This window comes from Vigna angularis, chromosome 4 (assembly GCF_016808095.1).
Source record: "Vigna angularis cultivar LongXiaoDou No.4 chromosome 4, ASM1680809v1, whole genome shotgun sequence".
NCBI lineage: Eukaryota > Viridiplantae > Streptophyta > Magnoliopsida > Fabales > Fabaceae > Vigna > Vigna angularis.
The window spans coordinates 6,915,270-6,987,358 of NC_068973.1; the positions used below are offsets into that span (position 1 = coordinate 6,915,270).

The following is a 72,089-nucleotide window of genomic DNA, read 5'->3' on the forward strand; positions in this document are numbered from 1 at the left end:
AGCACAATCAATTCCCTGCCCACAAGCATAGTCCAAATTTGCTTGTAAATGTGCATCTGAGACACCGATTTTTTTTTTTTACATGGGTCGCAGGCTGGCCTACCCCACCGTGTCTCATGTCCATGCAGGTTGTGAGTAATGCAGGCCGGGCCTATGCGGGTTGGTGGGCTTGGAATCTCAACCCAACCCACATTTTTTCGTGCGGGCTTACAGTCGGCCGCGCATCCTACCCTGCTTTACCATTCCTAAGCATTCTGTTGGTTTTGTTGTCATACGGCCATACCTCTTGCTTCTATCATATGCCAGAGTCCACTTTTTCTAGTGGTATTTGATCGAGAAAGCCGCTTGCTAGAATTATGATCTTATAACCGCCAACTTAGGTTGAAATTTGGATGGTTTCGTCTCAGAAGCTGTCACAATGCATTAAATTAAGTTATTTAAACAATTGAGGCATGACATATTATTGCAACAATTGAAAGAATCTTATCAATATTTCATTTGTCTTGCTTCCAACAATTACAAATGATAAAAAGAATATTTTTCGGTTGTCATATAGAGTAATAACAGTCAATAAAGTGTCATAATAATTATAATAAATTTAATTTTTAAAATTATAAAATGATGAAATGCATATAACAAAACTATAAAATGAGGGTCTTATACACCTCAATATTAGAGAAAAATTTACAAGATGGTTTTAAGATGATATGGCCTGGTGAGACTCACCTAAAGATAAGAGTTCATGAGAAGATCCTATAATATCCTTGAACTGGAGATGTTCTAAGAATAGCGTGAAAACAAAACTTTGAAAGAAAACTGAACTCTTCGATTATAAGTGAGAATGATACCTATTGAAGAAGGATACTTCCTTCCTCCGAATTATTTATTTTCTCTCATTATGAATACAAAATGTACTCATAATCTGATTGCATTTGCATTTGAAATTCTTCTTTTTCCTTTCCATAGTGATCCTCTTCAACATGTATTTCACAATAAATTACACAGCGTGCTATACAGTTGTATTTGCAGTGAAAAAAATGTTCACCGGATCTACGAGTCATAGACAAGGGACAAATCCTGCACAATTCATGTTTCCAGTCAGGAATGATGCAAAGAATTGGATTGAACATATATACCGTATAATACGGAAGATAACAGAAGCAGTTCTTCTTAACTCCGTTGATACTTATGGAGTTCTTCACTCAATAAAAAAATATTAAAGACTAACAATGTAGTCCACCAACTACCAGTAATCTCCACAGGTACAAAATCCGTTTTTGAAATGATGAAACCGCTTGTTGTCCCTTACAACAATATCCCTTTGAACAACTTTTGATACTAATTTGATTGCATTGTGACAGTCTACACATATGCGTAAATTTTTGCAAACCCTCAATGTTGTACCTTTAGCCGTATTTAATAGACCAAAAGAAATTGCAAGCTTCTCGCTATGGTTCTTCAGTATCTTAATCTTTTCCTCTTCTTCCAATTCATGAAGCACACAACTTGTGTCGGGTTTATAGCCAATTTTGCTTATTTTTTTCTCTAATTTATTCCAAGTCTGCTGAATCTTCTTTGATTCCAAAAGTGATCCATCACTGACAATAAATCTATAAACCTTTCCTCCTATTTCAATCCAACTGCAGCCAGCGTCTTTATGAAGACCAATCTCCTTCATTCTCTGCCGTACCTTTCTCACCTCGTCCCATTTTCCTAATCCAGCATACAAGTTTGATAGCAATATATAATTCTCAACTTTATCTGGTTCCAATTCTAATAACTTTTTGGAAACTTCCTCTCCAATATCCAAATCCCCATAATTCCTACAGGAACTGAGCAATGAACTCCATATACCTGAATCTGGTTCATCTGGCATCTCACTTACCAACTTTAAAGCTTCTTTTAGTTGCCCTGCTCGACCAAGCATATCGATCACGCATGCATAATGTTCTAACTTTGGCTTGACACCATACAAACTCTGCATCTGACCAAGATATTTTAATCCTTCTGTTACTATGCCAGCGTGGTTGCAGGCCATTAACACTCCAAGAAACGTAAAAGAATCCGGCCTGCAGCCATTATTTTGCATTAATTCAAACAGCTCAATAGCCTTCAGTCCATGCCCATGAATTCCATATCCTCCAATCATAACATTCCATATTGCTTCATCCTTGTTATTTACCCTATCAAAAATGTTCCGAGAATGTTCCATACATCCACATTTAGCATACATGTCTATCAATGCACAAATAACAAAGGTATTGTCAGATAAATGAGCTTTCAGTGCAAAGGAGTGAACTTCTTTCCCCAGCCGCAATGATGAAACCTGCGAACAAGCTCCCAGAACACTCATTACAGCAATCTCTTGTGGCTCAATTCCGCTTAAGAGCATTTGTTGAAATGTATCAAGGGCCTCACAAGGAAGTTCATTCTGTGAAAAGCCAGAAATCATGGCATTCCAGCATAGTAAACTCTTGTTTCCCATCTTATCAAAAATTAACTTTGCTCGTAATATACTGCCACATTGAATATAAAGTGACAACAACGATATCCCAAGAAATTTATCCAATTCTAAACCATTACGCATCATAAAACCATGAATCTCTTTGCCACAGCTAAGGAATTTCAAGTGCGCACAAGCTAAAAGAAGGCCACCAATAGTAAACTGATCAGGATTCAAGCCAGAATCTCTCATCACAAGATACAAATCTAAAGCCTTTCTGGGAAGGCCATTTTGGGCGTGGACACCAATCAATGCATTCCAAGAGCTCACCGTTTTCTCTTCCATACCACAGAAGACACGCTCAGCGCAATCCAGCAAACTGCACTTCGCATAGGCAGTAACAAAAGCATTGGCTACCAATTCATCAATCTGAAGTCCACGCCTAAGAGCATAACCATGAAGTTCTTTCAAGGTCAGTAGCTCATCCGAACAAGCTGGCAGAATATTTAACACCGTCACCTCATTCACCTTCACCTTGTCTTCTACCAGCATCTCTCGCAGCAGTGAAAACACTCCACTAAAATCTCCTTCCTTAGAGTATCCACCAATCATGGTATTCCAAGAAACAACATTCCTCCCACCATTCATATCAAACAAAACTCTCGCCTCCCCCATGTAACCGCATTTCGAATACATATCCACAAGGGAATTATTCACCGTCACTTCCTCACTAATGCCAAGTTTAAAAGCCAAACCATGAAGAACCATTCCCATTCCCACTTCACCTAGAGTTGCGCACGCAGGAATCACCGTCACCATCGTAGCAACATCAGGTACCAAACCTTCTTCCTCGCTTAACAGTCCCTTAAAAACACCGCAACACTCCTCAAGACCCCCATTCTCAGAATACGAGTACATCATCGAGTTCCACGTCACCAAGTTTCTCTCCGGCATAGTTTCAAACACCTTGACGGCACTATCTACGAGCCCACATTTTCCGTACATGGCAATAAGCGCGTTCCCCACAAAAACGTCAAAGAAAAGACCAAACTTCAAAGCTAGCGCGTGAACCGCTTCGCCGAGTCCCGCGTCCGCCACACCGGCGCACGCTTTAACCACGCAGGGGAGCGTGAAGTTGTCGGGCACGAGCTCCTTCGCGTAGAGCAAGTCGAGGAACAGCGAAATCGCGTCGCGGAAAAGCGCGTTTCGCGCGTAGCTACTGAGAAGCGCGTTGTAGAGGAACAGGTCCTTCTCCTTGACGGCGTCGAAGGCGGAGCGAGAGTCCGAGGGGGACCCACACGCGGAGAACATGGAGATAATGCGGGTGTTCAGAACGACGTCGTTGCGGAACCGATGCGACGCCGAAACTATTGCGTGTAGCTTTCGCCCGACATCGATATCCTTGCGGAGCGTACATGCTCGTAGTAAGAGTCCAATGGCTTCTTTTATAACGTCTGAAGAGGAAACGACGGCGTTTTGGGTCTGGGAGTGGAGCAAGTTGAGGGCTTCGTTGAGGTTCCCGGAGTCGCAGAGATTGTGTAAGCGTTGGAGAAAGGGTTGGTTTATTTTGGCGCGTGAATGATCGTGAACTATACGTGGTGTTGGGAGAGAAAGAGAAGATTTTGGAAGCGTAAATGAAGAAAAATGGTTCTTTTTGTTGTGTTTCCATGTCCAGCTGCTTCTGTTATGGCATGAGAGAGTTGGTGGCCACACAGAAGCCATTTTCACACTTCAGTTTCAGTTCACTCCAATTTCAATGGTAGTTACAAATTCGTTAGCCATAGAGGTGATAAACACCAACCACTTAGTAACAAAAATAAGATAAATAATACTTTTACACAAACCAATCTTTTACATTCATATGATATTATTTTTCTTACTTTTTTATTTTTTTTCTTAAAAAAATATTAAAAAAATATTCTTTTATAATATTTTACCCTTAAAATATATGCTAAATGAATATAAATGTATACCAATGTACCATTACTACAAAAAAAAATGCCACGTTTTAATTTATTAATTTTAGTTTAATATGAACTTTCACTCCATATTTTTGTCAGATAAGGTAAATTTTATAACTTTATTATACATAATTTTATTTATTTTATAGATGATATTTTTATTATAAATAATTATTTTAGTTAAAAAAAATAATTGTTAAAAAAATGGTTAAAGTGAAAAGACATTAAACTTAAAATGTAAAATTAGTATATTAAAACACTAATACAAAAATGGTTTTTTATACCTCTTAAAAAAGGCTTTTTATACCTATCTTTTAGTAGGTATAGAAACAAGGGGTATAGAAAGTTCACGATCTTTTATACCTATTTTTAAATCGGTGTAGAAAGTTTTCATTTTTATACCTGTGTTGTTCATAATAGGTATAAAAGTCTTATATTTACACCTAATACTATGGGAGCAGGTATAAAAAGTCCTCATTAGAGAAAATTTTCTTTTTATACCTACTGGTGCTATAATAGGTGTAAAAAGTGACGTTTTTTTTGAAAATATTTTATTTGTATGTATTAATATCCATATTCAGACCTGCATAAGATTCAATCCCAAAATACAATTTAAATATCAATAACAAGTAAAATAATCAATATTATTTTCATCAACACATCAAAATGTAATATCTACCTAACAAAGTTCGTAACTATATTTACCTAACATAGTTACTTAACATATTACATATAAAATAGTTCCTAAACTCAAAATGTAATATTGAAACATCCAATCATTTACAAATGGTTAAAAGAAATGCAGCCCATTGCTCCCGAACATCCTTTATGACATGTTGTTCCATTGGAGACGTGTCATCAAATATCTACACAATGAATAGTTTGAGTAAAGTTATAATATTAATGGCTTAATATCTTAGTTATAAAATGTTCACATTACCAATTTCCATGAGTCAATGATATTTGCGGATATAATTTTCTGCATGTGCCTCATGACATAATATCCGCACTCAAAGCTTCCCGGTTGACGTGAGCACTACAAGTTAAATTTATAAAGTATCATAAAATTTATAATTGTATTTATAGTTTGAAAGATTAACTACTTACAGTTGGTGCAATGAACTGCAACTTCTTTCTAGAGACGATATGTGTTCCCTGCAACCTTGAATATGCCTCAACCACTCTATAAAGTTAAATGTACATTGAAATGAGAACTTAGTAAAATCAGATATGTCTACACTACAAATAAATTATTAAAAACTTACAATATTAGTGTATTTTTAATTGCCAAAGTGTGAGGTTTTTTGTGCAATGAACATAAGAGAACTACAAGAAACTGTTGAGGAAGAATTAATAACAATTGCCAGTGACCCCTGTAGATTCAAACAATAATAGTGTTAAATAACATTTACATAAATAAAATTTATTAATAAAAATTATATACTTACTGTTGCAAATAAGGTGCTAAGTACACTTGCTTTTTTCCGTTTACAAAAGCCTCTAAGAGGTAGTTTTGGACCTCTTCACCTTTATTCCCAACTCCTTGAATGGCAACAGGGTCAATAAAACCATAAATGTGATCATTCTTCTTTTCAATGGTCAACCGATGTAAATACCTTAAACATTGAAAATGAATAATGTTAGAATAAAATATTGAATATATTTAAACTTCATAAATGTAGAAATTTACTTACAACAACCAAAGTTGTAGTACTGATATACATAACATATCAGTGCCAGAGAGAATTTCAAAAATATCCCTTTGACATATGAAGAAAGAGAGTGAAGATGTCCTGTTTGTGACTTCAGGAGGCATTTGTAACTCTATAGGAGAAAGGGAGATCTTCACTGCCAACACACCAAGTTGTTCTAGAATTATGTGTTGTGGCGGCTGCAACTGTTGTTGCAGTGATTCATTCATATCTTCCTGCCCTTGTGCTTCAACCTAGTATACATATTTAAAAACTTACAAAATATTAATATTACTAATAAAAACAACAAAGTGCATAACTAAAACAATTACCTTCTTTACAATTGCTCTTGATAATCTAAGGGGCCAAAGGATAAAATTTCCAAGGGCATGTCCCACTGTCTGAACATCCTCAGTGGGCACAGGGACTCCAGCTGTAGCATTTCGTACGTCTACAACCACCACTCTCATCATATCAGCTGTAATGGTTTCATGGTGTATGGTTGACCCCAATGTATACATTTTACCTAAGTTAACCAAATAATATTTGTAAAATATATCAAAGAATATGATTCAACAAACAAGTACATTTAGACAATATAATAAGATAAATTACCTAAGGCCACCAAGCACTGTAGGGCATCATCACTAAACAACTCGTAGTCTGCATCAATAGTGGGAGAAGCGTTTTGAGGAGAAACATCACAACTCTCCTTTGTGCTTATACAAAGATTAGAAGGTTGAGGAAGATTCCTAGGTTGGCTTGAGGAGGAGGCTAATTCTGCTCGCACATCTGCTAACAATTGTGCCCGCATATCAGAGTACTCCTTCTTCAATTGTGCTCTCATATCACCGTACTCTTTCTTCATCTCGCTGATCTCCTCCCTCATCTCCTGTCTAATTTCTTCTCTTATACCCTTGAGGACCTCCTCACTAACATGGGCTTTACTATGATGACTTGTTGGAGGACCGAAGAATTGACGAATGCCAATAAATTTACCAACACCTCGAACACGTCCAGAATGCTCTGGACGACCAATGGCAACTGCCAATATGTCCTCACGACCCTCGGGAGTGAATGTACCTTGTGTGCTATGCTCGACCAACTCATCCTACAACCAAATATTTAAAGTTAAGTTAATCACATATGGGAGATCATATGTTGTTATTATATGAACTTACAATGCGCCTAGCTATGCTCGCGGTTTCCTCAGATGTGTACTCCCCAGATGGTCTTTGACGAGCTCTCTTCCATGTAACATGGCGTGGAAGACGAGTTATGGTACTCGTATCGGAGGCCCCAATAGGATTAGAGGCAGATGCCTCTTTCATCATCTTCTGCTCCAATTTCTCATAACCCCCACGAGACAATATATGAGGGTGGACATTTTTCTTTGCAATCTCCTGTGCAGCTCTCCTCTTAGCCTAGTGTATAGATAATTAATTATGTTAGCAATATGTTAACATAAATAGTTAAACTATAATATAAAATGAATTTACCTGAAAGACAGGATCTAATCGCTTCAACTTAAAGGCTTGCCATGTTTCCTCATCAAGAAATTGATACTTTTCACAAGGGCTTTTATCAGTTTTGGAACCATAAATATAATGACTTGTAAGCATAGTCTTGAAATTCTTCCATCTTTCCCCGACATATGAAATCCATTTCGTCCTTAATAGATCAGTGTTTGGGACATCATATGTGACCTGTGCAATAAGAATGAATGACATGTTAAATATGAGTTATATATGTTAATGACACATTATATCAAAGTTAAGATTTCATACCAGGATGCTTTGCCATATTTGGTTCTTCACATTCTCTGGAACATGATCCCAATCATCACAAAGAATAGATGCCTTACTTCTACCGAGCAAGGCCACATAACTAATGAATTTCGTGCTATTTTCTCCCAAGGGTTTACATGTCTGCATATCAAAACGAATGGGAAGCCTATGATCAGCGTTGCGGGTGGCTACCAACTCTCTCAACCTTGTCCCAGACCTACCTTTTTTTCGGGTAGGCTTATGAATGTCATCCGCACCTTGTGAAGGTGGGAGGTCACCAGATGGTGCGTCACTAGACATTTCCCTACATAAATCATTAAGTGTTAATAATAATTAATAGATACAATAACAAAGCAAAATATATAATACATCTAAAATTTCAGTTTATACATTGTCAAGTTGCAATGTTCTCCCACAACCCTTCATGATGATCATCACGTATGGCATGGACGTCGTCTACTTCATTATCGACATTCAAGGTTGGCATATTTGATGAGAAAGATGGAGTTTCACTAATATCAAGAACGACTTCATTATTGTCATCAGTATAATGCATTGGTCATCATTAACGAAAGCCTTTTCTGAAAATAAACTGAGTTAATGATAAATCAACAAAATACTCGTATCAATGAACAAAATACTCGTATTAATGGACAGATTATAAGCTATAGACAACCTGTCCCATTGTTTTCCACGTATGTTTTTGGTTATTTTGTATATTTTTTTGTTGATAAAAAAGTTATATTATTGGCTGAGAACATATATGTGTGTGAGTTGACCCTAATTCAAGTAATATTATCATTATCTGCAATTAGTGATAATTGAGAGTAATAGTACCTTTGTTCACGAACAGTACCTTTGTTCACGTTTCAACAGGCTTCAGTGAAATTGGAATCACTTTTCAACAGGCTTCCAAACCAGTCAATCATTTCATGATTGGAAGTACCAAAACAGCAATCCTACAAAGGAAGAGATTGGCGCAACCAGATATTACAAATCTGCACTTCCAAAAACAGCCCCTGCACAACTAAACACACCATCCAAGCAAAAGGAAACATGCCACAGAGTAAAACAAACCATACCTGATAGCTTGGGCAAAGAATGCTTCTTCGTGTCAAGAATCCTTACAGTTTAAAAATGTCTTAAAAAAGAAGAAAAAAAATTAGAAAATACAAATTAACCCTTTTGTGGTTCTTATTCTAATAATTGGCATGAAAAATTATACCTACTTGAATGACGGAATAAAAATAGATGAAAAATTATACATATCTTAGCAGGGGATGCAATTGATAAAGTTCATGGACCATTTTTTCCAGTTTCTTTGATTTATTATTTGAGATACAAGAATCTGTTCTTGGAAAGAAGAGTGAAATATTTTTACTCTCAATTCAGGATATAATCTTTTCACTAATCTTAAATATTAATTTAGAATAAAATCTTTCAGCTGGTCCACTTAAGGTAGAAAATTCCTGATTTCCTGTCTCAGTTCTTCTTAGTTCTAGCTAAGTTGATTATTTTTTGGGAACTAAACTTTGATTAGCTGGAACCAAAGGTTGACTAATCCCAAAAGGTTGATTAATAATTCTAACATTATGAAATCTCAGCCAGAAAATCTTGTAAACTTACGAGAAATGAGCATTTTATTCATTTTCCAACTAGAATTTATATCTAAAGCAAATTAGAAAAGCCATTTAAGAAAGATGACTTTTATTGCAGAGAGCAATTTATGGTGTGGAGGCATACTAGAACTAGATGTTTATGAAGGAACATTACTGATATTGCTTCTTTGATTAGATGAAAAACCAGTTAGAGCCAACAATGTTGTGTCAGGAAAAGCAAATATTTTTCATGTTAAAGAAACTTGATGAATGGTTTTGTTTATGCTGACATGAAACCTTATGAAATTTAATCCTATATATGAAGAACTGAAATGTTTTCATAACAGTGTAAGCAAAATGACTGACCTCAAGAGCCCTGTTCTTGGCAAATGCTTCAGGATCAGCAGACAATCCAGCAGTGTCCCATCCATAGTCCCTTGGGAATTCTCCAGTTAAATAAGAGGGAGTCTGAGCCGAAAAGGGTCCCAAGTATTTCACTCTGTCTGGACCATACCACAATTCATTTCTCTGCTCACTCATCAACACAGATAACACTACATATTAGTCACACAACACAACCCAAAAAAACCAAAACCAGTAAGAAAAAATATGAAAAGCACAAACAAACAAACACTTGAAATTTTGTATTCTCAACTTTCTTCACTTTTACTAACTTCTTCAACAAACAAACAAACAAACCAACATAAACAAGGAGGAACTTATGAACTCAAAGGTTCACGTCTAAACATAACTAAGATCCAATCACATTTCCAAGACTAATTTCAAGAGGTTTTCATCACATAATTCAGATTCCAAACTAGATTCAAAGTGTTATATAAGAGAGTAGCAATTCTACCTTATATCAACTAAACAAAGATCTATCCATCAAAGGAAGAAATCTGAAATTTGGATCTTAAACAAATTTAAAGTACACAAGTTGATACGTTTAAATTTACTAAAGATAAGCCAAGATTAACCAAAGTATCATTGACAGTTAGAGTGAACAACATATTGAGTGTTAAACAGCAAAAAACTTCACGCCTGTTTAAACAACCTACTATCAGATATATACTCTTTATACATAACTACTGACAATTATATTCTACACATAACTTCCATAATTGTCCTTGATGATTAGTTCCTATTATATATAACTTTATAGTAGCAAAATGTGATTCAAGAGAATAAATATCACTCCTTAATACCACGTGAGTCATTTTCTGGTTTTTAATCTTGTTTAACATTAGTTCATTGCTAAAATTCTTGTCAATCTGTTCTAGAGTCATTGCAAACCTTTCCTTCACATTCCAAATTGCAGAACTAGCTTGTTTAAATGCTTCTTACTTAGTATAATGGTCAGAAACGAATTTAAGCTGTGTGAGTTGATCAAACTAGGAAAAGGCAAAGCTGAAAAAAGAACTGCACATGTGATTTGGATACCTTGAAGAATGTTTTATCATTGAAAATTAATATTTTATAATTATATATTTATTTGATAACTTATTTTCAAGAATAATGTAATTATCAAAAACATATTTTTATAATTAAAAATAAAATGAACAAAACAACGAATGTAAGTGATTGTATAAATTTATTTGGAATTCATGGTATTATTGTGTAAAGTAAATAAGAGTGAAAAAAATTTGTTTGAGGATGTTCTTAAACTCAACACCTCTTTAATAATATAAATATAATCAAAACATTATTATTTTGTAGTGTTAAATAAATTAAATTTTGTGTTTTGTGGTGTAAAAGTAACATCCGATAAGAGGCATTTCAAATGACAAGTCTGCAACATAATACCACAATAATTGCCTCTGTTATTCCTTTGTGAGCTAAAGTATCTTACAAAGTTAATCAAAAGTTTCATCCCTGATCAACTAAGATGTACAAAATAAACAACACAAGTAAAATTAGAATTAAAGCTAACTAGCTAGATCTATTCTGCTATTCAGATTACCCATGATACTAGCTTAATTAGACGACATGAATAGTTAATGGCTTTCTAAGAATACAAAAAAACTCAAATGTGCTGATTTCTATGAGCAACACGAAAAGCAACTCTAGCTGTTTGATGAATCTGTGGTTGGTTTTGGGTATGAAGAATAGCCTTCACAATAGTAAAGAAAACAGTCGTAGCACCCTAAGTTCAATACCTTGAACACCGTATTAGCCACCAACCTCTCTACTCTACTACTTTTAGGATAAGGTTTTTAGTTTCTTATAATGGAGCAGTCACCGAGGGATACCCTAGCTTAGATCTAAAAGAATATGTATGCAGTTGCACACTTCCTCAGCCAAACAACATATAAAACAACGAAACAGATGTCTGCAACAGCATAAATATTTTGCACACAATGATACAAGCGAAATTGATTGCCTTAACAGAAAATTTGGAGAAGAATTATCAGTATAAACCCTAATTCATAAAAATGTACCACCCACAGCAGACCACCTGACGACGGCACACCACGGCAAGGGTTTCACCCACACAGCTTGAAACGCGGACGAACAACTTCAAACGTGGACCAATAGCTTCACCCAACCACCTCGACAACTTCAATAATAATAACGAACGATAACAATGGCAGGAGAATGAAGAAGAATGGAGGAGAAGGAAGGAGGGAGAACGAAGGATGGGGAAGAAAGGAGGGAGAATAAAGGAGGGAGAACAGGAGACAGAACGAAAAAGAAATTGCACTAAGGAAGAAGAGTTGCGGGAGGGAAAAGAAATTGAATATGTAAATAATCCATACCTGCTATAATTTTCAAGCGGTGTAGATCAATAATTTATATCTATTTTAAGGTTAAGAGGTATAAAATAAAGGATTTTTTATATCTATTATCATTGCAACCGGTATAAAGCTATTTGTATTTTTTACAATTTTGCCACCGTATCAGTTTTTATACCTGATTTCATTATAACCGGTGTAAAAAAGTTTCACATATTTACAAAATTGCCACCACATCGCTTTCTATAGCTAATGAATTTTAACAGGTATAAAAATTAGCTATAAAAAGTATATTTTCCACTAGTGAAAGAAGAATTTCGTTTGTATAATGATATAGTTAAGGCTTAGATGCTTACTTGGTCTGCATGTTAGAGGTGCATTTCTGTTTAGTATTTTTTCTTCTCTTTCGTCTGTTCTTATTGCAACTTTTCAGTTTTTTTTCTCTCTTCTATTTACAATCATTCATTTCTACTACTCCTTCTTCTTTCTCTTCTGCATCGTCCCTCACATCTTCCTCGTCAATTTCTGTGTGCCAAAGCTTCCTTAAGCTCTTCATCCCACGAATCTAAAGCACAACAGAGTGCTTCTTCTGGAACTTTCGTCGCCATTGCTCCTTCTTCCTCCACCTCTTTCGTTGAGTCTAGGTCCCCTAACCCCGCCTTCAACTACGCCATCGCCAACCCCAACGATAACCCCTCGTTAGGTTCGTTCAAGCCACCGAGTCTTTCATTGAAAGGGTATTGCTCCATCTTTCTCTCATTTCTTTCATACCACTGCGTTTTTCATAACATAAGAAAAAAAATAGTACGCCTAATTTTTACCTAATCTTGTTAAACAACCTAGATCTATTCCTTTTTTTTAATATCAATAATTAGATTTATCTTTTCTTTTACGCGCATTATGTACACTAAACTTATATCAGGAACTAGTGGCAAAAGGCCAAGCCTGTTTAAGCTCGATAGTCAACATTATTTAATATTCTAGATTGCACTGTACAATTTAGAATACAATATGAAACATCTTCAAATTAAACAATCCAAAACTACAAATGAAAATCCTAAAATAGAAGGTAAATTTGGAATTTTGAAGTTTACGGAGCTGCATGAAGAAGCTGTACTACGAGTATTCTAATTAATGGACCATGATATCCAACTTGTGGTTACTTAATAATTATTAATAAATTATATACGAATATTTAAAAAATAAATTATTATTAATGAAAGAAATATCATTGTTTAAATTTAGATTTTATATATTTGTTTTTATTAATTAAATGAAATTAAAGTTCCCTTAAAAACTTATTTTTTAAACTTATATTTTGATGTAAATCGTTATATATTTCTTTTTTACAAATATCACATTTAATTGCATTAATATTTTAAGATGTAATTTTATTTTCATTTAGTTGAAAAATAACTTTTTAATTTGAATTTATATTTTAAAAATTTGGTTTTAAATAGGACTTATTTTATAGGAAAAGGGGAAAACAGAGAAAATTAGAATGCATGTATTTTTCTCCCATTCCATTTTTTTTAATTGTGTTGGACTGTAGTTGAGATGTGTCTGCATAATTTTTTAAAATTGATGTGAGGAAGAAGAGAAAGAGAATGTGGAGCAGTGAAGAAGAGTTTGAGTGAGTGAGGTTGGTGTAATGTTGGTGGAAATAGAAGAGAGAGAAAAAAAGCTGAAACGGATGAGAGAATATATGAGAGAGAAGAAAAAAAAAAGATTTTATAGTCATGTCACCGTGGGCTTAATTTCGTGGGTGTTGCTCCCTCCACCACCACCTTTGCTCCTTCCACCTCCCCAACCTTTTTCAAATTTTTTTTAATTACAAAAATAACCTTTTTTATCTTTTTTTACTTTTAACTCTATTTAATTATTTTAATATAAAACCCTAAATTTCTACCATTTTTAGTGGCAGCACCCCCACCTCTCAAATGTGAAATCACGTTAAACCAGACGAAATGCAATCCTAACCCGTCAAGTCATTTTCATGCTGTGTAGCCCTGATGAAACCACTGTTCATAGAGACATAAATTTCACTTTGCAAATGATGCAAATCTGAGAATGGTGACAAGAGAAGAAGAAGAAGAAGGGTTAACTGAAGCTTCCATAATTAAACCAGCACAACTTACACTAATAAACTTTTATGTGTTTGGAAGTGCAAAAGACTCATGGGTGGTAGTTACTCTTTGTTTAATGCTTCTTTGAATTCGACACAATTTTAAGCTGACCATCATTCTTCCCAATTTAATAATTATTATCAGACAGCTCCTCTTTTCTATAAACATTACAATCACAAACTGCAACTATGTGCCATAATTGAGTTTAGAGATTCCCAAAACGTATAACTGCTTATTCCCATTCATTTATTGCCTTTCAGCCTTGTCTTATTTCTCTCTCCCTCTTCAAATCTCTTCCTAATCATACACTTATTATTATATATTCTGCATCATATTATTCCATTGTTTTGCTTCCTATGATCTTATCTACAAAATTAGAACTACGCTACATTCTTATCTTTGGTACCTCAGAATAATATAAAGCCAATAGGGACCAAACCTTGTCAAACACTTTCTGTTTAAACGACTTGGTGCCTGGACTAGCTCCTTAACGTGGTGAGAGAGCTTGTCGTGGGAAGAGAGAAGTTTGGCGTATTTGAGAAGGCTGTCGTGGTTGTCGACTCTGGGACCGATGGTGAAGACAGCGGGGAGAATGAAAGGGAGCTTCTTTGCGCTCATGGCTTGAACCTCGAAAGTGTAGTTCACAGGAGAGAGGTTGAGGATGCTGCATGACTGGCCTGGGAGAATCCATTCTGCCTGGGAGAATCCATTCTTTTTTTGCAAGCTTTATGTCTCTGATTCCAACATTAAACGGATGTTCACATCCGTCTTAACATTAAACGGATGTTCACATCCGGTGATGGATATTCGTTTAAGGTTTACACGTTAATTTAAGGTTTAATTTAGGGTTGGTTACGTAAGCAGTGTACCTACACTCCCTTACACTTTTAAGTACCACCGAGACTTTCAAGCACCACGGAGACCGAACTCCTTTCACCATTATCAATGAGAGAACAAAGTATAACATTAAAGACGAAGAAAAAATTGTGTGTCAAGCATAGGAGATTGGAGTGAATAGAAGATAAAAAATATTAATCTAAAAGTAAAAAATTTTACTCAAGAATAAAACAAAAATAGAGAGGTAAGGGGGGCTAAAAGAGGAATGAAAAGGTGAAGGAAGGGATAAAAGAGGAATGGGGAGGTAGTGGGAGCAAGGAGTGGTGGTGGAGGGAGCAACACCCTAATTTCGTTTAAGCCAATTTAACGGAGAAGACTTTATTTATACAATTTTTACAACTTTGAGACTCAATAGATTTTTTAAAACTGAGTACTAAACAACATGAAGACGAAAGTAAATATTTAAACCTATAGTTAATACTTCTATGGTGCCCATCCGTATCTATTAAATATGGCATAGTTACAATTAATTAAAAATAATAAATTTATCAATTAATTGTATTGTTTCAAATTATTTATCATTTAAACATAAAGTACTTCAGTAAAATTTTAATATAGAACATATAACTCACTTTGTTCAGTATACTTTTTAATTTTTATTACGTTCTTTAATATAAGATAACTTATAAAAAGATTTGCCTGTATTATTGAATTTATGGAGAGTTGAACAATTTATTTAAGATTTTCGAAAAGTTTTGCAAGTTTTTGATTAATAGACATAAATGAAGGAAATCTACAAAGACATTATTAACAAGTTTTTATAAGACTTTAGTCTTATATAGAATTTTCAAATATAACTTCAAACTTATAGATGTAATGTACAAGAGTATAGAGCAATTTAGACAATATATTTTTATATTGTTTCATCTAATAATCTAGATTACATTCTTAACCAAATAAAGTTTTACTAATGCAGGTTAAAGAAACAAGATAGAAGTATTGTTTGATTCGACTCATTTTTAGTTAAATAATAAGTATTTTTTTTTACACAATCATTTTGACTATATAACAAATATACTTTAGACATAATTTGAATTTTATTATTCTTACCCAAACATGTATTCTTTGTATACAATCATTTATGACTAAACTTAAATATTCTCTAGATTTAATCAACTCTGACCACAAATCAAATATATTTTGGACATAACCACTCATAAATAGTGTTAGAAAATAAAAAATATAATAATAATAATGAATTTACATAAAGATATGAATAAAAGAAAATTAATCCGATTAAACAATTATTGTAACAAAGAATAACAATATTAAATAAAATTATAAATAAAAAAGATAAGAAAAATTTTGAGTTAAATATTATTATCAACATCAATATTTTAAAAAGAATATAGAATAAAAGACCAAAAACAATCTAAAGTTGTCATGTTTGGCGTCTTTTATTTGATTGTATTTATAAATAGAAGAGAATAAATAATAATCAATAATATTAAAATAAAATAATAAAAAAGTAATCAATCTTATTAAACTAAAAAAGATGTAATAAAGTTAACATTGTTTTTCTATAAATAATATTTATCCATAAAATTAATAGTCTATATATATAAAAATACAAATAATACTAGGATAATTTATTTATTTATTTATTTTTTAAATTATATTAAATATATCTAACCATCCTAATTTAAAAATAAAATAACACAAAATATATGATCTTTAAAATAAAATATTGTGTTTCATAGTAAGAAACCTTTTGGTTTGGACCTTACATGCTTATAAACTTCTATTAAGAAATGCGTTACATCCCTTATAACCAGGTTTTAATAAATAACACATATTATAATATTGGTATTTATTTTAGGTTTTAATAAGTGATTGTGTTCATTTAGGTTCTAATTAATTATATGTTACAACTTTATGCATGCATCTATTTTATGAATATCACTTAGAGATTTGATTATGTCTCTCCTAATGACGGCCTAACCCTCACTTACTATGTAAACTCTTAAAGAGTGTTTTTTTGACTCACACCCGTGCAATAACTACTATTGTGTTTATTAAGAGGTATTTTAAAAAGTAAGAATAATAATGCATATACTTTAACCTAATTATTGTTACAATTTATATTACATCTTCCCTAATAGTGAGACATAATTTATCCAAATAAGTTGGTGTACTCTAGTTAACAACTTTGTTACTAACAATTGAACTCTATTTATGGAATCGCCATGTAGAGATGGATACCCATTGTTGCAACTAATTTATGAGTTTTAGTATCATTTCTTTCTATAACTCTAGTAGTTATTGATGTATCAACCATTTGGTAAGCGAATCCAGAATATTTCTTTTTGACCTGACAAAGTCAAGAGAAATCATATATAACAACTTGATTGTCAGAATGCATTGAAATATAAGGTATAAAATTATTTAATAATAGTAAATCATATAATTCTTTTTAAGAAATTATGGCACAACAGTAACAATATCTAAAGCAATAATTTATACTTCCATGTTAGATTGTTAAATAGTTTATGCTTTCATGGTAGATTGTGAAATAAAAATTTGTTTAGCATATTTCCATGATGTTGCACATCCACCCTAAGTAAAAACATAACCAATAGTAGATATTGTGTCATTAGAAAAAAAAAATCTAATTTGCATCAATATATTCTTCAATAATCTTGAAAAATTTCACATGGTGAATTTCATAACTAGAAGTGTCACAAATAATATTATCACTAAAAGGAAAAAAACTACTAGAGCTATCACAAACAAATTTAGTCAATTTATCCTTTAAAGGAGAGACCTGGTTGGAGCCTATCCTAACAACATTTCTTGTTTCTTGGACATTTCTATTCTACCCGCTATCGGGCCGTTATCAGACCACTCAATTTCTACTATCATGTATGAGATGTCTATACCTCAACGTGAAGGGGGTGTGTTGAAAGTTCAACATCGACTAGAAATAAGACCAAATTATAAATTATAATATATAAATGAGGTGCAAACCTTACCTTACAAACTGATTTTGTGAGGTTGAGTTAGGCTTAAAAATCACTCCCTAATACCAACATCTCTAGATTTTATAATAACATAAGAAATTTCACTCACTTTAGAATAAATAATAAAAAATACAAAAGTAGTTAAATGCAAAGAGCGACCAATAAAAACATAACAAATGTTTAATTTATTTCTATTTTTTTTATTAAACTTTGTAAGACACCCCACTTTAGAATATTTTAGATATAATTATCATTTTTCATAACTCACTCGAGTTTTATCATCATCTTTATAAGACATTTTATTAAGAATATGACAAGTAGAATCTGCATCATTAATTTAGGACTATATAAAGATGTTACTTCACAAATAATACCATGAGAAATATCCTTTACCAATAAACATAATTTTTAGACATAACAACCATATTCCACTCATAAACAACTTTATAATCTTGTTGGGCAATAAGGAAGTATTCATAAATTTTTTTCTAAAAACATGAAAAACTTCGTTTAAAATAAGATAATTTCTAGAAGATAACTCTAATTTCATGTGACCCTCTCCTAGAACATGTGTCATACTCCTGTTTCCTATAGTCAAAATAGGTGTGCTTGTTTTATAATATATATATATATATATATATATATATATATATATATATATATATATATATATAAGATATTATTTTTTTAATAACACAATGAACATTAGCCCTAAAGTTTATAAATCAATTCAAAACATAATTTAACTGATGCTAGTGACATGATACCTTTTAGACGATGAATCAAAGACAACAACCATAATAGTAATATTAACTCTAGGTTTGGAATTAAACTAAGAATTTTGAACAACTTTTTGAAAAAAAAAACAATGTTTTCATATTAGAATACGCATAAGAAAAAAAATCAAAAGAGAAATTTTTAGACTTAGTTAAACTTCGATTCATAATTAGACCATGAAAAGATAACTTTTAAATCATACTAAGTCATAAGCATGATGTCAAGTTTAACAACTTTTAATTTCATGTCATAAACAGTACTTTTAAATTCAAGAATCTGATAAAAAATAGATATTTATTTTTTCACATAAATATGTAGATAAATATTTTTTTTTCGTAAATGCATATTTTTATTCAAGTGCTCTCCATAACTCAATAGTTATTTTAGTATGAAAAATAATTTTATAAATGTCAATGACATAAAATATCTTTTTCAGAAAACACTTAATATAATAGAAAAACTAACAACTTTAGATATAACAAAAACAAATCTATGGGTCAAAATTTCATTTGTTGTTGTTAAAAGGAAGAAAAAAAATTCTACCTGTAAGCTGTTAGGCTTATATGTGATTTAAACATATCCATTACATGCATATTATCTAATATTACATCAAACTTTTACAATAAAATGAATAACGAAAAATAAAGTAACATTTTTTATCTCTAAAAATAATTAAAAAACTAAATTAGATAAGACAAAGATTATATGTTGAGCTTTAATAAAATAAATTATCCGGTTGTACGAAACACTTGTGTCGAACGAGACCTAATTTCTATAAAATAATATTTTATACTTTATTATTTAAGCAAATAATAGAAAACTAAATTAAAGGATATGTTTGAACTTTAATCTAACAATCTCCTTTTTTTTGTGATGCTTAAAGTAAAATTTAAACATATTTTTCAAAAAGCAATATCATCACATCAAATTTTCAAGAAATAATAAAATGAAACATAGAGTAGAAGAAATAAAGGAAATTAAATTCTTCATATTTTTCTTCTTTTTATCTCTCCCTCAAAGAAACATTGTTTGTGAAGCCCAAGAGATCTCCAGCTAAGCTCCCCTTTAGGTTAATATTTCTTCTTCATGGACTTCTTCTATCCTTGTCCCTTTAAACTTTAAAACCCTTTCTCCTCTTTGAGCTCTCTCACTCTGGCCATTAAACTTTATAAATTTCTCTCACTGTGGGTTTGATGATAATCTTTTCTCCAAAAAATGCACATAAAAAGTTTCCTTCGTGTCTGATACTTTTTGTGTATGTCTCGTACTTTTTGGTGTGACACAAAGTGCATCTGATGATATCATTTGATAGTTTTAGCTGCATAGACTCAACAAAACTATTAGTATTAAACATGCGATCACATCGTATAGTTAGATGGCATCTATATAGTCTATCATATTTAAATTTTCTTTAATGAAATTGAATAATTATATTAAATCAAACTTAAACCGTTCTTCTATATAATGTTTCCTTTGCGTGTGATCCTTTCTAACTTTGTCGTTTTGTCTATTCAGTCTTTGTATGATGCTTTTCTTGGGCCCTTTCTTTTTAATTCTAGGTGACTGCCTTTTGTAAAGGATACATTTAACACTAGGGTGTCCAAAGTTACCATAAGGATGTTATTCAATCGTAACATGTTTTTAACATGCCTTTAGCTTTTCAGATCATAACGAAGACCAAATATGTCTTATACATGTCTAGCGTTTGAAAGTAGTAGGTTTAGAACTTTTGAGCTCTTAGTAATTTTTTTTAAATCATACTTACATCATGTAAATGTTTCCTCTTTATTTTTATTTTATTTTCATGACATTAGATGCATGGATCTATTCAAGGCAAGATATCGGTAACCCCTCCAACCCAGTGACTTTTTCTGCACAAAATCCATCCATAAAAAAATTTGTCTGAGTATGTCCGAGCGCACTGCTCAAAATCTCATTCAATAAAAGTCTAGTTAGCAAAAAATAAAAACAGCATCAAGCATGTGAGGAATGGGTTGTTCATGCATCCACATGAACTTCTATTACTACAATAAAAACGCGACTAACCTTATGCTACCAGGATAGGGTCGTATATGCATGACTGAAAAAGAAAATGCATAGAGCCAGCAGCCAGTACACAAGATCTTCCATCTTAGTTTATGTGTAAAACTAACCTTTAAACTTTTCAACTTTACATGGTGTATGTACAAGGGTTGTGAGGGAGACATTAAAGGAGCCCTTTATAAAATGTTACCCATTTAAACAGCAAAGGAAAGGAACATATGATTGAATGAACTATAGACAACTACAGGGAACTGAGGTAAGATTTTATTATTGACAAAATGGGATTTCCAAAAGGATATTCTTCCAATGTCTGAAACATGATTCCATCCATCCGGGCTTGAACTCCATCAGAAAATGTCATGCCTTGTAGCAGTTCCTTCACCATTCTGTCAGCTCCAACGAGGGAACTCCCAACACCTAACAAGATCTCGGGTAGAGAAGGACTGGGTCTGGAGATCTCCACAAGTGTAACCTAAGATATCTCAAGCATATTCACCATGTTTCGCATCCGTATTTCTCAAGTACAACATTTATACAACAAAAATAAAGATTGCAAACCAACCTGACTGTCTTGAGGTATATCGGCCTTAACTTTTGCTATGGCAATAGCACGGGAAAGCCCGCCAATAGCATCAACTAAACCACGCGATGCTGCGTCGTTACCAGTCCAAACCCTTCCCTGTGCAACCTCCTCCATCTTTTCTACCTAGTGACAGTATACTAGCTGTGAGCCTGTGACAAAGATCAACAAGAAGGATGAACAAAAGCATGGGAATTAGCTTGTTAGATAAAACCTACGGTCATTGATCTGGACAATGCAGCCTTGTCCCGAAATTGTTTATAAGCATGCCTAGCAGATTCGGCAAATAACGCTGCTTCATCTGGTCTGTACCAAAACAAGAAAATCGAAAGTTTTCACTTTGTCTGTCTCATAAGTCAAACATGTACTTTACTCATAAACAATAGAAAAATAAGAACCCTGCAAAGTTCATCGATAAAAATATTTAACTACTAGAGGAAAATTTAAATCATAAATGGAGGTAGAAACCTGGCGTCCTAAGGTTGAGTCGTACAGTTGGTTTCACAGTTTGGAAAGAGAGGGAGAGAGGAAGAGGGTCAAAGGAAATGAAAGATGGTGAGTTATTGGAAGAAAAGAAGCCTGAAGTAGATTAAAAAAATAATGGTGGGACACGCGTTCTTTGCTTCCAGGCGAACAGTGAAGAAAGCCAAACTAACATTCGCTGCAACATATTAATTATGTTCCTCAAAAATGCATAAAATGTGTTGGTTGCCTCCATAATCAATTATGGACAACCACGGGTTTAATTTTTATTCTTTTCCGGTTTTTTTATATAAAAACAACTATTAATAATTAATTAAAAAATTATAAATAATTTTCAGTGCTGTTTTTGTTTCTCTTCAACCAAAACAACTTCCTTTTCCACATATTTCTCACATATTACACTGTCTAATATTCTTTGCTTATCCACTACAATCTTTACTCGAGGAAATGAAGAAATAATATTACCTGAAAGGACGTTGTTCAGCAGCAAGGAGCTCAGCATATCTTCCCCTTGATATAATTTCTTTGTTAAAGCCAATCTTCTCATACAGTTTCCCCAGGTTAAATTTTCCTACAAAAAGATGTTATACGTATATTATATCCTCAGTTAAATAACATATTCTGTAAAATAAATTTGTTAATAACTTCGTATTTTTAGCTTCAGTTAAGTAACTATATCTTCCTGCTATTCTTTCACCCACCGAAACAGTAAAATACTTTGTTTACCTGTGACCACTCCAATTGAACCGGTTAAGGTAAGGCTTTCTGCAACAATAGCATCAGCTCCCATTGCCATATAGTACCCTCCGCTTGCTGCCACATCAGACATTGAAGCAATGACTGGTTTTTTAGCAGCCAAAAGCCGGATTTCTCTCCACATCCTGCAGATGATAACACCAGATAACGATCATGATTCTTGGCACCAGAATATGATCACCTAAACATACAAATAAAAATATACTAGGCATAACAACATCATCAATGACAGCAATTGAAGATGTATTGCAAATAGATGTAGAGCACTAAATAAAGGATATGACTAACTCCTCAAATCTATAATTAGTGTTTTTGAATATGAAAATTATTTAATCAGGATTTTAAAATTCTATACCTAGGATAGCTGAAATTGGAAATTTTCATATAGGGTTTCCGAAAACCAATTCTAGTGGATCATTTAAGCTACTGCTCTGCTAGTATACTGTTACACAGCTTGAGATGCCTCCACTGCCTATTTGTACGGATACAAATGAGAGAGTTGCTGTTGGTGCTAAACTTCTCCTTGGCATTAAAAATCTTGCAATTGCCAGGTGTTCTTAGTCATTAAGCTTTTTTATTAATGTGTTATATCATTTAATTTTTCTTATAAAAGGCCATAACTTTGCATGTGTATCAATTTTGCTTATAAATGTAGTCACCTTTATAAATTCAAGTTAAGAAAGAAAAATTGGGACTGATGTTTATAATGATCCAACATATATATGCTACTATTATCATCTCAAAATAAAAAGCTGCAATCAAGAACAAATCAACATTATACAGGTACTCTAAATGAATGATTCCATGGTACAGAACAGATCTAAATCCATCCAACCAATAATTCAAACCAATGAAAAGAAAGCCAACAATTTCTTCTCAAATACTTAAACTAGCAGTTTTGACATGATTGAAAGAGGGAAATTTTACCAGAACTTACAGATCAGAAGCAAGAGCATCACCTCCAGGGCTGTCAATTCTAATGATAGCAGCCTTAAATTTTTTTGACTCTGAAGGGAAAATAACACTAGTGAGTGAATTAAAATAATACAATGTTAAAGGTTGCATATTTGTTAAACAGTATTGTTGATGGGGATTAACTATGACAAAAACCATGATAATGATTATGTTTACAGTCCTAAATGTGAATAGATAAAGTTGTGTTGTTGTTGTTGCATATGCAATTTACTAAACCAAACAGAACTAGGCCCTATACTTTACATCCAGAACACAAACAAAGGGTTCGGCTACCGGTTACTTACTGGCTGAAGGATCTCTTGTTTTGTCTGCGGAAATTCATGCTCCATTTCATACGAGAATTATGTAAGAAATAAGATGGGTTTTAGGAGTGTTTGGTTTTGGGGAAACAGAAAACATGGGAACAAAATTGATTTTATTTAATGAAAACAATTTTTTTAGCACAACCAATTGTTTCGCATTATGAGTTGACAATTGATTATGAGAAAAGATAATAAATTGTTTCGAGTGGATAATGCAGTACATTCGAAATCTAGCATATTGAGTGAGGAAATAAAAACATGTGGGACCCACTCCTTTTTTTTCTCTCCTTCACTTCCACACAATCAAAGAGAAAGAATGTACATCTCCCCTCTATTCCTCCTCTTCCCCCTCTCCTCCCTCCATTTCCACCCTCCATTTCGGTTCTTGCTACCTGGGTTCAATATCTATTTGATTTTTTACATTGTGAACTAATACAGAGGGTTTTAAAGAACACGCAATACTAGTATACCAGTGCGGAGAGGCCCCTGCCCAATACAGGGGCTACTGTAATGGAACAGTTTAGTGTAGCAGTCATAGCAAACTAAATAGCGGGCTGAATAGTGATGCTATGTGTCGATTCCAAAAAATACCATAAACATAGACATTACGACTTGCCTGGGAACTATTTTTTGGATTTCAATTCCCAATATAGGAATCAATCTATAGATAAATTTAGGAGATGATGACTGATAATTCTAATCTATGAAACTTGGATTTGACGTTTTGGATTTACTTATATGTTTTATTTAACACACCTATGATTTTTTATTGATATTTATGAATGTATAAATTGAGTAACTTTTATCACTTTTGAAAATTTACATTTATATTATATAAACTATACAAAATTTCAAATAGATTATCCCACTCTATGCTTTCTCGCTATGAAATTTTTGGAGCTGGTCACTAGGCACTGCTATCCAGCATTTAAAACATTTCTTATACAGCAGTATTGGGAAGAAAACCGTACTTCTTTTTTGGAAGCATAAGTAAAAGAAGTGCAATTTATTCGTTTTCTTCTCATTTATCGTAGGGACATCAGAGAATAATATTACTTTACTGAAACAAAAATATCTATGAAGCATCAACAGCAGCATTCATAATCAATATAAAAAGGCAGATAATATTCCATTGAATAAGTGTCAATGTTAATCAGCATCCTGCATTGAAGTTCAAAAGGTGAACTAGTAACTTATAAGGTCAGGTTTACCTCTGACAGTTCGAATCTTTTCAATAAACTTCTCTGCAGTGATGCCTGAGCTAGAGACACTTAATTGACTCTCTACACGACTAATGCTCCCTGATGCTCGGATAATGGCTATAAGTTCTCCACCTCCTGATATTCCAACAGTCCATTTCCTAACTCGAGAGTATTTCCTGTATTAAATTGATGCAAGAAAACATCTTTATACAATCAATATGAATTACTTGGTATATTTTGCTAATCATATGGAACATCTGTTAGAAAAAGTAGAAAAATAATGCAATTGTAAGCCACATGAAAGCTGTAATTTACACTCACGTAGGAAAGATTAATTAAAGGAAAGTATTCACTTATTAAATGTTATGCTTTTAAAAGCTTTCTCAAGAAAATAATAAAATGAATATCCTCCAAACTAAGTTGTTCCCAAAATGTATAGGCTACAGAAAAATCTAGCACCAAAGACAAGTTTTAGAAAGATCAAGGGTCAGTTTGTTACAAAATTTTTAGGAAAAAAATCCCGATTCTGATGTAATATAATAAGACACTATTGACATTTTTTAAAAAAGTATATGCTAATTTATGTTTATTTACAATAATAAGACACTATTTTTTAAAATAAGCAACTTATTTTATGAGAAACTATTCAAAATAGTTTCTAATTATTTCAAAAATTTAAATTAAATGCATGATAAACATAAGAAAATAATTATTTTTTTAGAAGTGATACATTTATGAAAAATCTATTACAAACAGGCTCAAATCAGGGTGAAGAAAGAAAGAGACAGTAATTGATATGAATGATTCTTTTCACAGGAGATTTGATTTGAATTTACATGATCATGGAAAGTATAAAAGCCCTAGAACTTGAACAATAGTCTAAAGTTCTAATGTTGAAAGTAACTAGAAGATTGGGAATGAAACTCTGTAAGAGGCAGAAGGTGGATTCTGAGACTATTGAATGAGAATTTATTAGTTACATTTATAAAGCTAAATTTTAGTCAGTTCAAATAAATAGCATAAACTATGGTACATTCTCAAAATCATATAGAAATTGTTACCTGTAGTCCACCATTGGCAAATCTTTATCAAGTTTCACTCCAAGTCTCTCCTTCAACATGGTAATAATCTGCCAAATATGTAATGTTTCATATCATATCTAATGTTTCATATCCTTTTAACGCTCTTTGCTTGAGATGTATCCACATCCTTCAAAGCACTCATTAACCAATGTTAATTATCAATATATTTGAATACAACCAACTGTGAAGACAAAAATCAACAAACTTTAAATGGAGAAACAATAAAACCAACAAATTTTTAGTGAGCAGGACAAAAACTATTTATATTTAGGATTTTTCCATGGAAAAAAAACAACCATCATCAGATGAGATTCCATCTTACTCAGTATAATTATGATTTTTAGATTAGATGACAAACTACCGGTACAACTAATCATTCTTATAACCTAATGATTGGTCAAAACAGTGACCCTAGGTGATTCTATAAAAACAATGTCATAAGATTCAATCCATACGTCTGCCACTATGAGAAGCGCTTTAACTAATTACCATATCTAGCCAGGGTTAGCATCATGATTATGCCTATGGCAGTAGCAATCAAAGATCAAATTGGTTGTTCATATAATAACACTTGGGATTAACTATTACCTCATCATCATAGATTATATTTGATATGAGTCCTTCTTCTTTCAGCTTGTCTACTCGATAAACACCTTCATTTATGAGTTTCTCAATATCTTCTTTACTTTTTCCTGTATTAAACTTGCAGAAGCCCACGAGTTAATATCTTGGTCCAAGAATCAACTAAAACATCAAATTTAAATGTACCTTTGGCAGAAGAGACTTTATCCAGCCAATTTGTATAGATATTATCAAGCAATGCAGTCAGCATCTCACAATTTTCCTCAGACATGGTTCTTCGAGCTAGTTGATCACCTGCACTTTTGTATTTTCCAATCCTTTCCACTTGCGGTTCAATTCCTATGTTATCTAAAATACCTGAAAAACAAATGTGAAACACACAAGTTTTAGGCTTATTAATAGCCACATAGGATTAAAAATTTAAGATGATTTACCAATATTCAATAATTTCCTGGCATGCATCTGCAGCATGTGCAGAATAGCACATAGAACATTTTTCGAGAGCCAAAAAAGAGAGACACTGAGCATTAGAATAACATATGAGAAATTAACATGGCATGACTTAATGTAATAGAAAGGAATATCAGTATCAGACTTTAATTCAGGTTTCCTTAGTAAGACGCACAAAAAATTCTGTACAAACTTCAAAGAAAAGGAAATCTATTAAGTCCCTTTCTGGTTTCTATGTACATAATACATGGAAAACTGCATTTCTAAGGGAACCGCCAATAAGAGACCTTTTTGTTGTAATTAGAGAAAATATCTTTAGAATCTTCCTAATTAGAGGAAATAGATATATAATCTTTTATTTTATTTTGTTTTCATAGTTTCCCTATTTCCCTTTTTAAGAGAATTAGATTATTACAAATAGAGGATATGAGAATGTATTTTTCATGATTGAGAATAATAAATCAGTCTTATTTTCAACTTGGTGTCAGAGCTCCCGATCTTGGGGCTCCGTACCGCCGCTGTCCGACCATCGCCGCCGTCGCCGTCGCCGATTGGGGTCGTTGATAGGGCAGAAAGATGCGCCCAACACCGGCGACCACAACACCAGAAGTCGCTCCGTGAGAGGAGCCGCCACACACCTCCACTCTTGCCGAAGCGTGTAGCCCACGCGCCCACCTCCGGCGAGACCCACTCGTCACCGTCGCCACAGACAGGGTCGCCGGAGCCTCCCGAGTCTGTTCCTGGGGTCAGTGATGACCCGTTTGGCCTATATTTGAGCAAATATGAGTTTGAAGGTTTTGCTCCTCTTCTCGGTGTGACCCACACGCCATCGTCATCTCGAAAAAGGTCACCGGAGACTCCTAGTTCTGTTCTACCAAATATTCCTTTGGAGGCACCTAATGACCTACCAAATATAGGAGGTACCGATCGGTTGGATGGTCATAATTACTTACAATGGATCCAATTTATTCGAAGGGTTCTCAAGGGTTGTTCAAAACTTGATCACATAGATGGAGGAGGTCAAGGACCAGACGACACTCATTTCTCAATTTGGGATAATGAAGATTCATTAATTATGACTTGGATGTGACAATCCATGATTCCTGAGATAAGGAGAAATTATATGTTTCATTCTTCTGCAAAAGAAATATGGGATGATTTACAGAGTACTTTTTCCTTAAAAAAGGATCTTGCTGCTTACTATCACATTGAGAATAGGATATTTAATACAAAACAGGGCTCCCTTCCCGTATTAGAATATCACAGAATCCTGCCGCTCTTGCTGAATTCATTGAAAGGGGAAGAATTTTTAAATTTCTCCAGGGCCTGAATCATGAGTACGACCCAATCCGGGTTCAGATCTTTGGAAGAGAAAAATTACCATCCCTGTCAGAAGTTTTTTTATGGTAAGAGGAGAAGAAACTCGGAGAACTGTCATGCTTAATGGAGGGATCTCCAACACAGGCTCTGCCATGACAACTGGAAAGGGAGTCCACAAGGGAACAAATGTTGGGGGAAAGACGTTTGAGAAAGGTACTCATGGGGACTATTGTTCATACCGTAAAAGATTTGGACATTCCAAGGAAACATGCTTCAAACTCAATGGAAGAAAGAATGCTCTCGAGCGCATGGGAAACAACAAAGGGTCTACTCAAAGATGGGTAAATCATACCACCTCAGAACAGGAAGCCACCAATAAATCTAGTTCTTCACAATCTAATCCACCACCACCACCACCAGATCTTGATATGAAAGCTTATAAGGAGAAACTCGAGCGCTTGGAAGCAATGGTTGAATAAATGAGTAAGCCCTCTGGATCATGTACTCTATCCATAAAAGGTAAGATTTATCTCAATATTGTTGGTCATGTGTCTCAAGGTATTTGGATCCTTGATTCAGGTGCAACTGATCATATGACACCTTTTAGTGGGTCTTTCGACTCATATGGTAAAAGCAATAAAGCACAACTTATTATAGTTGCGAATGGTCAGGGAATACCTATATGCGGCTCTGGGAATATAATTTTGGACTCATCTATTATATTGAAGGATGTTTTACATGTTCTTCAATTAGGTAATAGTCTTATCTCTGTGCAAAAACTCAAAAGATTTAAATTGTTCAGTAACATTTTTTCCAACTTATTGTGTTTTTAAGGACCTTGCCATGGGGAAGACGATTTTAACTGCTAAGGAGCAAAGTGGGTTGTATTTTTTAGAATTTGATGACCAAAGCAACACACAAATTATGAGTCAACAAGCTACATCTGAGACGTGGGCAAATTCCCAAATATTGCTACATCATCAAAGGCTTGGGCATCCTTCATTTAGTCTTATCAAGTCCTTGTTTCCCCATTTGTTTACCAAAGATTTTGTTGAGTCTTTTAATTGTGATATTTGTCAATTGTCAAAACACCATCGTGCAATTTATCCTATTAGTAATAAAAAGAGTATTTCTCCATTTGATTTAATTCACTTTGATGTTTGGGGTCCTGTCATAGGTTCTATTTCCAGAGCCAAATGGTTTGTTACCTTTATTGACGATTGTACTTGTGTCACGTGGACATACCTTATGAAAAATAAATTCGAAGTTTTTCAAATTTTTGTTAATTTTTTCCATCTTGCCCAAAATCAATTTGGAAAAAATATCAAAAGAATGAGGTCTGATAATGGTACTGAATATGTGAATCATGAATTTCTCAATTTTTTGTCTCATAATGGTTTTGTTCATGAACTAACCTGTGTTAACACCCCTCAACAAAATGGGGTTGCTGAATGAAAGAATCGTCATCTTCTTGAAGTAACTAAAGCTCTTCTATTTCAAATGTCTGTTCCAAAAAATTACTGGGGAGAAGTTGTGTTAACTGCCACATATCTCATCAACAGGTTACCCACTCGTATCTTAAATGACATTAGTCCTATAGAGTCTCTATTGTCTTTTGCTCCTTCTTCTTCCCTAATAACGAGTCTACCCAGTCGAGTCTTTGGATGTGTTGTTTTTGTTCACTCTCATCATCCTAACCGTGGTAAATTAGATCCCAGAGCTCTTAAATGTGTCTTTATTGGGTATCCTTCTAATAAAAAAGGGTACAAATGTTATCATCCTCAGAGGTCTTTATCACCATGGATGTCACCTTTCATGAAACACAATCCTTTTATGTCAGTCCTCCACTTCAGGGGGTGAAAACACTTGAAGTGGATGAACTCTCCTTCTTGTCATTACCATGTTTGTCTTTGCAGAATGCCCAAGACCTAAGCAATGAAGCTACCATAGTCCACAGTGAGAAAGAAGACAAATTTTTTGGCAAAAAATATGAAAGAAGAAAACAACCCACTTCGACTCTCGAGCAAGAAAAATTGTCTAATCCGGAGGTGAGGATCCCTAAAGATATCAATGAGGAGGAGGTAAGTATTACTGAGGATTTACCCATTGCATTGAGAAAGGAAAGAAGATCATGTGCTAAATATCTTATTTCTCAGTATGTTTGCACTAACAATCTCTCTGATAAGCACAAAAGTTTTATTGCTACCATTAATGCCACAGAAATTCCTACCTCAATCCAGGAGGCCATGAAAATTGAACATTGGAATCTAGCCATGAAAGAAGAGATGAATGCATTAGAAAAAAATTCAACTTGGGAGATTGTTGATAAGTCAAGAGACAAGAAGACAGTAGGGTGTAGATGGATATTCACAGTGAAACATAAGGCAGATGGGACAATAGAAAGATATAAAGCTTGATTGGTGGCAAAAGGATATACCCAAACATATGGGATTGAGTATAAGGAGACATTTGCCCCAGTGGCAAAGATGAATACAGTTCGAGTTATTCTCTCTTTGGCTGCCCATTTTGGATGAGACTTACACTAACTAGATGTGAAGAATGCCTTTCTTCATGAAAATCTAGATGAGGAAGTGTACATGGAGATTCCCCCAGGTTTTGAAGTGAAAAATGAAAGAAACAAGGTATGCCTCCTGAAGAAAGCATTGTATGGTCTTAAGCAATCCCCTAGAGCATGGTTTGGAAGATTTACAAAAGCAATGGTTTCCTTGGGATACAGACAAAGCCAAGGAGATCATACTCCATTCATAAAGCACTCTTCTACAAGTAAACTCACTCTATTACTTGTCTATGTGGATGATATGATTATTGCAGGAGATGATGAAACAAAAACAATTGGCGTTAAAAGATAAATTGGCAGCTTAGTTTGAAATGAAAGACCTAGGAAAACTCAAATATTTTCTTGGAATAGAGGTTGCCTACTCTAAGAACAAAATTTTCATCTCTCAAAGGAAATATGTACTTGATCTCCTCAAAGAAACAGGAAAGCTGGGATGTAGAACCTCAATAGTTCCTATAGAACAAAATCACAGAATTGGAAGTGAAGAAAGTGCTCCTGTAAAGAAGGCCCAATATCAGAGATTGGTAGGAAAATTGATTTATCTATCACACACAAGACTAGACATTGCGTATGTTGTGAGTGTAGTGAGCCAATTTATGCATGATCCAAGAGAGAGACACATGCAAGCAGTTAACAAAATTCTCCAATACTTGAAGTCAAGTCCAGGAAAGGGGTTATTATTCAAAAGGGAAGACACATTGACTATGAAGATATATACTGATGCTGACTATGCAGGTTCTATTACTGACAGAAAGTCTACTTCTGGGTATTGTGTATTTCTTGGAGATAGTCTGGTAACATGGAGAAGCAAAAAGCAAGATAGAGTATCCCGTTCTAGTGCAGAAGCTGAATTTTGAGCCCTTGCTCAAGGAATGTGTGAAGGACTCTGGATGAAAATCATTTTGGATGATCTTAAAGTCAAAGTGGAGAAACCGGTGCAACTACACTGTGACAATAAGTCTGCTACGAGCATAGCCCATAATCCAGTACAACATGACAGAACCAAACACATTGAAATTGACAGACATTTCATCAAAGATAATCTTGACAAAGGATTTGTGATTACAATTCATGTTCCTACAGAACTTCAAATAGGAGATATTTATACAAAAGGGCTTCTTCCGGGTAGATTTCAAGATCTTGTAGGCAAGTTGGGAATGATTGATATTCATTTACCAACTTGAGGGGAAGTGTTGTAATTAGAGAAAATATTTTTAGAATCTTCCTAATTAGAGGAAATATATATATAATCTTTTATTTTATTTTGTTTTCCTAGTTAGTTTCCCTATTTTCCTTTTTAGGAGAATTAGATTATTACAAATAGAGGATATGGGAATGTATTTTTCATGATTGAGAATAATAAATCAATCTTATTTTCAACTCTTTTGTTTGAAATTTCTACCATGTTTCACCCGCTTTCTATAACCGTGTTTCTCCTAACCTAGTAAGTATCAATTGGCCCTCCAAACATATATCTGAATTGTGCTCCTTTTATCAGCCACAAGTTAAATACCATCAGACATCCCTGTAATGACCAATTTGGTGGCAAAGATACAACAAAAGGATGACGCTAGTGACATTAATGACCATGGAAGGAGAAAAATTATGTCGCTGATAAATGAAGAACCAATATTGTTGCATGATTTGAAGGGCCAATTTGGAGTCCTCTAGAGTTACACACACTGATATACATACACATACGTATACACACACGTGTATGAGATGCTGTAAGAAAGGAAACCAAATTAACAGCATTCACTGGATGTGAAATTTGTAAGGAAAATAAAATTAGAAAAATCATCTTACCTCTAAGGAATGAGGCTTGAACAGTCAATCCAAACAAAGAAAAGTATGCACTGGGTGGGGAGTATATCTCGTCACATGCACATGCAAGGTAATATTCTTTTTCTTGACATAAAGGCACATAAGCCAGAATAAATTTTCCTACAAGTATAATAAAAATTCAAAGAATGTCAATCATAAGCAGGAAAAAAATTAACATAAACCAACATATCAACAGGGGAAGAAGAGTTAAGCTAATATATCATCAATCACCATATTTACTTTAAATACAACCTTCAGTTACATCATAACCTAAGAAAATCATAGAGAAGAGAAGGTACATTAATTTATCATTAATTCATTGGTCCTACAAGAGAGAATACATTGAATTCAGCAGGAGAAGCCTGATGCTTATGGCCATCAAATCAAAGATTGAAATCTAATTAACAATTCTCTTGACTTGATTATTCTGTGGAAGGGTTCAAGAGAACTAATTTGAAAAGCACTAAAACTTCTTGGCACATGCATTGGTAGTGAACGTTTAAAATGTCTGAGAAACAACTGTAGCTTGGAATTTTGAATAGGTGTGGCTATAGAAGCCAATGCAATTATACTTATATACGTAACTAGGTATGTGAGTTTTACTGAATTATCTTCTAAATCTTTACTGGTTGGTTTATTTGACTCTAATATAAGTTTCTATAAACAACATACAATCTGAAAAACTGTTTGGATATTGTACTTTTCCACATTCCTCTTTATTCCATATGAAAGATGCAGTACAAGTTCAGAGCCTTTACCTGATTTTTTGAAATCTGATATATGCCTTCGAATTTCTTCTACTTTACCCCACCCGCAATTTAAACTATCAATATGAAGATAGATCCCAGAAATACGAGGATCGTATGCTGCTTTCAAAAAGTTCTCACAAATTTGAGGCAAAGATAGTCCCGGAGAGAACCTACTCTTCACTTGATCAGATATCTGAACATGTGAAACAATACAACGTTTTTGTGATTCTTTTTTGCATAACTAAGCATTACTTTATTTTATATTTTATTTATAGAAATATTAAAAAAGGAATAATAAATATTATTTTCATCCCTCTACTTTATTTAATATTGTTTTCCCAACAAAGTAGAGTGTTATCTCAATAATGTATGTAGTAAAGGTTCATATCAAGGAAACATAGGTTACCAGGGCGAAAAAGTTTACTCTGATTGGAAAACACCAAAGGTATGTAGAAATTGAATCTAACTTTTATCCTTTATAAAATTATATGAAAAGTAGCTTCTGTTACTCAAAAATACTTGCACATCCTTCATTATGCCCTGATATTTAGGAAAATAATCAATGGACACTTAACACCAGATGACACATACGTATAATAGATGATATCCGGATAGAAAGAGAAAGAAATAATACATGATGATGATGTGTTTGATATATAGGAGACAAGGAACATATGGTATCCATATAGCAACTTATATGGTTTGTACAAATTTTTTTGTGACTTTCTGCATCCCCTAATTTAATATATCTCATAAGCTTCTCTCTATCTCTTTTGTTAGATATATTATTTATATCTTATCTTTATTTTTTATCTTTAGTTAGCTTGTTATTATTCTTTATTTATATATTGGACTTAGCCCATATTTCTTCTATTATAAATAGAATATGTGTATATTCAACACATGGGATATTAATCTCACACAATTTTTCACTATATTCAATATGGTATCTAGGTCAGGTTCTTTTGAGAAAAAAAAAATTGTTGCCTCTACCACTACACCTGCTGCCAGCGATGGTGTTGCCTACGGTTGTCGACAGTGTCATCATCTTCCACTATCGTCTACCGCTGCCACTACCAAAGTTCCAGTTTCGACCAATGATCACACGATTTTTATCGTCTTGGCCAAGTGACCACCGTATCGTCAATGACGCCTTCATCGGAGTTCTTACGTGCTCTTAGTGCCTTTTGAAGTTGTGGATCTGCTCTATTTCCCGTCGTGCGTGGTGGCATGTCTCGTCTCCTCTAAGGCATTGATTCAGAGCATCAAGATTGCTCTTTTTTTCCCCTTTCAGGTTCTTCGTGTATGGTCTCACTTCCTGTCTCCTCTCAGGCAACTATTCAGAGCATTGAGGTCGCTCTTTTTGCTCTTTCAAGTGCCTTGATTGAAAAATCTTGGATTTTTAAGGTTTTTCTCTCCTATTCATCAATGGCTTCTTCCTGTCTCTTCTGACCTCCCTTCTGTCACCATTGCATTTGACCCATCCATATATATTTTTTCTCCCATGGCAAAGCTGGTTTTTGTTAGTTTATTTATAGTTGTGGTGGCTCTTCAACAATGACCTCTTTATCCACTGGATGTCAACAATGCATTCCTCAACGGCGATTTGCAAAAAGAGATTTATATGGAGCAACCTCCCATATTTGTTGCTCAGGGAAAGTCTTCTAGGTTGGTATTTCGTCTTCTATGTTGTCTTCACAAATCACTAACAATTTGGTGTCACTCGAGTGCAAAAGCAGATATTTTCACTAAGTCTTTATTGATTATATTAGTAACAAGCTTTGTACATACGATTTGTATGCATTAGCTTAAGGGGGAGTGTTAGATATATTATCTTTATCTTATATTTATCTTTTATCTTTAGTTAGTTTGTTATTATTCTCTTATTTGTATTTTGAGATTAGTCCATATTTCTTTTATTATAAATAGAGTACCCTATGTGTATATTGAACACAAGAGAGATTAATCCCATACATAGTTTTCCACTATATTCAACACTACTCTTGGAAATAAATTCTTTGTACAACTTGTTATACAAACAACATTCCTCATCTCTATAAACATCACTCTTAAGTTTACTACAACTCAAAATGATTGCCCTGAATTTAATTCCCAACTTTGAGAGTGCAATACATTTATTTTTCAATAAAAAAATGATTTAGATTAGACTACTAATACTTGGAACAAACTCTCTAACCTATTAATATGAACAACCTCTTTAAATAACCAAAATTTATTGAAAATCATCAAATTTTGTAGGTTACATACTTTGCTTAACAAACCTTTCTCTCTTAATATTGTAGTCTTCCATGATTTATAATCAATAGTAAATATTGTATAAGAAAGAATGTTTTAGAGTGTTTTGCTAGCCCTCATGATTTATGTTAACTGGATATTTGGATAAGTGGTTGATTTAGTCTTTAAATGTGTTAAGCTCTATCAATTCAGTACTGAAAAGGAAAATATTTATTCTAGTGCCTCAATGTGTAAAACGCCCTTCAATTATTGCCACAGAAGTGTATTGCTACCTATGATCAGACCTTGGGATCACTAGTAAATTCTACTCTGACTTCCGCATCATTTGCGCTCCTCTGAATTCCTCATAAAATAAAACACGAAGACACATACTTTGTCTACAGGTGAAACATCACCTTTGTATCACAAAGTAAAAATTTTGGACGCTCTTGGACAGATAATTCAAAATGTCGTCCAAAATGGAAACATTGCCACTGCATTGGACATACAATTGATAGATGTTGGAAGTTGAATAGGAAACCCCTCATCCACACAATATTGCCCAAGCATCCATTGTTGAGTCATATGTTGGTCCTAAATTACCAGCTTATTCATCTCTAACAACTTTTGAAAACTTTATCAAATGGTGTGCAACATGCCAATCCACTAGCAACATTGCCTCGGTTGCATACACTGGTAATTGGTCTGCTTGACTCTTGCTAACTCCTTCTCTTGGACCCTAGGTTATTGATTTTGATGAAACTGATCACATATTTAGTAATTGTTCTTTCTTCTCCTTCTTTACTAAAACTGTCAATTTACCTTTTATAACTACGGCTAATGATTCAAAACACAATCTTAAAACATTGGTACTACCCAACCCCTCCCATCCCTTATTGTTGACTTTGTTCTTTATTTTCCTAATTGCCCTTTTAATTTAATGTTTGTTATCCGATTGACCCAATCCTATGATGCTATTATCCTCACATTCACTAAAAATAATGTTACCTTATAGGATTATTAAGCTAAAAATTGGCATCAGATGTGACCCACGTGGCCTTTACTATTTCTATCCATCATCATCAAAATGTTCATTAACGGTCTCTCAAATGATGATTCATGCCTAATTAGAACATCTTGGATTAACAAAATTGTAGAAGATGGTGCCAAGTTTAAATCATTTATCTATGTTGAATTGTGAGTCATGTCAATTAAGAAAACATGTTTGTCAATCTTTTCGTGATAGTCTTAATAAACAAGTTGTCCCCTTTTTCTTCAGTTAACTCTGATATTTGAGTTCCTTTTTGTATTGACACCCTTTTTGGTTTTAAATATTGTATTACCTTTATTTATTATTATTCAGGATGTACTTGGACATAATTGTTTTCTATATTTCAATTTTTTTTTAGAGAAATCAAAACAGAATTCGGTATATCCATGCGTGCTCTTCTAGTTACAATGCTTATGACTACTTGTCTAACCAATTTAAGCAATCCACAAAATCCAACGATATCCTTTATCAAACTTTGTATCCTCGTACTCCTCAATAAAATGGAGTAGTTGAATGCAAAAAATAAATATCTTATTGAAACTACTCTTATACTTCTTCACAATTATCTTCCTCACCTCTTTTGGGGGATGCTTACACCATGTTATATCTTAATAAGATGCCATCATTTGTTCTTAATGATCAAGTACCACTTTGTTCTTTTTCCTCATTCCCCTTTATACAGTCTTCTCCCATTTGTTTTTCGTACCACATGTTTTGTACATAACCTCACACCTAGTCAAGATAAAATTTCTCCAGTCATTAAAATGTATCTTAGTAGGATATCATTGTTCTCAAAAAAGGTGTCAATGTTTCACTCCTTATCTGCATAAGTATTTTGTGTTTGTTGACGTCTCTTTCTTTGAGTTTGTTCCGTATTATACAATTGTTCAATCTAATGATGACATATGTAGTCACTTTTTGACCAATATCAATCTTCCTCCATCACCAGCAAATGACTCTTCCATAACTCAAGATATTTCTCCTGCACCACATTAGATATTTCAACATCGTTCACAACCTATTGATAGTTTAGTACATGATCCATCTTTGACAGATAATGATATAGTGAAGGTCATGCTTAATCCTTCCTCGACACCATCTCTTGTACCAGATCTGGTCTCATCTAAAAAAGATTGGCCTACTGCTATTCGCAAAGGTACAAAAACTCAATTACCATGGGCTTTCCCCCTATACAATATGATTGTTTGTTCCTCGTTATCTTCTATTCCTATTTCTAGGTCTCCAAGTGAAGTTTTTTCTCATCCAGAGTGGCAACAAGGATGATTCATGAGATGTTTGTCCTTCAAAGTCCTGGTACTTAAGAGCCGGTTTCTTTACCAATTGGAAAATCAATTGTTGGGTGTCATTGTATACTCTTAAAATAGGATCTAATTGTAAAGCTTGATTAGTTTCCAAAGGATACACACAAATTTAGGGTGAAGATTCTACTATCACTTTCTCTTCTATTGCAAAAATGACATCTAAAGTATATTAAGAAGGCCCTTGGAAAAAGACTCATTATGAAGATAAGGGAAATATTCAAATTGTAGGATATTCTGACAGTTGTCTGGGCAGGACCACCAAGCAATAGACACTCCACTTTAGGGTATTATGTTCTTGTTGGAGGTAATTAATATCATGGAATAGTAAGAAACAAAATGTTTGGCAAGATCAAGTGTAGAAGCAAAATACAGAGCAATGACATTAGTCATTTGTGAGCTCATATGACTAAAACAACTCCTTAAAGAACTTAATTTTGAAGAAAGTTCCCAAATGCACCTCGTATATGAGGACCCAGCAATACTTCTACACATTGTCTCTAATCCATTCTTTTACGAGAGGAGTAAAGGTGAATTGTCATGTCATACGAGAAAAACTGGAGTTTGGAGATATCACCCCTAGATTTGCCAACTCTAATGAACAATTGAATAACATATTTGACACGCACGACCCATTTGCTCGTACTTGAGGGGAAGTGTTATAATTATAAAAATAAGGAACTCATCCTATATAATTAGGAATATATTTATAATTATACAAATAAAGAGTTGATCATATATAACCAAAACTATATATATATATATATATATATATATATATATATATATATAAGAAGATACAAATGAATTCCTATTCATTTTCCTAAATACAAATAAAGCACTTCTGATTTCTAATATACATATTTCAGCTCAATGTTTTTATATTCCCGAAATTTTAACATGAAGCTATAACATTAGGATCAAGTTGAGTCTGTTTACAAATTCAAGTACAAAATCAGGTTTCTCCTTCTTTCCAGGAATAAATTAACTGCACAAGTACCAAATTGGTCATTTATCTATGGTTAATTTCTTCCTACGAGAAGCAGGCTGAGAACAGAGACGGTAACCTGGCCACGAAGCTTCATTGTGAGAACGCTTCCCTTGCGCACACGCTCCCATGGGAACGCAACCAGCATCTTAAGCTTAACGAGGAAGCTTCTCCATCCGGTAACCGGTTTGAAATCGAACTCGCCACTTGGATATTCGTCGTCCGTAATCCCAACACTCGGATCTTCAACGCCCTCTTCCTTTGCCACTTCTTTCAATTCTTCGTTGGTTATGGCGTCGGAAGAGGAATCGAAAACGCGAAGGGAAGGTTCTCTTCTGCGCGCGTGGGAGCGGAAAGGAGAGAGAGAGTGGTGAGGAGGAGAGAGGATAGAAAGTGAGAATCGGCATTGGAATTGAAGAGGACAAGCGGAAGAAAAAGTTTGAAAGCGGTTAGGCGAAATGGTGAGGGGAAGAGAGGGTAGAAGAAGCAGGTTCGACATTTGTGCAGTAATGTTGTGTAGTGAGCGAGGATGATGAATGAGAGTAAGAAGGGAAACGAAGGAACTCAAAGGAAGCACATTCTTCCACGTAGTTATGCCTGCAACCTCTTCCCTTCTCTATCTCATCCATTGTGCTTTCTAATAAATAAATCTGGTTTTGATTTAGATGGCAATGGCTAATCATGGAGAAAGTTAAAAAAAGTTTAATTTTTTTTTTAATAACGAGAAACAAATAAATTAATATTCAAATATTGAATAACATCACAGTATTTTATATAAATAGAAATGGTAATTAATTATAATAAAAGACTTATAAAAAATTGTAAAAAAATTAATGAAGTATTATTGTTGAATTATGGATCAATTTATTTTCAAGTGGTTTGAATCTATTAAACTTATGAGTTAATGAACTGGGTTCCGTAAAAATAATTTTAAATATAAAAAATTAATATAAATGAAATTAGTTCTCATTTTTATATGTAATAGTTGATATATAAATGTTTTATATGTTTAAACAAAAATTGTTTTTAAATTTATAATTATAATTTTTAAAAAGAGAACTATTATATCTTACTTAAATTCATTTTGATCACGAATTAAATAGTTCCAATGATTATCAGAGGTCCTATTATTTAGTCATTGTTATTAATTACTATTTACGTTTTAAAAGGATAAAAAGGTTAGATTTATTATAGGTATTACTAAAATGCATTGCATTTACTAAACCAGTATAGAATAAACTATTAACAATTATCTCCATTTCCTAGGAGAGAAAAAAGGTCATGGAAAAGAAAAAACACTATTACTAATTTTATTTATACAGAATATCTCATATGTCCAACTTTCAATCCTTTAATTACCAAAATAGTTGGATTTCTTTATACTAGACTGGACAGTGAGAAAGGCATTAGTATCATAATAATCAAATGGTTAAGATAAAGCCTATTTACTCAAAAAATCATTTTGGTTGATGGTTTAATTCCAATTAGATATGTATAGACTCTAATTAGGTTGATATTAACGAAAAACTCATTACAAAATATATTTATATAGGTCTAAGGTAAGGTAGTAGATGACTCATTAGCTTTATTTATTATTTTGTTTTTGGAACTAAATTAATTTTTATATTAAATGGCCTTTGACAAATACTTATAATCACTATGGACGAACAATAATTAAATTTGAAGATCGAAAGTAAACAATTATCTGTCAGAAAGGAAAAGATCGACCTCACATATCAAAATATTTTGGTGCCCACATTGGGATTGAACGAACATTTCTTTTAATCCCATGGTAACCACAAAGAACACGACAAACAATGTCGTTGTGGGAGAAGCGTTCGACGACCAAATGAAACTTATGGAGATGATGAGGAATTTACATAAATGAATGGATAAGATGTAGTGGAAGTATGTGTTAGCATAAAGCTGAAGAGCAGAAATTTTGATGATGTCTCAAAGTCAAGTCTCAAGTGCTCTTATTACAGGAAGATCTTCATGAAGACTTGTTTTTATATTATTTATGTATAGGATGTGGTTTATATTTGATTCTAAGTTTTTTTACCGTTGTGCATTCATTAAATGCATAATTAATTAGTTGATAACGGATTTTTTTGGAGATAACGGATTTTTTTGGAGGTATCCTTGAATGAGATCTCTATAAATCAAATTGGGACTCTCACTCTAAAAGATGAAATAAGTGTATTTCAGAAAATCTTATCTACAGTGTGCGGTGATAAGTGTTCTAGGATTTGTTGAACCCTTGTGTTGTGGCTTTGAGAACTTGGCGTGTTGACATAGAGCGAGAACTTTCACAGGGAGTGTGATTGAGTGTTGTTGTTGTTGCTGAGTTAAAAGTCTATCATCCTTTGTGAAGCATTCGGAGGAGGTGTTCATCCTTTGTGAAGATTCAGAGGAGGTGTTCATCCTTTGTGAAGATTCAGAGGAGGTGTTCATCCCTTGTGGGTTACAGAGGAAGTGACTTTCATTTCTTGGGGTAACAAGAGAGGTGATTTCTAAACTTTTACAAATTGTTTCTTTGTGATTGTAATTTGTAATTGTTTTGTGAGTAGTGAACTGTTTATCTTGATTTGAGATAAACGATTGGATGTAGGATTGGTAAGATCCGAACCAAAATAAAATCATTTGTGCAAATTTCTCTCAATCTTACTCCTTATTATTTGATTGGTAAGTTTAAAATGAGTAGAAATTAAAAGGCACACGTTCGTATTAAAAACCCTCTTTGGTTTGTTATTCCACGCTAACAATTCCGCTGCAGTCGCTCTGACAATTGGTATAAATATGTTTAAAGGCTTAATTATATTTATCTCTTGTCTACTAATCTCTCTTCTTTAAGTTATGCATGAGTTACATATCAGTACAGGTTACAAAAAGCTTTAAATCAAAATATTTTTTATCATCATCAAAAAGGGGAGATTGTTAGCATAAAGCTGAAGAGAAGAAATTTTGATGATGTCTCAAAGTCAAAGGAAGATTTTCATGAAGACTTGTTTTTATATTAAAGCCTTTGTAATTTAGTAGATTTATGTATAGGATGTGATTTATATTTGATTCTATGTATTCTTTGCCTTAGGTTGCGTTAAAATTTATTTTTAAATCAGAAAATCTCATTTTATACTCAAGATAATTGATTATCAATTTATAATAATCGGTTATCAATAATCAATTATGACTTGCCATAATTGATTATAATGAGCAATTATGAGAATTTTTAAGCAAGTTTTGTTTACAGTTGTGCATTCATTCATTATATGCATAATTAATTACCATAATTGGATAATTGATTATCACGCGTTAATTAGTTGACAACGGATTTTTGAAGGTATCCTTGAATGAGATTTCTATTAATCAAATTGGGACTCTCACTCTAAAAGATGAAATAAGTGTATTTCAGAAAATCTTATTTGCAGTGTTCGGTTATAAGTGTTATAGGGTTTGTTGAACCCTTGTGTTGTGGCTTTGAGAACTTGGCGTGTTGGCATAGAGCGAGAACTTTTACAGGGAGTGTGATTGAGTGTTGTTGTTGTTGCTGAGTTAAAAGCCTATCATCCTTCGCGAAGCATTCGGAGGAGGTGTTCATCCTTTGTGAAGATTCAGTTGATCCATGGCTACCGTGCAAAGACTTAAATGAGGATGTTGACGACGCGTCTTCAGCATATTCCCGACCATCCATATTAGAAGACTCCACAAACGAAGAAAGGAGAATGATTGACAATATTACCTAAAGCGAGAAAATGAACGGTGAAGCAGAGGCAACAAAAGAAAAAGGTGATAATAACAAGTCAACTTCACACCTATTTATGGAAGTGCGTATCTCAACAATCTCAAAGTCTCAATCGTTAGATCTTTTTGCATCTAACAGTCTAGAGTGATCCAATGCTTCACATGATAAGTTCAAATTTCGAAGTATACTAATAGTGACCTTCAATGGTCATAATTCAATACGAGCGATCAACGTATAACATAATATTGAGTGGTCAAAGTACAAACACCTTCTCAACTTAGATGGTGTTCATTCGGTCAACCAGTAGCCAAAATGTCGACCCTTCAATTAGCAAAACAGTTATAGTTCCTTACACTAGACCGAACAATCAAAAGTACATTAGTATGATAACAACCAAACGATCAAAGTAAGGGAATTTACTCAAAAAATCATTTTGGTTAATGGTTTAATCGCAATTAGTCATGTTTGGCTCATAACTAGGCTTATATTAATAAAAATTTCATAACAAGAAATATAAATAAAGTTTCAAGGTAAGGTGGTAGGTGACTCATTAATTATGCATTTTTTATTTTTACTTTCGAAACCGAACTAACTTTAACATCGAAAGATCTTTGACATGTATCCCCGATCAAAATTGACAAATAAGAGTTGAATTTGAAGATATGAAATGAACAACCATTTTTTCGAAAAGAAATAATCGACCCACGTACCAAAACTTTATTCATTGTTATTATTATTATATTATAATAATAATAATATTTATTATTATTAGTATTATTATTATTATTATTATAATAAAAAGAGTAAAAAATTCAAATAAATGTAGTCATAATTGATTATGGGTATCTAGAATATTGAAAAATGTTTCAAATGAAAATTTTCTTCATAAGAAATGGATTTTTAACTAGAGTTAAAAATTTCTTTAATGAGGTATTTAGACCATTAGCTGTTAAAGTTAAGGTTAAAATTTGAAACTTTTAATGATAGTTACTATATATCATTTCCTAAGTGTAGCTCCATTTGGTATTTATGTGAACTATCAGAATTATGCAGTGGTGATAATGCATTTATTGCATGTAATTAAAGGCGTACGTGCCTATTCTGTGTTTAGAAATGATCACATAAATTACTGAAGTGTACTTATACAAAATTAGAAGCACATATTTGTCCATAATATTATCTATTTCCTTACAAATGAACACATCATTATGAGAAACGCACTTAACCATTCATAGTTGTTGGTGCACAACAAGAGGAACTCTGGTTAGACCTTGAGGAATTTAACTTGGAATGGAACAGCACTTAGAGCCAAACGATGGTTTGCCACTCTTTGAGAACTGGTTGTGAGATCAGGGCACAAAGAAGGACTAAAGCTAGCAATGTTCTCTTCATCACTTTATTTTGTACTGGTTTTGAGTAATTTGTATTCTGGTTGATGGGTGGAGTTTAGGAAGATGGTTTGCAAGAAATATATAAATACTATTCCTATTGTACTAACCTTAGCATCTACCCTAACTGATTTGAACATGGTGTTCTCCACTGATCATACCAGTTGTGCTGAGTATTCTCCGATGTGGAAAGTGGAGCACTTTGATGTCTCTAAAGGACAGCGGTAGTTTGTGAAGATTGAGAAGTATGATGGTGCTTATAAACTTGTTTATTGTCCCAGTGTGTTCCCATCTTCCAAGCACTTGTGCAAGCATGTTGGTGTTTGTGGATCAAAATGGCTACAGGCGTTTGGCGCTCAGCGATCTTCCATTCAAACTCAACTATCTTTCTTTAATAATTCATCTTTAATCGTGTTAAAACAACTTAATAAAATCAACAAATATCTTCACTTTTCTGTCTTAAGTTAACACAATATATTTTCTTTCAATAAATGCTTTATATTTCTCAATTTAGCCCTACTACTATTCCTCTCCTTCTATAGGATAATTGGAATATGCATACGTGATTGCCATCTACGAACGTCCCCAGAGTTGGCCTTTTGATTTGAAATTGTAAGAGCCCCATTATCCTGAATTTTTTCAAATAACCTTTTTGCCTTTTCATATGCATGATACTTTCGACACAACCTTTTTATATTTATTTAGCATTTTTTTTTCTTTTCTTTTATAGATATAAAAATTTATCTCTTTTATAATTATTTTATTCTTATAAAATGGATCAAATGAATATATAATATGTTATCGTATCATTGCTCTTAAATATATTTAAAAGACAAGAGAAACGTACTGGTTCATTATATTCACAACACCTTTCCACCAAAAACAAATTAATTTACGAATTCTTTAGTAAAAAGGGATAAAGTAATAAGAATAAAAGTTATGACTTAGTCTTGAAAAACAAATTAAGAACTTGTTTTAAAATTGATGTTTTGAAGATGTGTACCATAGAACTAGACGATCATATGACAAAACTGACCGGATGATATCATTAGAGCAATCTGACCGGCCAACAAGTCATAGGTCAAAGACAAGTAGTCTATTAATCGAGCGGTCAAGAAGGAGGGGAAGCCGAGCAGACGTGCCTTAGCATGAACCATTTTAAATACATGTCAAATCAAGATTATGGATAAGAGTTGCTTAGTGGGTTTTAGGCCATGATTGAGTTGTGATTAAGTTTTCACTAATCTCAGGCCATCTCGAAACCTATAAATAGAGGTTAAAGGTAAGAAGGTTGGTGGATTCATTTATTGTGAATTTTAGACTTTACTCTAACCCCTGATCGGATCAACTGACTTGAACATTGGAGTACCTTTAGCAGGTACGTCCGAACGGTTTGGAGCATAAACAAGGAAAGATTTGGACTAAGACATACAAGATTACCTAAGCTAACTTGGAGTAAAGTGTGAAAAGCGTGTTTCGTGGAGATCGTCGACTCTACACTCGAAACACATAGTATGTATGATAGTTTCCATTGTATTACACGAGTTTCGAATTTAGCACTCAATTAATCTTAAAATTAATTAAGAAAAAATATTTTTGAGAGATAGTGTATCTTTAAATTAATTAAAATATATATATTTTTGAAAAATTAAAAAATGTGAAAAGAATTTTTAATTTTGTTTTAATCGATGTAGTTGTATGTAATAAATTAAAGTGTTCTTATGGAATGGAATAATTGATTGTATGCTTTGTTAGCCGATTGGAATTGAGAGTTGAAAAATGATTTTCAAAAAATAATAATCAATTAGTTTCTTTAATAATCAATTAACTTTGTTTTAAGTTGTTTTATGAAATAAATGAAAAGCTGAAATATTTAATTATCATTTGAAAATACTAATTAAATCAAAAATCGTTTTAAGTGAATTTCAAATTTTACTAAAAATCACTTATTATATATTATAATCGATTATAATACATCTAAATTGATTTTTAATTTGTGTTTTCAAAATTGTATAAATAAAATCTTTGATCCACTCTATCATACATATGATAATATTATGAAAAACAATGAGAAATTCATTTGAAATCTTTTTTATTGGCAACGTCCACTAGTGCAGTCAGGAGAAACGACAACGATTATTTTTGCCAATAGACAGCGGTTTCAAAACCGAGACATATCCAGACGAGACAAAAAGTCTACAACTTTTTTTGCCTCGGTTCAAAACCGAGACATAAAAGGGTATGATTTTCCTCGGTTTAAAGCTAACCGAAGCAGTAAATTTTTTATTTTTTTTTTTGTGGGACTTTTTTTTTGTAGGACTTTATGAACCAATATAAATTTTTGAGACGTCTCTCTTTCACTATCTCTTTTATCTTGTTATTGCTAATTTTTATCAAGATTCCACAATCAATTGAATTCAATTTTCTAATAAGAATAATCTTTCTAAGAAGTTTAAGAAAGAGTTAATCTTTTAAAAAAGTTTTTAAAACCAAATCACCACCCATTGGTTTAGCTTAGTCTCACAATTTTTTCAACATTTGACATAAAGCTGGTTTTTGAAAGTTATTCGAAACAAATATCCTAAAACTATTTCTAAATAGTTATGCTAAATATTTGTTCTGATGACTAAATTAGAAAAAACAATTAAGTAAGGATTTTTAGAAAATTTAAATTAAATTAGAGGATCAAATTAGAAATTAAATCTTTAAAATAATACACATAAAAGTTTAATCTACATAAATTCTTTTACAAAATATTAGCAAATATGTCCATAAAAAATATCATAGTCATATGTTCATTTTGAAACCCTCAAAATATAGAATCCAATGCAATTTAAATAAGTAAAAAAATAATAATATCTATATAAAAAGTCATAACGAAACCAGTCAACAAAGGTCAAATGAATTTACAAAACTTAAATCAATTTGTTCAATGAACTTAATTTATTACGGAAATGACTTAAAAATTGAAAATAAAATATATGGAAAATGCAATAAATGTAGAATAAAATTATAAATAGGTGTACAAAACATGTGTCATCACAATATAGACCACCTTTGCAAAATTATTTCTAAACGTTTTGAATATTGGAGTTTTCACATGTGGTAGAAATGTGTATCTAGTCTCTTAGACGTGTATGAAGTTATTTTTTCTCTTACAAGTTACAAACTTAACTAATATTCCTGACCTAACTACTCCTGCAAAAACACATCAAAGATTGAATTCATTCAAATAGAGTATGTCGTAAGTCGTCATCATTGAAGACAATACAAAAAAATGTGTTGCTGTAATAATTAAGGCTTTATTTGCTGAGACAAATATAATAAAAGATAAATCAATTCAAAATAATTACAGAAAAAAGTATAATAAGAAGAAAAATAAATAAATTTAAATTTTCCAATTTCTAAGAGAGAAAATAATATCTATTACACCCCAACTTAACTGTTATTATGCCCCTCTTATTAATGAAAAGCTATAAAACTTAATTAAATGAAAGTCAAAGAATAGTGAAACAGTACTTGCAACAACCTCTTCCAAAATTGTCATTTATTTTACTTAAAACTTTCGAAACGAGTAATTTATTCACTCAAGTTACGATTAAAAAACTTGGAAAGGAAAATCGAAAGAATTGTCTGATATAAGATGGAAAGAACAAATCGAAGTTCGTATAGGAATGGTAACAGAAGGAGAAAACAAAAGCAACGTACAAAATTAGTAAACACGGAGGAGAGGCCAAAGCACGAAAAACAAAAGAGAGTAGAAAATCCTGTCATGCAATTGCAACGAGGTAGTGATTGGTGTACCGAGTGTAGAGAATGGAGTGCTGTGGTCCAATGAAAGCAGAAGGAGTTGGGTGGGCCCTAAGAGGAAGGGAAGGCTTCAGGCCGACCAACTGGGCCCAATGCGTTAAGCCCATAGTTGGTGGCTTTGGATGGATAGTGACATCCATTTGAAGGTGGTTCCAAGAAGAACCATCTAACACAATATCTTTTCCAATCTTGGGGATTGAGAAAGCTGCAAAATTTTGAAAAAAACTGTGTATGTAGAAGGATTCCACTCAAACATAAGGCGATTTGCTTCCTCTTGGGAACTTGTCTGGTTTCAAAGTTTCCATATGCATAGAATGATCATGAAAACCTTGAAAATTGGTATGAAGAAAGAGAGAGAGAGTAAGTTCTGGAGAAGTACGAAATGATGTAATGGGAGGCCCTTAGCCCCCACTGTCCCATGTGCATGTGAACATGTTCCCATCCAATTTACCTCTTCACTCAACCCATCACAATCACTTCCCTACGTTGTCACCCCAATTTTGTCTCAGTGCATCCCTCACTTTTGGCTCTATTATTCTATTACTACCTAATATTTTTCTTTTCTTCTTCTACAATTCAACATATTTATTAGGTCAAACAACTCCACAAAACACACTTTCACTTCTACACTGTTCGAATAGTAGTATTTGTCCTTAGTCCAAATTTTCCTTAGTCTGTGCTCTAAACCAGTCATGATGTTTAAATCAGTAAACAGTTCGAATAAATCAGAATAAAGTCTTAAATTCACAATAAGTGTGATCAGATACATTTTACCTTTTATCTTTATTTATAATTTTTGAGATGGACTTAAGATTAGAGATTAGTGGAGTTCTAATTACAACTCAATCTCAGTCCATTACACTCGATTCTTAGCGTCTTTTAAGTACTTTGCTGCTGAGACCGTCTGTTCGGCCTGTGCTCGTGTTTGAGGAAATGACCTTCAGATTTGTCTTGTTCGTATTTGGAGGTTTAGATATTCGAAACCGTCCACTCCTTTTTCGTGTGGATGGTCGTCCGATCATACAATACACTTTCTACTAACAACACTTAAATCAATTTTCTCTCTTAAAACTAGTTTTTTTTCTCCAGATGGTTATGTGAAATTTAACACTGTCACATTTTTACGTATTTAAGGACCAAATGCTATTTTTAAATAATAAATTATATTATTAGTTTATGCTTCTAGGTTATATTATTAAAATTGAACTCATCATTGAAATGTCTTATAGTTTAATAGTGATCCAACAGGTATTGATAAAATTATTATAATAATTAATAATATTAAAAAGAGTATAATATCATCGTTATATTATTTAAAATACATAGAAAATAAAATGTGTTGTGCTTAAATTAAAATTTCAATAAAGTTTATCAATATTTTCTAGTTAGAATAAGTGAAAAGAATAATTCATGTGGAGGTGATTTCTTTTATTTATAAGATGATTCATAGAGACCTTGATACATTAACAACTTTTTTATAACAACTGTTTTGACAATGACCACATATAATTATTTTATTGGTCTGTTTGAATTTATTTTTTTAAAAATATTTGAAATGAATCCATCACAAGTCACCACGTGTATGTTGTCAAAATGTTATAAAAAAGTTGTCAAAAAAACATTTTCCGATTCATAATCATGAATGATGATATTACGTAGATGGAAAATTGAGAAACAGTTCGAGAGTTCGAGAGAATGAACATCATTATATGTGATGTTAGGTCTAATATACAAGGTAAATCAACTTTTTTATAAGCCTTTTATAAGTGTCAAAAGTTCTATTCTTGTAAAATTTTTAAGTATATATGATGCATGAGAGTGTTAATGAATTGGATATTTCATTTGAAATAATGTAATTTCCTTTCTTGATCTTACAACTTCTAGATTCAATAACTATTTTTAATTGGCAAGATCCTTGATAGTAAATTTTGTATATAGAAATTCCTTTATCTTATTTAAGTTTGCTTAATTTGAACTTCTAAGAAACAAATCATCATATAAATGAGAATTGTCATGAATCTTTGATTGGTTTGTTTGGTTAAAAAAAAGTTATCAAATATGGATTACATGAAATCAAATTGTATCAAAACTTGACCCAACTTTGTGTGCTACTACCTAGTTGCTTGCTTTAGACCATACAATAATGTTTGGAACATACAAACATGATTGAAAAAGGGAACAATAAGACAAGGAAAACGTGCATTAAAATTTCTTTATCCAATAAAAATTGTTGTGTAGGTAGATGTTTAAAATGTCATTATGGAGGAACTTTCAAACATAGGATGAGTCTAATAGTACTCATTTTAGTTACATCCTAATTATAGATCTAAAAGTCTCAAGATAATCAAACCAATGTAATTGAATGAATCATCTAGGTACCAATTTGACTTTGTGTCTCTCTTATGTGCCATTATCATATAATTTGATTTTGAAAATCCATTTATAGTTCATTTGTTGTTTTCCAAAAGGTAAAGGTTAACAACCCAAGTCATGTGTGTTTAAAGGACATGTAATTAAGTTTGAATGACCTGTCTCTAATATTGATACTTGATGACTCATTTGTTTGCAGTTGGCTCAATAAAGGTTAAAATGTTAAGAATGAAGATTTTATAGTTTTGGAAAATTTTTAGCAAAATAGATGTTGGATATAGATGAAGCAACAAACTTAAAAAGGTTGCAATGGTGATTGTTGAGGTACGATGGTGATTTCTTAAGTCTAATAGACTTTTAATGGAAATAGGTAGATCAATGGACCTACAAATAGGAGGATTGAGAATAGTAGATATGGTAGTCTCAACTATAAAATCTATGACAAACCTTGGGGTAAATTTAGATTTAAGTATTTTAGGAAGAGATTGAATAAGAGGAAAAAATGTTGTAGAGTGTGAAGTATCAACAAAATTATCTAAAGAGAAGGGAAAACAATTTCATAAAAAAGAACATCTTTGAAAATCAATATTTCTCTACTACTAAAATCAAGACTGTTTATTCCTAATTTGAAACCTAGATATACATTTATTCTAAATGTACAATCAAGGGCCTTTTCTATTGGCTTGCAAAGTGAAAGCAAAATCTAAGCATCCAAAATCATTCAAATATTTAATGTTAACCATTTCACTAAACAAAATGTCTAGAGCAAAATGTCCAAAGCAAGGAGTAAAATATCCAAAGCAAAAGAACAAAGAAAAACATAAAAAGTATAAAAATATAAGAAGAACCTTATGGCAATTTGGGAAGATTTGGATTTTTCATAATTTAAGTCTAAACAACAAGTTCATATTAGTCGTATACCAAACATTGCTCGCAATTCCATATCAAAAGCATTTGATGAAGAAATAGATTTCTCTATCATACATTTTATTCAATTAACATATGACAAAGTTGATGAAGAGATAGATTTGCTAGAATAATTACAACATACAAGACTCTTAAAACGTTACATGCAAATAGTTAAAAATTCTAAAAGCTAAAAACAATAAAAGTATTGTCTAATGTACCTTTTGTGAGTGTGCAAAACTTCAGGCAAAAAACAAAATTACGTGTGAAGAAAACAAGGATTTGAAACGAAATTGTGATAATCAAATCATGTAGTTTGAAAGGCTTAAGAAATAATTGTTTCATGCAAGATGAAGCCTTGGATAAAAAGGCCTATATAAAATAAGACTATAAGTGTTCTTATATATGAAAATTCTGTTCTTAGAAAATTTTTCTCCCAATCAAATATTAATGGAAAATCCTTGGATTTCTTGATAAGAAGCTCAAGAAAATTCCATGAAAAAACTATGACAGGGTATGAGAGAAAGAATGATGTCAAAATTAATCATCTTTCACACAATATGTCTACAAGTACATTGTTTAATAATTTCTTGAGGAAAAAATCACACATAACTAACCACTAAGGATCCATATAGATATCGATGCATAAAGCAAACATAACCCCTCATGCAAATTTACTTAATCAAACAAAGAAAACCTTGTCATAGTACCTGAAAGATAGTTGCTCGTCACACATAATAGGAGATATATATATATATATATATATATATATATATATATATATATATATATTCTAAATATGATATCATTTTAACTTGCCTCATCTTTTATTCATTAACATGATGCATATTTAAGAGAATTTAGGAGATGGATGATAAATGCCCTTTATGTTGCTTTGATCAACCATTTACTCTAGCATCAAGACATTTACCAAATATTATTTAAGATAAATGATTTAAATAGGGAGGAATTAACTAAGATGGTTGGATGCATTGTGAAGCAATATATCTTCTCTTTGAGCAACATCAATAAAATACACTTGGGTTTTGCCTCTAGAGAAGATTATTGTGCAAGATATCAACCTAAATTATCTAATGTGACATTGTCTAACATACATTAAACCTCTTCATGTAGAATCTTTTTAAAGTATGACATATATGGCAAACAAACTGAGAAGTTGGATCATAATCAAAATGTAAGAGAAGCAAAAAGAAGGAGGAAAGTTAACACTACAATCATTGCATCTTTAACATGTAAGACATCTATGAGTAGTGGATGAGGCAATCCAATTGTGAGTCATATGTTCATATTGTTCCTTTAAACTTTTCCTTTTATTTTCTATTACTTGTTATAGAAATTATAGTTCCTAATAACAAAATTTCAGTTAACTATAAGTTTGATGTTGATTAGAGTTGGAACTAATTCATATACTTCAAGCATAGGAATCAAGTATTCAATTCTTACTATAGTCATATATTAATATTTGGTGTAAGTTTAGAATTTCAAAAGCACATAAAAGAACCAATTAAAAGAAATTGAAAACGTCCAAAGTTGTGAGTTATACAAGTAAAAATAAGGCAAGTAAAATTGACTTGAAAAAGAACTAAGAGTAAATTCAATTTATTTTAAACTTATGTACAATACTAGTAGTTGATTGATGCAAATTTAGTAATTTGATTTTAGTGTTGTGTTGTACATGGATAGGTATGATTATAAATAGTTTTCAATAAATAATGTTTGTGTGGTAAAATTTATTTTGTTGCAAATTTTAAAATATTTGATGCTTAATTGTATTTTCTTTCATGTGAAAAAATGGTTGCAAATAATTGTAATTCAACCTCCTACACCCAAGAAGTCAAGAGGTGTAAATATGCATGAAGCAATTGAAGACATTCAAAGTCTAATTCATCCCATACAAGGTTCACCAAGCTAGTCAACAAAACTAAAAAATGTCAATAGGAAATTTAAGGCATGACAACCATGAATGAAGTGATGCTTCAAAAGCATGTGTTAAATTTTTTAACATTAGGAAATTTTTCTTATTTTCTTTTATTTGTATTTTGAATTGTCAAGCGAAATGTTTAAGGCCTTGGATCATAATTTCATTTTATTTCTATATGTACTTGACTTTCATTTAGCTGAGGTAATGGCTATACATAGTTTTTCCTTCTATTTGTAAATAATTTTTTATGATGTTGAATGGATGTTTAAATTCTAAAGTATTTTTTAGACTTTTCTTAGATCTTGTTGGTAGGATCAAATGGCAATTCATTTCAATACTTAACTTGAAGCTTCTTTAAGTAAAATGACTTTCTCCATTAATCCATAAATTTGATTTTCTTTTAGATTATGTTTCAGGTATGGGGTTGAGGATCCTTACTCAAAGCACTCTAATTTGTCCTGAATACCGGATGGGCTCCTTAGTGGTCCTCCATCATCCAAGTTACGGTGTTCTCTCTCCCACCTTCTTGTCGAAGTTGTGTGTGTGAGTACCTGTCAAAGGCACTCTGATGTTCAAGTCAATAATATAACTGATCGGCTAGCACAACAAGTGATGCATATAATGTGCATAATAATCCTAAAGTCATACCTGTGACCTTTATTTATACTAGTTGTGATGAGTCTTTACTTTTTGCTGGTCTAATGATTGTCGAATCACACCTCAATCTGTATTAGGGGCTTAATGAGTCATTATCATTGATAAACTGACCATATTATTAGGTCATACTGGGCACAGCCTAGGTGTTCGACCTGGATGGATAGCCTGGTGGTATTTGGTCCCAAGACAGACGGTAAGATACACATCAGTGTGACAGACCGTAAATTCTATCTTAGTTCATAGAATCAAGTGACAATTCATTTCAATACTCTTCTTAAGTGGATTGACTTCCTCCATTAATCCATAAGTTTCTCTCTTTCATTTTTTTTCGTTTATTCTTCATTTTTGTGGAATTATATTTATTCCTTTATTATCATGTTTCATTCCATATCTTGTTTCATGCATATGTTCTTAATAAGCTTTCAAACTCGTATGATCTCATGGATTAAACTTGTGATAAGTGAAAAACTTCTAAGATTACAGTAAACTTTTAATACTGATCTTATGGACTAAACTCGTGATATAGTAAATTTTTAATATTCTACCTTCTTCGTTTGTGTTATGCGTTCATATTTTTTTTGTTTTCGTAAAGTGATTGTTGCGAAAGTTGTTACTCATATAAGGTTTGTGGTTCATGTAGTTTATATGGCGGTATGAGATATCTAGTTTTATGATGGTGACGTTGAAAAAGATAATAGTTGTAAAGATATTAAAGTTGTATTTGAAAGGTAGCATACGATTTAATAAATTATTGAATTATATTTGACTCATAATGAAAGTGTTTATTGTCCAATAACCTGTGTAATTACATGCTCTAGACTAAGTTTGATTCGGTAACGAAATATTATGATGACAAGTCTTTCTAGCTTATAAATTACAAGGTTATTCTTGAATTAATTAACCTAAAAATTGATGATGATGTAACTTGATGATAGTCTTTAAATCAGGGTATAAAATATTTAAGAATACTTTTTAGTTAGGGGATAATATGAAACCCTTTAACCATAGTAAGGATTTACACATAAGAAATAATGATACACTATCGGACTTTAACGAAGAGAAGAAAATAATTAATCAAGATATCCATAGTCCAATGCATATTTGTCTCCTTTATTATCTATTTCATCTTAACTTTATTTATGTTAGATACATATTTTAATTATTAACAAAAATTATTTCATTTTTTCTTCTATAAATAATAAAGTAACAAATTAACTTATTTTAATAATAACAAAAATTATATCATTGATGCTAATTTATACAATTGCTTTAATAACAAAAATAAATCTACTTTAATACTTTAGATGAATAGTTAATAATAATTACTATTACCCGTACGGTTTTTGTATTACTTTTTATATATAAAAAAACTTTAATAATACTATTAATAAGTTTAATCAAAATAAAATATAGTAACAACATTTAATATTAATTTGTTTTAAAATAGAGATTTGAAATTAGTACATTAAAGTTTAAATCTAATAATTTCTATGCAAATAAAATTAAATAGTAATAATATTTACTAATATTAAAAATTTAACTTTTTCTAAAGTTATAAACTTATTTCCAATCTGTTTTTTCAAGTTTCCTCACAGAAAAGGCATTTTGTTAGGATTTGCTTTATTTGAGTTCGCAAAGACTCATCCAACCTAATTAGATTATATTAAATTTTCCATTTATAATTGAATTTAATTCGACTTCACTTAACTTCCCTCATTTTATACGACTTAAATTAACTCATTTGTAAAAAAATTATACGATGAATTATATAAACGATATGTAACTTATTCTTATATTTGCATTACTTTTTTTTTATAGTTGATATCTTCAAATTATAAAATTACTATATTTTTTCAGATAGATCGATAGTTTGAATATTATAATTTCTTAAGAAAAAAGAATTTTTCAAAATTGACTCAATAAACAGAACTCAACCTCTAAAAAATAATAATGAAATTGTAATTACGGAGGAGTTTATGAAGTGAGATGAAAATCAGAAATCTTTGTCTGGAGGATAATAGTATTCAGAAGTTGTAACATATTCTGTTCAGGTAAAGGTACAAATATTTGCTTACCCGGGGCACTATCACCTGCACCAACAGCATTGGCCACACCCATTGTTCTTCACCACCGTTCTTGTGATCTTTTTAATCTTGATTATGAGTGGCACACTCATCCATCACATTCATCATGTCTTGTCAGCCATGGCATCCCTACATCTCGCACTCACTCATCAGTCCCGCCACGTGGAGTCATCATCCCCGATGTGACCTCTCTCTACCATCCCATCCCTTCTTCTCTTCATCATTCCGCTGTAGCAAACACCTCCGTGGCCTTAAATCAGGCCATGATTATCGTCATTATCAACATGCATCGTGACGTGGCACATTATACACAAAGTGTTATGCGTCCTTTTCAAATTCATAGCCATTAATAGTGCGGATGAAATACCATTCCAAACACGCCATAACAACTTTACAATCTCCAATTATATATTTAAACACCATTCCTATGTTTATCTATCCATCATCCCATGTTCATACATCATACATCAAAACCATAAATAAAAATCCACAATAAAAGAAACTAACATCATCTTTGTTAGTTGCACATGCACATGATGACTCTCATAATCACCCTCCAAAAACAACTAAAACAAAAATTTACATATGCTAATTAATTAACTTCCTTCCACATTTTTTTTTTCTTTCTTTGCTTTTTCTTCTCAAGATACAAAAAAACAAAAAGAAATTTCTTCAGTGCTCTCAAGGAAGGTGAAAGAGAGAGGGATTATCTTGATCGGACCAATGACTGTGGCTCCAGTACGGTTGATCAACGGTGTTAGGGAGATCAAACAAACCTTGATCCGCACCGGCTTGCCAATCCAACGACCCAAACCCTCCATGATGACCACTCTTCTGCGCCAACGAAGAAAACTCCAGCGGCGCCGTCAGATCGAGAAACGACGCCGTACCGAACTCCTCATGATTCTGCTGTTGCTCTCTACCGCCCGCCACTTGCACCTGATCATTATTATTCCCCTGCGGATGAGTAACGCCGAACCGAAACGTCGTCGCATCGAGGATGTTGCTGTTGCTGTTGCCGTTGTTATTACTGCGTTTCCCAAACCCAAACCCCAATGCTTCGTTATTTGAAGCAATGAGGCTGCTGAAGCTCCCTATCTCAGAGAAAACGCCACCGCCCTCCAAAGATGGGTTATTAGCGTTAGCGAACAGCTTCGGCTCGCGGACGTTGTCCAGGAACAAAGCGTTGCTAGACAAAGTGTTCGATGTCGGCGCCGACATCGCCTCCGTGACGGTTAGTGTGGAGCTTTCGCTGCTGGAGTGGGAGTTCGAGTTGCGCTCCGGCTCCGCAGCCGACGGCGTCGTGGACGCGGTTGCCGGAGCGATCTGCGAGGAAGGGGAAGGATTGTTGTTGTTGTTATTGCTGCTATCGTTGGTGTTGTTGGCGGTAGTTTTGGGTTTGTTGGAGCGTTTGGACTTGCGGCAACCACCGCCGACGGGGACATTGCGAAGGACGCCGCCTTTGGTCCAGTAGCGGCGGCAGTTCTTGCAGAAATGGCGTGGCTGGGAGAGGTTGTAGTTGTTGTAGTAGCAGAACTTGGTGTTGAGTGAGTCACAGCGTGGACACTTTAGCGGCTGGTGGTGGTGCTGGTGGTGCTGTCTGAGCCTGCGGTCACCGCCGCAGATGGAATGTATATCCTGCATTTCCGGCCAGAAATGGAAGGTGAAAATTTGGAAGGATAGTTGTTTGCGGTGTGTGGAAGAAAGAAAGAAAGAAAGAAGAGTTTGTTTCTCTGGTGTGTCTGAGAGTGTACTATGTTTTGGGAGAAGTGTCAGTTTGTTGAAGAAGGTATGGGGAATAGTGTGAAGGAGAAGAAGCGAAAGAAAGAGTCTTTGGGACTGACAAATATCCCTGCAGACCACTGCACTGCCCGTCTCGTATCGCTATCTTCCATTTTTCTAATATTTTTCAGGGCAATTGACCGAAACGACCTTGCCCACAGCTGGCCCACCACACACCATACCAAAATACTAATATGTCCCTCCTATAACAAAAATCTTAAAACAAACCTTCACTCAAATATTTATATTAATATTATCAAATTTTGGGATTGTTCACATATTAATTTAATAATTTAATCTTAATTTAAATGGTATCAAATAGTATATAAAATTATTTGAAGAATAAATAAATAAACTATATTTAAGTATAATAGAGGTTGAGATTGAAAAAATTTGAAGATATTTTAAATCAATTTAAATTGTTCAATTCAATATTTCGTATTAATCAACTCAAAACTTATAAATTACTTTACATCTTCAATTAGCTACAAGTTCGTTTCTTTATTAGTAGTAGAAGAAGGTGCGCATTGTTTTTTCTTTTTTTTTTTTATGTTTTTCTCTCTTTTTCTTCTTCAACTTGTGTTTTGATATTTATTAAGAGATATTGATACTTTCTTATATTGAAAATAGTTTTTTTTAATCTTGGAAATTTACTGACCAAAAAAGATAAGATTTATATTTTACTGATTTTTAAAATCTATTACATTATGTATTCTTAAGTAATGAGTTCTTTCTCTTCTTTTCAAAATTTCTATATTTATTTTTTTAGTCTTTTCAACTTAATTTTATGTTTTCTTGACTTTCTAAACAAAGTTATCATGTTAACGAAAGTGATGTATTTTAATATCTTAGGTTGTTAATTATTGTTCAAGGACTACAAAATTCTGATGTTTATTCTTTTTTTGTCAATTTTCTTTCTGCATAACAATAAGATCATCTTTGTCCATCATTGTTGTTTACTCTCTGAAACATCCAAAATATTTCATACTACTGTATGAGGTGTTCTTTCCTAACAACCTCAACACATTCTGTTGCCTTATAAATCATTTCCAAAACATCTAATATCTCTTTGACATTCTTACGTATTAACACTACAAACAAGTGCTTATTCTATTGTACAATAGGATCTGGCATCACTCTGTCGTCCACTAAGGTCGACTTCTGTGACACCCGGGCACGGAGACGAGGGCGGGGAGTGACGCCGGTGCAAGAAGCATGGTGCAGGGGGCACAGACAAGGAGCGGCTCCTGGCAGCTTCGGGTGGAAGGGGTACATGGACGAATCGGACATACACCGGAATGAGAGGGATCTGGAGACTGTGTAGGTATGGGACTATACAGTTGAAGGATATCTTAAAGGGATTGATTTGGCTACTCATATCACCAAAAATGCATTTGCTTTTCGGTAGCCTGACTCATAAGAACTCCATAGTTAAGCGTGCTTAGCTTGGAGTAATTCTGGGATGGGTGACCTTCTGGGAAGTTTTCCCGGAAAGTGTGCGAGTGAGGACAAAGCACACTGGAAAGCCTGGTGGTGATCTGTGGGGGCAGTCGATGGTCCCTGTGAGTTGCCGGGGCGTTACAGATGGTCCCTGTGAGTTGCCGGGGCGTTACAGATGGTATCAGAGCCTAGCCTCTCCCAGTACGGTGTGGTTCGAGGACGAACCAGAGCAAAAGCTGGTGGGCATGTGACACCCGGGCACGGAGACGAGGGCGGGGAGTGACGCCGGTGCAAGAAGCATGGTGCAGGGGGCACAGACAAGGAGCGGCTCCTGGCAGCTTCGGGTGGAAGGGGTACATGGACGAATCGGACATACACCGGAATGAGAGGGATCTGGAGACTGTGTAGGTATGGGACTATACGGGGCGTTACAACTTTACAGTAAGATTTGGCATCACACTGTCGTTCATCAGGTCGTCCATCTAGACCGACTACCCTGGTCACCCACCAGGTCATCCACCCAGACCGTTCACCCAGGCCATCTACCAATGTGTATCGTATAGTAGGATCTGACATCATCCTGCCGTCCACCCAGGTCGTCCACCCAAATCGTCCATCTAGACCATCCTCCTTCAAGATCAAGCTCATCTTTTTCAAGTTCCTTTATGTTAGGGCGAACAACGTGACTGATCGGATATAACATGGTCAAATTATCAACAATAATGATTTATTAAGCTCTTAATGCATATTAGGGTGTTATTGGAGTGTCATTAGGCCGACAAAAGACAAAAACACTTCCTAACTACTATAAATAAAGATCATAGGTATGAATTTAGATTATCATGCACATAATATGTATTACTGACTATGTTAACCAATCGATTATATTACTAACTTAAACGTCATGATGCCTTTAACACCAACATGATTTAGAGAAAAAAATAGAAAAAATAAATAGTGTAACTTGGATTAAGGAAAATTATTACGGTTCTATTTATCTTTATAACAGTTTAAAGTACTTTGAGTTATAACCTAATAAATGTTTCGGATATGACATTATAATTGTACATGATGATTTTTAAAAGAATGTATTATAGTGTGAATGCATCCTTTTATTTCGTAGTATATCTTCAACTTGTATGTACGAGTAAATCAGTTATATTTATTGTAAATCTATTCGATTAAAATTTATTTTACTTTCTAGATTTTTTAAGTTTTAATTGGCTACCACATTGAACTAAACTTAATACACTAAGATCAATTTAGATAAGTTGAAAAGTTTTTGGCTTACATCTTATCATTATAAACTAAAAAATATTTTACTAAATTTAAATGCGTCGAAATACTATTTAAAACATAAGAAGAAATAAATAATAGTTTTCTAATTGAATATTTATATTCATCCGAACAGTTAAAAATGAAAAATTTTAATATTTGATTCTTTTTTTTTATACATTTGTTTTGGCATGGAAACAAAATGTGCAGTTGGTGAGTTGAAGAGGGAATGAGAGCAGGTGGAGAGAGGTGAACCTCATGAAATCTGCTGTCGAGTTGTCGGCCACGCTCTTCAACACACAATATTAAAATGTTTTTTTTTTTTGTTGTTTTATCCAGATTATAACTAAATAGATAAATTATACAAATAAAAACTAATAGCAAATATTTTATCTTAATAGACAGAAATAATAAAAATATGAAGATTCTTTCTACGCCTAAAATATAGAGTTTAATAGGGACTTTTTTATGTGTTGTTCAAACGTATTCACAAGGTGCAATTGACTCTAGAATTCAATAGATATAAATTATCAATGTATCTTGTATTCAGTATTAATCAATAATTATAAGTATTTTAATATGATTTTGAGAATCAATAAATTTATCGTAATAATAAATTGTTATTGTTGTAAAACTAATATTTATTATTTGTAATATGTGAAATAATAATTAATAGATAATTTGAAGAAAATATTTTATAATAATTAAAAAATTAACCATAAAAAATATTTTTATGACATTTATACATAATCTCATCAACATAAAGTATGTATAGAAACATAAATTCAATACAATAACATTACATTCCTAGCATCTAATTGTTTGAACCAGTTATTTTTACTTAAGTAATTTTTTCAACACAAACAAAATAGCACCTATTTCACTTAAGTAACAAGTTTGTTTTTAATATGAATAAATTCATATTTAATCATCTATATTAAAATATTATTTTATTAATAAAAAAATTTACATGTTATTCAAGGTACTTTTAAATTAATAACTTTTGTAACAATTTTTTTATCAAAATGTTTCAATTAAGAAAAGTAAAAAAAATGGTTATTCAATTTTTAATTAAAATATTTGAAGACTTATCAATATTAATTAACACATGGGCGCATTTTCTTGGGTAGTTATTTTGGGCAGAATTTAAGTTTATTGGAAAAAAATGAATTACTTTCATGATTATTTAAATTAGTTACAATTCCACCTTAATGTTTTTTTATAGATATCTTATTTATGTATTATGTAATTGCTTCAACATAAGTGGTATTATTTCAACTTAGTGTGTATATTATATAGAGAGAAAATGTATTTATATAGAATGGGATAAAATAGCTACTGTGATATAGAGTTTTTCTTTGTAAAAATATCTGATATTCTTAAAACATTTGATTATGAAATTAAAAAATCTATAAAATTTAAAAACATATTTTTGTTGTGATTTTTAATAAACGTTAACTATTAATTTTTATCACTATATTATGTTGTCATATTTTACAAGTTGAACCCCTTTAGTTGTTCCTATTTTTGTGAGTTTTTCTCAATTCGATTCTCGTTTAATTAGAATCCTCAATTTATTCCTTAAAAATGTTAATTTGAGTCAATTGGACTCCTGTCGTTAAATTGACTTAACGGGGTTAAGTTTTTTATAGGTGGAAGGTTGACGTGACAAGTTTTTTTAAACATGAGCTTTATGTGGAATTTAAAAATATTTTAACATTTTGATTAAAAATTTTGAAAAAATGTCATCTTCCATTATAGTGAAGCACTACCCAGAAATCCTCTTCCTTGTCCATCACCCAAATCCTCCTCTTCCCTGTCCATCACCCATACCCTAAATTCAGCCATAGCTTTCATTCCAGCATGTGTAATCCCTGTACATTACACAACAATAACCATCATCAGAGAACCCAATCGCACCTCAGAACCACCATCATCTTCCTCGTGCACCATCAACCTGCAATCAAGTAACCACAAAATCAAAATCGTGACTCCGCCATGTTCGCTTTAATTCTTCTTCTTCCATCCAGCACCGCGAGGGCAAATCGCCACCATAGCCAACATAACCAGCGCTCAAGCTCTTCCTGTCGCAACCCAACTCATCATCATCTATTTTCTTCTTCGTTAAACCATTTTGTTTCGGTGTAAATGTTGTCCGGTGTGTCTTTGTTGCTCCTGGCTGTCTGGGACGCTTTCTCTTCTCCAATTGTTGTTGTTCATACTCGCTAAAGGAGGGGGAGGTACCTGCAAAGATACTCCGACGCTCAAGTCAGATGTGAGTTATGGAGCCTCAGCTCTCAAGAGAGTGATTATGATACTGCTCTGAAATATTATTTAGGGTCTCTAGAACATAGAGAGAACGTCCCTCAGCTTTCTTCTTGTCATTGTATTTATAAGCCAAATAAAAATAAGCTTACCTAAAAATGTGGTTAGTTACTCAAAAATTTCTTAACCGCTTAAAATATCTAAGATAAATATCTTGCTACATAACACATTTGAAACCTGTAAAATTCCAAATTAGTTATTTTCCCAACTAGCTCTGTTTCCTCAAAATTTAGTCATGGAGTGTTGATCTCCAAGAGGAGTTTTGTTCCAGAACACGTAAATTGAATTCAAAATTCTCAAAATAAATGGATTTTTTATGCTTCTCACACAATGTTGCTTTAAAACTCCTACAAAGCCAACGTGTAAATATTCTTGATTTTGGCGTAAACAAGTAGAAATGCATTCAGCCTAAACGTGGAAACAGAAATTGCTCCCTTTTTTTTCCTTCTTGATTTTTGCGAATATATGCTCAATAGCCATTCTAAAACCCCCAAATCTGAAATCACATTTTTTTATGAAAAAGACAAAGATTCTCGATACATAATCACAAATTTGAAAACCCCCAAATTACCCATGAATCCTAAATCGCACTAGACACAAAACGTGAGATTTTCGAATCTCCATGGAACCTACGAAACGCCTTTAACTCCAATCTCGAACCTAATTTGATTTTACTAAACCCTAATCTGGTGGTGGTTAATTTCATGAAAACCAAATTTCGTGATGAACATCAATTGTTAGGGTTGAAGATGATGAAAGGTAAGGTTGAAGATGATGAACCCTAATTTGGGTTTGAATTTTCAGAAATTTTTTTAATTATATATTTCAGTATATAGCGTTGAGAATGTCACGTTTAAAAAACTTGTTACGTCAACCTTCCACCTCATAAAAAACTTAACCCCGTTAAGCTAATTTAATAACAGGAACCTAATTGACTTAAATTAGCATTTTTTAAAACTAAATTGGAAATTCTAATAAAACGATAATCAAATTAAAAAATTCATAAAAACAGGACAACTAAAAGAGTTTAACCTATTTTATAATAAAAACATATTATTAATATTTTAATAAGTATATTTAAAACATTTTGTTAATATATTATTCGGTTAGCTGTATGCTTTGAAAAAAATAATTCCGTAAGATAAGAATTTACTTTTTTACAATTTAAGTCTATGTGAGACAGCGTATATTTTTTCTGGACAAATAAGTTTGCATTTTCTATTAATTTCATAAGTAATATTAAAAATATTTATTTATTTTTAAATAAAATAAACATGCATTAAGATTTTGTATAATGTTTCATTTATTAATAAAATATTAATATATTGTAACATCTTATTTAATAGTTAAATTTATTAAATAAAATATTATACAATTAATAATAAAAAATAGAAAAATCAGCCGTAAATTATAGTATGAGAGTTATTCAAAAGTATAACCATAATTCGTATAATATATGTATGATTATGTACAACTTAAGAAATTAAAACTTAACCAAATAAAAACTACTTAAAGTCTTTCGCATGAGCTGATAACTGGGATAATGAAATCTATGAACTAGGTAGCTGATAAAGATGATAATTATAAATAGAAAAAGAAAACAAATTAACACAAAAAAAATGAGTTAATTTGTAAAAAAGAACTATACCTGTCAAGTAAACAAATTTATTATAATACTTAACAATTCAAATAATCACACGGTAATAAAACATAATTAACGACTCTTATAACTCAATTATCTAGATACATGTATTGATATTAGATTCATTTGAGACATGCGCTTGTGGTGATTTCTACTGTTCTACAGAGTAATTGTTAATGAGTTTCACTTTACCACACACAAAGTTATTCCCATTCGTGTCATTAGTCAGGAAAAACCCACCAACTAGGTCCTTTTGCTACTTTCACCATCCATTATACTCTATATGAGTATGAATGATTATTGGAGTATCATGATATTTCCTTACTTGAATTCATACATCAATGTATACACTAAAAAAAACATAATAATAGGATTTTATCCTTGAAATGTCCTTGAATTTCCATCATCATATACATTAATATCATCTCTTTGAAAGCATAATACTCATAATTTAAAAGTCATAACCCATGAAACATGAAATTTAGCTAAATCAGAAAATATCGCACAAAATGACACTTAGCGGTAGTGAAGGGTGCCCAACGATAGCATCACAAAGATTCACTGTCTTTGGAGTGCCCAGTAGCCTAGGCTGGCGCCCAATGCTGGTGACCCCTAAAGCCCTCTATGATTAGGGTGCCCAACAATGCGACTTAGCGCCTAGCGCTAGAGGCCATTGAAACCCTCTGGAAACAACTTGTCCAACGATATTCTCTACCTCTACCTCTCAACGCCCTAGCATGAAAATAGTCCCTAACTTGGAATTTTAAAACTGATGCTCAATGCCTTTCAGCATAGCCCAACGCCATGACAAGATGTTCTTGAATATCATATCTTCAACTTGCTCAATTGCTTAATTTGGCACCTTTATTCTCTTCCTTCTCAAATCCATCTTAAAACATTATATTGTTTATACCAAATTGACAAATTGTTGAAGTAGAACTCTCCAATTATACACCCAAAATTCACAATTGAGCTTTAAAACACTTGATTTCTCAACTATCTCATAACATCACATTTAATGCAAATACAATAACAAAATCAACAAGCATAAATCATTACAATTCCAAACAAGCAACAAATTTTAGTTCCAATTTATAGTTTACCAAAACACAACCAAAATTAGAATAAAATCACAACACGTAGAAGTTATAATTAGATTTTCTCACCTATAAAAGGTGTTCTTAAACTCACCCACGCTCTTCATTAGCTTACTCCCACGAAACCTCTTTCTACATATGCAAGAAATATCAAATCAATGATCCAAGCATAAGTCGAATTTGTCATGAAATGATAAGTTTGGGATAAAAAAGGATCACATGCAATCCAAAAAACAAAGTAGGAAGATTGAAAACCCAACTTTAAAAATGGATAGAGTTGAAACTTACTGTACGCACAATTTTAATCGATGAGTTTCATAATGTTCTTTGTCGATGATTGTAAAAACAACATCTGATGAAGAAGAAGATGAGATTAATGTGAGTTCTCAAAGAGAGAAGATTGAGGTTTTAGAGAAAAATTTGTTTGAAAGATATGAAAACTGTGCTTGTATTTTCTAAAGGTGATTGTTTTTGTTTTCAGATAAAAGAGTCTTAGATATATTCTATTAAAATTTGTTTTAAAGCTTTTTTATCACCTCGTTCAAGCTCTAAAATTGTGTTTGGTTTTGTCGATGTATTGTATTTGCAGATGGATTTACGGGTGAGTAACTTATTTGTTACTAAGCATTTGAAGATGATTGCGGATGATGATTTTCATCTTTAATATTGAGGAGATCTAAGGTGATTTATTATTTATGCAAAATGAGAAGATCATGTTGTCCTCACGTATGCATGGGTTTTGGGAAGAAGAAAAAAAGTGGAGGAATTAATTTTGTCCGTCATGGAATCAATTATGTAGGAAGAAAAAGGCTTGAATCCATTCAGTTGCATTTTCGAAAGACTAAAATCGATTCTAGATACATTTTCAAAAGACTATAATCAATTTTGTGTCACTAAAATCGATTCTGGATAAATAAAAAGAATTGGAATCAATCATGGTGTGTTTTTGAGACAATAAAATCAATTATGGTGATGTTGTAATTGATTTCAGGTATATTTGTGATGACATGAAATCAATTGTGTTGGTTGTAGAATTGACTATGGATGATTTAAAAATACTAAAATTGATTTTAAAGAGAGAGATAATTGATTCTCTTCTTTTCCAAAATTGATTATCCTCGATTATCCTCTCATGATATTGTGCTAGTTCTCTAAATTAGGTTATATGTGATATAATAAGAGAGAAAATCAATTATATTTTTATGTAATAGATTGCCTTTCCTTATACGTGCACACACATTTTTTTTATTGATAACAATATAATAATATAATATAATGATAATAATTATTATTATTTAATTTTAAATTACAACTTCATTATATATATATATATATATATATATATATATATATATATATTATACATATTAATAGTTATTATGATTATAATATTTTTTTAATTTTAAATAAAAATTTCAATTTTATTTTAACATAATTTTTAATATTTATATTTTTCTTTATATCATATTTATTTTTAAGTGCAAATAATAATTATCTAATTTTATCTACTAAAACATTTTTTTTTAATTTATTGTACTCATCACATCATATATAAATTTTCATAAATTTTATTTTCAAATATTTTCATTTATTCTTTTAAGTTATTTAATCCAAACAACATCGCAATTTTATCTCTCAAATCATCTTTCCAATTTAAACACTAGTTATTACTTAAATTTCTATACCGTCACTTCTTATCACCTTACTTCATCAATAATATATCTTCATTCATTAACAACTATCGTATAATTAATACACAACTATTTTATTGAAGATAACACTAATTACTTTTTGTTTTACATACATTAACTTTAACATCAATGATTTAACAGAAGCTGAGTAATTATTATTTCAAAATTCGAATTTTATATAGTTTTACAAAACTAAAATATTATATTAGGTTTTATATACAATGCAATGATGTAAACAAAAATTTATTTAAAATTTTTAATTGTGATAAAATGTTAATCCTCGGTACATGTGGTAGGTGTGCAGAAGTTGCCACGTGGGATGCCAGCACAGCTAAATGTACGACTCCGTAACTGCTCCCTTTGTCCGTTTCTTCTACCCATTTTTCCATATCATCTTCTCCGTACATAATCATCTTCCATAACATTTTCATGGACCAGCATTTCTATGAAATACTTTAATTATATTTAGTTGAGAAGGGAATTTACGGGGTACACAAATAATAATAAAATTGAAACAATTTTTATATTGATAAGATATTATTCTTTCTGAATCAAATTTTCAATATAAATTTGTATTTGTTTCTTTATTTGATCTGAGATTTTGTTTGTAACTAACAATTATATTTTATAATGATTGGTGAACTTTTTCCTGAAAAAAAAAAACCCTTGATTTTGTTTACCCAATTAAACTCATCCTCTTCGCCATTAGAATTTGTTCTTTTTTAAGGCTCAAACACTTATTTAATGACACAATTTATTATAAACTTTTATAATTTAATTTTTAGAAATCAAATACTGAAGATATTTAGGGATTTTCTTTCATCAAAATACTTGTCGGAATTTGATTTTCAGGACATCATATTCTAAACTGATTTAACTCTTGAATAAAGTGAAGTAAATTTATAATTTTCCAAATAAAGAATAATTTCTTTGAATATTAAGTAATAAAAAATTAATTTTTCATAAAATTTAGAAAAGTATGTATTTTAAAAATAAAAATTTAAAAGGTGATTATAATAAGAAATAATATTTTAAAAATAATAAGTAAATATTAATCGACGGGATATAAAAGTAAAAATGTAAATAACTTTTAAAAAATTTGTAACCTCGAATGAAAATATTGATTCAATAATAAAGTAAATTTTGTTTATATTGTGTTATTATATTTAGAACATATAAAAATGTGGACAGATAAAATTTATATTAATACTGAAAGATTCAAATATATAATTTGAAAAATATTGTAAATATATACCATTTAATAATGGGGTTATAATAATTTCGTCTTTAATTAAGATGAATATGTATATGCATAAGGACTTAACTAGAATTAAAAAAAGTAAAAAAAATAACTAATAAAATAAATTTGATTTTTAATTAAAATTTTATGCTATTAATGATAATATATTACAAAATATACAACATAATTATTAATTAAAAGTTGAGTTTGGAATATATTGGATAATGATTTTTTATGTGTTAGAGTTTGATAATAAAAAAAATATTTTTGACGATCTTATTTTTAACGTCAATTTCAGTTCTTAGTGATTATTTGGTATGATTTTTGAAACTTCTTGTTATTAGATTAAGACAATATTGTTAATCTTCATGTTTTAATTAATAATTTTCTTTTCTAAGCTCCTTATACATAGATTTTATTGTCTTCATCTACCGTGTGTACAAAATTGATATATGTACTGATAGGTCCTCCCGGCATAAGACACGCCGGCCCAGTAATCCGGACGTCCGCCAAATAGTCTAGGACCGTCCGGACTTAGAAACCGGATGACCACCCAAGAAGTAGGACGTCCGCCCAAGAGCTGAACGTCCGCCCAAGGTTGGCATGTCCGCCCAATGTGGAACGTCCGCCCAAGAGCTGGACGTTCGCCCAAGAAGTAGGACGTCCGCCCAAGAGCTGAACGTCCGCCCAAGGTTGGCATGTCCGCCCAATGTGGAGCGTCCGCCCAGTGTGGAGCGTCCGCCCAATGTGGAACGTCCGCCCAAGAGCTGGACGTTCGCCCAAGAAGTAGGACGTCCGCCCAAGAGCTGAACGTCCGCCCAAGGTTGGCATGTCCGCCCAATGTGGAACGTCCGCCCAAGAGCTGGACGTTCGCCCCAGAAGTAGGACGTCCTCCCAAGAGCTGAACGTCCGCCCAAGGTTGGCATGTCCGCCCAATGTGGAGCGTCCGCCCAGTGTGGAGCGTCCGCCCAATGTGGAACGTCCACCCAAGAGCTGGACGTTCGCCCAAGAAGTAGGACGTCCGCCCAAGAGCTGAACGTCCGCCCAAGGTTGGCATGTCCGCCCAATGTGGGGCGTCCGCCCAATGTGGAACGTCCGCCCAAGAGTAGGACGTTCGCCCGAGGACCGGACGTCCGCCCAAGAGCTGGACGTCCGCCCAAGAGATGGACGTCCGCCCAAGGATCGGACGTCCGCCCAAGAGCTGGACGCCCACCTAGGGTAACGTCCCTGACCGTCCATCATTCCCAACCGACGCACTTCGCTGATTACACGGTTAAACGCTAAATGACACATTAAGTCCTTAATGAAGATTAAGGTATTATTGGGTCGTTCTCGGGCCCCCAAAAGGTAAAAGCCCATTTCAACTCACTATAAATAAAGGTCTCAGGTATGAACTCTGACCAATTGGAGAACGATGCATACACGCATCACAATCGCTCTGTCATATTACTGACTTGAGCGTCGGAGTGCCTTTAGCAGGTACCCGGCCCCTCCCCAACTGGGAGGGTGGAGCAGCGCCAAGGAGAGGGAGGACGCCCGCCCAGCTTGGAGCTGAAAGCAAAGGATCATCCGCCAGGAGGGGAGGACGCCCGTCTAGCTTGGTGCAGAAAGCGAGCGTCCGGACTCGAGAACGTCCGTCCGGTTTGGAGCATGGAACAGCGATTGCCCATCTTCTCATCCGCCCGGAAGTGCAGCTTGCGTCGGTCCGTGCGTCTTCGTCGTTCGCCCGCCCGTCTTCGAGTGTCCGTTCGCCCGCCATCGCTCATCCGCCCGTCTCCAGCATTCGTCATCCGCCCCGTCCGCCATCAACAGTAAGCTCGTGTGTTTTTACAGGGTCCGCCCGGACACCGTCGAAACATTTGGCGCCCACCGTGGGGCCGTGTAACTTCGGTTACCCAAAGGTGACCACAAGAAATGAGCACGGACAACCCCATCACCAGTACTTCATAGCCGCACGACATATGTCCTAGGCCGTTCGGCCTCCACATGATTAAGAACGTTCGGCCTCAGCATAGTCTCGGCCGTTCGCCCTTCTCATGTAAGGACGCTCGGTCTCAACCTTTTCTCGACCAATCAGCCCGAGCGCCATCTCGACCGTTCGGCCTCAACCTATTCTTGGCCGGTTGGACACATATTTTCGACCTTTCAAGGTACGAACACGCCCTTTAAGCTATAAATACGATCATATTTTCCCTCATCCATCACGCCTCATCAGGCGCTCGGCCATTGGGCCTCAACTCTCTGTCGTCCGGCCTCAACATATTATTGGCCGCTCGGCCTCAACATATTATCGGCCCGCTCGGCCTCAACATATTATCGGCCCGCTCGGCCTCAGTGTATTATCGACCGTCCGGCCTCCACATTTAAGAACGTTCGGCCTCAGCATAGTCTCGGCCGTTCGGCCTTCTCATGTAAGGACGCTCGGTCTAAGAACTATTTCGGCCGTTCGACCTCGTCATATTTTCGGCCTCAGCCTATTTCGCCATTCGGCCTCCACCTGATTAAGAGCGTTCGGCCTCAGTACAGTCTCGGCCATTCGGCCTCAACCTTTTCTCGGCCATTTGGCCATAGCATATTTTCGGCCTTACAAGGTACGGACACATCTTTCGTTAAACTTGAAATTCGCTATGTTCCCTTCATGGTGCAGGTAACCGACAACGATGGCGACAAAGCGAAAGACCGTCCGCCTACCAAACTCCAAGCTGGTGAAAAAGAGTGTTCCAACGAGAACAACTCTCAGCTTGGTTGGACGACGGAGCGAAAGACCGTCCGCCCTACTAAACTCCAAGCTGGTGAAAAAGAGTGTTCCAACGAGAACAACTCTCAACTTGGTTGGACGACAGAGCGAAAGACCGTTCGCCCCATTAAGACCAAGCTGGTGAAAAAGAGCGTTCCAAAGAGAACGACTCTCAGCTTGGTTGGGCAAAAGGACCGTCCACCCCAGTAAGACCAAACTGGTGAAAAAGAGTGTTCCAACGAGAACAACTCTCAGCTTGGCCGGGCAAGAAAGCAAAGAGCCGGCCGTCCATAACTTAGCCAAATCTGGCATTCAGCGATCAGCCGGCCATCCGTAACTTAGCCAAATCTGGCATTCAGGAAGCAGCCGGCCATCCGTAACTTAGCCAAATCTGGCATTCAGGAATCAGCCGGCCGTCCATAACTTAGCCAAATCTGGCATTCAGGAATCAGCCGGCCATCCGTAACTTA

At 33.2% G+C, this 72,089-nt stretch overlaps 3 protein-coding genes across 5 annotated transcripts in view; all 3 read right to left on the reverse strand.

Moving 5' to 3' along the window:
* The window catches only part of LOC108330055 (pentatricopeptide repeat-containing protein At1g18485), a 4,843-nt gene extending 643 nt beyond the window's left edge, over positions 1-4,200 (reverse strand). For 2 of the 3 annotated variants that reach the window (XM_017564514.2, XM_052876967.1), the window contains exons 1-2: positions 727-4,200; positions 1-410 (exon numbers count right to left, since the gene is read on the reverse strand). The exon at positions 1-410 is cut by the window's left edge. In XM_017564514.2, the coding sequence (XP_017420003.1) occupies positions 1,244-4,165 (2,922 nt within the window). In that variant the 5' untranslated portion in view covers positions 4,166-4,200 and the 3' untranslated portion in view covers positions 1-410; positions 727-1,243. The remainder of the gene's footprint in view (positions 411-726) is intronic. The other variant, XM_017564513.2, reaches the window with a different exon arrangement.
* Positions 4,201-21,096: 16,896 nt separating this feature from the next.
* Positions 21,097-40,118, reverse strand: LOC108331687 (serine protease SPPA, chloroplastic). Its single transcript, XM_052876968.1, has 13 exons — positions 39,571-40,118; positions 33,908-34,091; positions 33,132-33,269; positions 27,164-27,334; positions 26,984-27,087; positions 26,375-26,442; positions 25,323-25,489; positions 23,772-23,841; positions 22,805-22,959; positions 22,544-22,649; positions 21,810-21,901; positions 21,578-21,717; positions 21,097-21,487 (listed from the first exon to the last, which is right to left on the reverse strand). Exons 1-13 carry the CDS (start codon positions 39,988-39,990, stop codon positions 21,257-21,259), a joined length of 2,046 nt encoding a protein of 681 aa, XP_052732928.1. The 5' UTR covers positions 39,991-40,118; the 3' UTR covers positions 21,097-21,256.
* Positions 40,119-56,295: 16,177 nt separating this feature from the next.
* On the reverse strand, positions 56,296-58,258 carry LOC108330786 (dof zinc finger protein DOF5.4). The gene has a single exon (XM_017565335.2). The coding sequence runs from the start codon at positions 58,032-58,034 to the stop codon at positions 57,072-57,074; it is 963 nt and encodes a 320-aa protein (XP_017420824.1). The 5' UTR covers positions 58,035-58,258; the 3' UTR covers positions 56,296-57,071.
* Positions 58,259-72,089: the final 13,831 nt, after the last annotated feature.

Bases quoted from the DNA above. Each gene is read 5' to 3' on its own strand.
- LOC108330786 (XM_017565335.2), bottom strand. From the start codon at position 58,034: ATGCAGGATATACATTCCATCTGCGGCGGTGACCGCAGGCTCAGACAG.
- LOC108331687 (XM_052876968.1), bottom strand. From the start codon at position 39,990: ATGTCGAACCTGCTTCTTCTACCCTCTCTTCCCCTCACCATTTCGCCT. The intron at 27,335-33,131 runs GTAAGATGATTT...TTTGTTTTTCAG, and splicing joins TCAAGCCTCATTCCTTAGAG to GTATTTTAGATAACATAGGA. The intron at 23,842-25,322 runs GTAAACCTGACC...TTTTCCCTTCAG, and splicing joins AAAGATTCGAACTGTCAGAG to AGTCAAAAAAATTTAAGGCT.